Below are 64,702 nucleotides of genomic sequence, written 5' to 3'. Positions count from 1 at the left end.
TCTTTCAGCCCAGGTCCCAGCCCCAAACCACCTAATACAGCCGACACAGTTTGTATGAATCGTGACAAAAAGAGCGGCTGGAGAGATCCTGAAATTGACACCTTTATCTTCCTAAAAGGACCGTCTTTGCCGAGAAGACAGAAATGTGGAGGCAGTTTTTGAGATGCACGCAGTCATCGATGCCTATGTGCGCCTCTGTGGGCTGAGAGATGCAGGGGCTCAGCAGGTGGCTGCCCTTTTGCCAGACACCAGTAAGGAAACCAGGACAGCAGGGAGGGGCTCTGGCTTAGAGTCCCACTGGGGGTGTGGCAGGATAGGAGCCTGGGGAGGCGGGAGGCTTTCCAGGAGTCCTGGGAGCCCCCAGCAGCAGGGCCATGAGCGTGGGTCTGCTGCCCCTGTCCCTAGAGGGTGCAGCCAGGGTTGCTGCCTTGGTGTGGAGAGAGGGCTCTGCGCCCCAGCCTGGTGTCGCTCCCAGCACCTTGTGCACCATGTTTCTGTTTCTGCTGTGTTGTTCTGTGCATGATGTTTTCGTTTTGTTAAAGTGTGTGTGTTTGGTTGTTGCTTAAGGTTGTATAAGTGTTGGGAGCATCAGGGAGGGGTTTGTGAACGGAACTGTGAGTCTGAGGCAACACCTGGCTCGTGGGACCCTAGCTGGCGGCCACTTTAGAAGCACCTCTACAAAAACCCAAAGCTAAAGAACCGTGTTATGAACTCATTTTAGACTTACAGAAAATGTGCAGAAATAGGTCAAAGAGCATGCTTATAACTCCCCCCACTTCCCAGATGTTCAGACCTTACCTGGCCGTAGCAGAATTATCAAGAACTGCGCTCAACAGTAGCACAGCACGTTAACCAAGCCACAGGCCCCTTGGCCATGGAGCCATTTCCACTCACGTCCTCCTTCGGTCCTTCATGTGACTGTGATGGCTCCTTAGTCCCCTCCACATTCCTCTCTCAGATAAGAGAGAACCTGTCTCTTAGCAACCTGACTCTTGGAAAGAAGGCATCCCCCCAGTTCACCAGGACGGAGTTCGTCCTGTCCCCTCAGCCGCCTTTTGCTTCTCGGCGGGGACTTGTTCTTACTGGACGGATACTAGCATCAGGCACTTCTCGGTTTCCATGCCTCCCGTGTGCAAAACAACCTTTTGTTTCAATGCCCAGTCACGTTGCTGCGTGATTTACGTACAAAGAGATGCATCACTCCTGGCCACTCCTGGCTTTTAAGTCAGGTTGTCTAGTGATTTCCTCTGCAAAGCGATGATTTTCTTCCTCACTCTTGAGTGATGTCCCATTCTCCTGGAGCCGTCTGCTCTTCCTGCCAGCGTTCCCCTCTGGCTCCCCTCTCTCTGCTGAGAAGTCTGTCCTCAGGCTGCTGCTGCTCCTTGGGAAGCCCCCTTCTCTGCTCGATGAGCTTCTAAGATCTGGCCTTTGGCAGTCAGCAGGTTTCTCCTCCGGGGTCCGGTTATGGTTTCCTCTGTCATTAGCCTAGGTTCTTTTGTGAAGCACAACAGGGATCAACACGTGCTAAGTGCACGTCATCATTACCTGCAATTTCGTTGATAGGAAACAACTCTCTTTTCCAAGACTTGCCTAAAACGCAGATGCTATGGGAATGCAAACACTTTACTGTGGATTTCACACTGATGTAAAAAAGACCACTATCCAACGGCCCTCAGAGAAGAGATTTTTAAGGAGGAAGAAAAGAGAGGGTCAGAGAGGTTAACAATCACTGGTGCTGCTTGATCCAACTGAAGGGATGGCCCAGCAGCCTGAGCCGTGGAAGGAGCTGGAGGCTGGGACATCTGACTTTGGGGAGACTGGGAGCTCTGACATCCAGCCCTGCTGCCTGCACGTGCTGGCTCCTTGCTGTCCTTCAGCAGGTTGTGAATTGGTTTAAACAGCGATGGGCTGAGCATCAGCGGGGACTAGCCCCCACCTGCACAGATGCCCTCAACTCCAGGGCTGAACCTCTTCCCCCAAGGACTGCAAGGGGCAGGAGTGGGCACTGAATCAGAGATTCGGGGCTCTCTCAGTAAGTAGGGTGTGCAGATGGCACAGCTAAAACAAATTGTGAGTGCAGCCTTGACTGGCAGCGAGGAGAGAATGCATTTTCCTATTATTCATGGGAACCAAGGATAGAAAAGCAAGGAGAAGGCGAGGGGAGATGGCAGGATGGGTACATAGCTGCGTGTCTCCGGAACAGTGGGGATCTGGCCCTCAGGCCACATTGAGGATGCCCAGTGCTTAGAGAGGCGACTCCCTGCTGGGGAGCTGGTGGGTCATTCAGGGAAGGCCACCCATAGGGCCCCTAAAGCAGGGACACCAAAAAAAAAGAAGGAAAACATTGTTTTTGAAAGGCTTTACTGTTTATTATCAAAGCACACTGAAAAAGTTGTCCTGGGAAAAATCAGAATTTTGCTATGTTTCTTACGGTTTATTACTGTTTTTACTTTGATACTGGGGTGATGGAGAAAGGAACCATAATCTTTTCAGAACCCAGGGCCGCACGAAGCTTTTCTCCAGTCCTGGGTTGAGCCGGCTGCCACAGTAGCAGCAGCTGCTTTTAGTTCGTGTTTCCAGGGCCCCTGTCCCAGCGCTCTCTTGGGCTGGCAGGAACACATACGCCCCTCCCCTGGTCCTCAGCAGCATCAGCGGTGTCCCGCTGGCGCGAGCAGGACCTAAGACAGGGCAGCAGGAGGGGCAGTGATGGGTGTGGCCATCAGTGCAAAACAGATCCACTCACAGGCTTGAGAACGCATGAGAGGTGGTGTCTGATAAAAACCTGCCCATCCGTCTAATTACAACTGATACTTTGTTAATTGAGGCAGCTCAAGGAGAGAAATCATAAAAAATGATACACACATACCTTAAATATTTGTTTAACCTAAAACACACGATTTTACACTCGTGGCCAATGTTCTGGTGTAGGGCCGAGGCCCACTCTTGGGCTGTGGGCCCACTGTCCGCAGCTCCACCCCCATTTCTGCATAAACTCCCCTCACTCTTCCTTTATGATTTCCTATTTTTCTTTCTGTAAAGTGAAGTGAGAGAATAAGTCATCTGAGGAGCCCGGTGAGCACCTGCGCTGCGGAGCTGTGGGCTGTCTCCTCCGTCGTCCACAGCGGTCTCCCCCGCCCACCCAGCAGCACTGTGTTAGCGCTGAGCCTGTAGCACGCCTTTCAAAGCATTTGACTTAGTTTTAGTAGAAACAACAAATACCTGTCTTTTTGTCCTTTGATCTCATTGGTTTCCCACTATTCAGTTAAGCTATGTAACTGCAGTGACATGCACAACTGGAATAAGCAGGTCGGGAAACCGTGTGCCTGATTAGCGGCAAGCACACGCCTCTTTTCTGGGCTGCGGAGGAAGGAAAAACACGGGTGCTCGGCAGAGCAGCTGGGAGCATTAACTGCTGGGCTCCGCGCAAGGATTACAGCGCGCAGGTGCGCCCAGCGAGTGCGCCTGTGTTGGAAGGTCTGCTCTCAGTGGGTCATGCTGTGCTGACAGGCAGCTCCAAAGCCTCTCTGGTTTAGAATAACGAAGATGCGCGGCTCCCTCATGTTATGTGTCCTTCCGCGCTGTTTGTTTCGGATCCAGATGAGAACATCCGTCTGCATCTGAGATAATGCCAGTCTCACGCGAGAGGGAAAAGAGAGATGTGCTCATTAAAGATGCCGCGGCCCTTAAAACCTCTGTGTGGGACTAGCACATGTCACTTACACTTAGATTTCAGGGCCGGAATGAGTCACGTGGTCAAACTCGTCATCAGGAAGTGGAAATACAACCTCACCGGGAGGGCGCTGCAACTCCGGGCGGAGCTGGGCCTCAGAGGGAGAGGCTGCGTGGCCCTCTTCCAGGGGAGAGTGACTTCTCTACCCAGAGGCTCAGGAGAGGCCAGTTACCAGGGGTTCTCCTGTATATGACATGACTAGATACAGATTAATGAACGAAACGGTGTATTACAGGACAGCTGTTGTTTAAAAGAACCTCCCCCTCCGAAGTTCCTATAGCTCGGCATCTCTCCGAAGCCATTATTGCTGGAAATATGAAATTCGAAACTTCCTCTATCACAGACACTTCAAAGGCTATGCCTAGGCGTGGTACACAGCACGTGTTCAATAAAAGCCCTTCTTCTGAATTTGCCCTTCTTCATCTGAGAGATGGGCCGAGCAATGAAGGAAAGCTGAGAGGTTCTCCCCAAAATGAGAGATTGGCCTTCAGAGGAAGTGTCAGTAAAACACTGCGATTCAGGCCACATGTTTGGAAGAACATGGCCTTGGGTCTGATTTCCAGATCACAACTTGACTCGACTAGATGAGAGGAGAGGATATTGGCAGGACAGCCTATGCTCGGGCCCAGTCCTGGAAGGGTCCAGACCCTAGGAGGAGCTGGAGAGAAAGCGATGGGTCAAGAGGAGATCTCTGATGAACCACTGACGGTCAGCTCAGCTTCCCAGGGTCGAGGACCAAGGCTCTGTGTGCCTGAGCAGAGCGGGTGGAGAAAGGAGACAGCCTGAGGCAGCTGCCTGGGAGTCTCCACCACCCTGTGGGATTTGTGTGAATTGTAGCTCATTATCTGAACTAGAAATAAAGAACTGATCGAATATTTGGGGGGATTCTTTCTGTGTTCTTGACCTTTTGAACCAAAGGGCACAGTCAGGGTCCAGAGTGGAACTCCAGCTGCTTCTGCTCAAGGAAAGCTTTGTTTTCATTAAAGATTTTTTTAAATCACAGGATTGCTTTTAAGAAAAGAAGACAAAACAAGTAACGGCAGGACAAAGTGATATTCACTTTTTGGTGGCTGCCTCAACTTCTCGGTCCCCCCTTCCCCACAGGGGACAGAATCCGGATTCTGCCCTTGCAACTCCCGTGACGGGAGTTAGGCTGCAATCACTTTCTTCCTGATGGAGAAAGATGCCCTGCAGGGAGCTTTAATAAGCATCCAAAGTCCCGTTGAGGTGAGGATTTGGGGTCGATTTGGGGGAGTGCCTTGACCGGTGGAGCTGATCTGGATGCTGCCCAGTCCCGCTGCCCTCAGACCCCCTGCCCTGCCCGGCCTTCCCCGCCAGCATGCATCACATGGGACGCTCCTCATGAACGAACTCGTGAAATGAAGCTGTAGCAGCCTGGGCATCAGCTACACCTTCGGAGCGAATTTTTCCGACATAGAAGCAATTTATTCCAGCCCATTTAACTGTTCCGAATTCATCATGGACCACCCCCTCTCACCTTTCCAAACCCTTTCAACATCATTCTGCTCAGTGAAAAAGAGAGAAGATATGAATTTCAAGGGAGGAAAATAATCAACAGACTAAAAGGAATAGAGGCAGAATTTACAGTAAAAATTAATTCATAAGTTAATTTTGAGAATCTATTCCAGGCAAAAAAGACCATAGTAATGTATTTTTATTCGAAAGTTTTTTTTTTTAGGTTGGCCCTGAGCTAACATCTGTTGCCAATCTTCCTCTTTCTTTGTTTTTCCTTCCTCCCAAAGCCCCCCAGTACATAGCTGTATACTCTAGTTGTAGATCCTTCTGTCTCTGCTATGTGGGATGCTGCCTCAGCATGGCTTGATGAGCGGTGCTAGGTCCACGCCCAGGATCAGAACCAGTGAAATCCCGGGCCGCCAAAACTGAGTGCACAAACTTAACCCCTCGGCCATGGGGCCAGCCCCTGTGTGAAATTTTTTAGCTTTCAAATAGATTTTCAGTTATTCACTCAGAGTGTGGCACCTCTAGGCTTCACTTATTTTACCCACAGTGGATGGTTTGGAATGTGGACCCAAATCTGCAGAAGCCCCGAGAAACACAATTGCCAGGGGACTCCTCTGCAAACATAGGGAACTTCTATCACCTTCAGAGCCAAAGGGAGGCCTGCTGTGTGAGTTTCCTCTGCTCCCCAGCAGACCAGGGTCCTGCTCAACATGACACCAGGGACAGGACGTGCCACAGATGTAGAGGGGAGATTAAACTTAGGTCTGCTGCACTAGCTGTGTGATCTTGATCACTCAAGTTCCTCAGCTTAAAATGAGGGTGTTCAGCCAATCAGAAGAGAGAATTCCTATGAAGCTAAAGTGCCATAAGGAGTAAAAAAATCCCATGCATAGAAAGAGCTTGTCATTATGGCTCTTTTGCTTTCACTGCAGCTCCCGACACTGACCACCATCCTGTCTTAGCCCGGGTTGCCTAGAAGGCAGAGCCTGATGAAAAGGCTTAAGTACTACTGGCTTATCATGTAAGCCCCGGGAGCGAGAGAGAGGGGAAAGGAGACAAGAAGGAGGAAACTCAGAGGGAAGGGCGTGCTTTGCCAAGCTGGCCACAGCCTTGCTACAAAAAGGGTGATTGACCCGTCCTGTGGCACATCTCCAGAGGTTCGAAAGGAACCACCGCATCCAAGAACATCATGCAGGGAAGGCAAGGTGACAGGCGGTCTGCGGAATTCCTCCTGGCTCCTGTCTCTCATTGATTAGTTCTGCCTCCCTGGACCCTGGCAGTCTCCAGGAAAGCCAGAGTCTCCCCAGATTCACCTGACAGTGATGTCTCAGGACACCGGGGGCCTCTGTACAGGCAGCGGCAACTGTGGCAGGGGCTCATGACCACAGGAGTTGGGTAAACCATTACTACGGCTACTTGGCCTAAGAGGGAAGGCAAGTGGTTGAGGCCACAGGGGACGGTGGAGAGCAGATCTGGCTCAGAGCATAAACTGAGTACGGTATATATTCATTACAAAAGCCCTGTTTGGGGGATCCTATTATAGGGTAGGGGATGATGCCTAGATCAGAGGGATGTTATGAGGATTGAGTGAAATCATGAATGTGACATCCTCAGCAAAGACCCAGGCACTCGGTGAGCATTTTGTACATTTCAGCACACACCAGCTACATTGAGCCAGAGGCCTAAGAAGCGATCGTGACCGTGCATGGGTGTATGCACGTGTGCATGTGTGTGTACATGTGTACATGCCTATGTGTGTGTTGCGTATGTGTGTTTGTAAAGAATGGCCTAGACAAGAAAAGAATTAGGCAATGTCTCCAAATGATGAATCAGTGGCTCTATTGTTTATTCAAAGTTTGTGTCAAACTGGGCTGTCACAATCCACTTAATTGAACATTCACCGAATTTTCAGTATTTTTCATGGTCTAATGAAAGTTGTCTAATGGATCATCTTTGCAGTTTTGAAATGATAATGTTGTGTTCTCTCACATGTATAAAACACCCCCACCCTAATTCTCTTATCTAGAGGGTAGGGCTGTAGACTGCAGGAACCCTTCTTACTAAGTTCCCTGAGGGATGGGGACCTTCCGAGGAAACCCAATTTTCAAAGAGGAGACCACTGAAGTGGAACATAGACAAACAGGATTTGATATTTCTGTGAAGAAATTCACTAATGCTGCTTTTCACGATACGGCCCTGCCATAAATACCAGGATGCAGTTTGGCTGAAAGCTCTCCGGCAGGGGGTGAGGCTCCATCTCAGATGCCTTGCAGCGTGTGGTGAGGCCTGGTGCAGTAAGTGCCAAGCGTGTGCCGGGCTGAGCCCTCAGCAGCCGCTCTTGAAGGACAGCCACTTCCACATAGAGAAGTGGGCTTTCACGCCCACGCGAGAGGGGAGAGTCCCAGTTCCCCAGGTTACCAGGGAGGCAAACAGTGGAACTTACCTGGGTCCTCAGTAGTCTTCTTAGAGCTCCTTTCTGTCGGAAACCTTCAAAATGCACATTTCATTCATCCTCACAACTCTTTCATCTAACTATTTCTACGATGTTAGGAATAGAAAAGAGTTCTTTAGGAACACAGCAGTGCATGTGTGCAACATTCTGTTCTTAGAATCCAGCGTGGAAAATCTCCATTCCAGCCACACATATTATGTATTTGTCTTTCAACACCACATTTCAAATTAAATTATAAAAAAATCCCCAGATAACAGGCGGAGATGGCCAAAGCACGTGAGTAAATATCTTTGTTCACTGGAGCGCTCTGAGACAGAAATGAGCCTTGGGGCCACATTCTCTAAAGGATCATCCTGCCCCAGGTTTCTTCTCTCCTGATTAGCATCTTGCCTCGAAGAGTCATCAGAATTAACCCAACTCGGTTCAAAGTAGAGCAGTCTGTGAGAAGACCAAGAGCAAAGCGTGTGTGGTTGAGCACGTGCACTCTGAGCCTGAGCCCAAATCCTGACTCCTTTAGTAGCTTCTGGTCCTAACTACCCGTCTGGTCCTCAGTCTCAGCAGCTGTTAAAAAGTCAAGTTAGGGGCTGGCCCCGTGGCCGAGTGGTTAAGTTCGCACGCTCCGCTGCAGGTGGCCCAGTGTTTCGTTGGTTCGAATCCTGGGCGGGGACATGGCACTGCTCATCAGACCATGCTGAGGCAGCGTCCCACATGCCACAACTAAAAGGACCCACAACAAAGAATATACAACTATGTACCGGGGGGCTTTGGGGAGAAAAAGGGGAAAAAATAAAATCTTTAAAAAAAAAAAAAAAGTCGAGTTAAAGATAACAACAGCAGCTGCTATATGCTGTGAGTATACTAAAAAACACTGAATTGTGTACTTTACAAGGGGGAGTTTTATGGTATGAGAATTATACACAGCTATTAGTAAAATGAAAGAAAGGAAAGAAGGAAGGAAGGAAGGGAGGGAGGGAGGGAAGAAGGGAGGGCGTTGAAGGGCGGGGGGTGGGGGGAGCTGAACAATTGCCTGTTAAAGCCCTGAGCTGAGGTGGGCTCTCTCTGTTAAAGGGAGCCTGAAAGTGTTGAAGTGATTGTAGAGATGTCTTAGTGTGTCCTAGTGTAAAAGGGAATTGAAAAGGCGATACTCTGAGGAGAGTGTATTAGTGATGGAAGGGGGTTCTGGAAAATTCTGTGTCTTAGTCTAGTGTCAGTTACATGGGTGTGAAAACTCCTCAGGTTGTACATCTGAGATTTGTTCACTTTTCTTTGTTATCCCTCAAAATTTACTTTAAGAAGCCAAAGAAGGCAAGCTGTTACCTTAGATTTTCCAAGGATGTTACTTTCTAGCAAGTGAATGGAGTTGCAATGTGCACAAGCTCAAGAGAAACATCAGTGCACCAGTCACTTGCAAAAATCAAGCCTCAAGAGGCTGCAGGGCCCCTGACTCTCAGGGGAGGAGGCAGGAGGCAGGCCACGGTCTCAGCACAGCCTCCAAGGACTGCGAGCTCTGGCCGGCAAGACTGGGGTTGCACGTGCTCAGAACACGAGCCAGAATCGGGCTTTTCAGTCTCCCAGCAAAATCACATGTGCCAAGAAAGTAGAGCCCATGCGTGCCTTGTTCACCACTGTTTCTGGAGTGCCCAGTCACCGCGGCTGCAACAGAACACCCACTTTTAAAATGAACTGACGAATGCTTGTTCAGTGTCCTCCAAGCTCACAGTGCAGGGCCTTCCTCCACTCTAGTCCATCCTCATGGGAGAGGGGAGTGTGCCGTTCCTGACACGTGCACTGTGTGCCCAATTAGCCCTCTCAGTGCACGGCAGGATGGGGCCCCAGCAGGACCCAGGGCCACCTTGCCACCTGTGTGGAAGAGTGTGTGCGCCCAGCCAGGTGTGGCTTACGCCACATGCTCACACGAAGTAAAGACGCAAACCATACAAAAGACTCTGGACACAGAGGATGTCGAAGGTTGCAAAATTAGCCCCTTTTATATGCTTTGCCAAATTCATTGTGGACCATTTGTCGCAGAAATGAGCCATGAGCAGCAACTCTCTCCAGCAAAGGCCCTCGGCCCTCTTTCCGTTGGTGTCTGATGTTCCACACGCAGGATTTCAAAGGCAGGGGCCTGGGCCCAGGGAGCCTGGTGGCTCCTACCTGCTGACTTTCCCTGGAACGTGCCCTGGCGTGGAGAGCTACCTGGAGACAGACAGCACACTGTGCCTTGGTCAAGTTCACGATCAGGAATGTTACATGAGATCACAGACGCTGCATATGTGGACCTTTCCTGTGGGTTTGAAGACCTTGAGAAGACACTGGGGGACTTCGATTCCTTTCACGGCTTCTGAATCTTTGCAGACATTAGTTTTCATTTTCCCTCTGAAGCTGTCTGCACTCCCAACCGAGCCACGAGACTCCTGAAAACTGGATTTTCTCTCTCTCCTTTTTCTTTTTGGTGAGGAAGATGGGCCCTGAGCTAACATCTGTTCCAATCTTGCTCTACTTTTTGTATATGGGACGCTACCACAGCATGGCTTGATGAGCAGTGTGTGGGTCTGTGCCCAGGATCCGAGCCTGTGAACCCCGGGCCACAGGAGCAGAGTGTGAAAACTTAATTACTATGCCACAGGGCCAGCCCCAAGGACTTCCTCTTTTCAGTTAACTTTGCCCAGGGTCAGGGCAGTGGTCTGTGCAGAGCAAAGGGTGGGAAGCCTCGAGTTTTGACCATGACTACTCAGCTGGTTCACTTGTGACCTGTGCCAAGGCTCTTCCCTCCTCTGTAGCACACATCCTCGACCTAGTGATGAGCAAGCCCAGGTCCCCACTGTCCCTTTCAATTCTAGCTGTCTAGGACCTTGAACTGCCCTAAAACCTGCTGGAATCCAAGTTATCAGACTCCAAACGTGACGAGTTCGAAAATACGAGCTGTGCTCAAACGCGTGTAACAAACGTAGAGTTATGCTACTCCCCAGGGGGAAGAACTGGAACCATTCAGTAGAGCTACCCAGAGAAAGATTTGGCCAAATGGGAAAAATCTTTCTCTAAAAATAGATGTGGAAGTTGGCCAGCTTGACCTAGGAAGTCGTGCACACTTGTTGGAGCAGGCCTATGGGGAGACAGACAGAGCCCTGGGCTACAGAGAAGAGTGAGTCTGGAATCCTGGGTTTGAATCTTCTCTCTGATGCTCACACAAGCATGTGACCTTGAACAATTGTTCACCCTCTCTGAGACTCCAGTCTCTAGCACATAAAGGAGAAATGGTGATGATATGGGTCCAAGGGTCCTAGAAAGGGATCCGTGAGGTAAGGCACAGGGACTACTTAGGGCAGCGGAGGAAACAGTGAGAGCCCCGTCAGTGCCACCTGCCGGTGCTGCCGTTACCGTGAACTGGAAGGGGAGTGGACATGGCTGACCTGCTCCCCAAATCCTTTCTGCAGCTAAGAGATCATGGGGCTCTGCCAGCGTGCTTGGAAGGCCGAGAACGGCCTGGAACAGGTGTGAGATGATGCTGTGGAATCGGGCAGGGGTCTGCAAGAACATTAAAGGCTTGGACTTTTTCCTAGAAGTAGCCCCAGAAGACTAAGTCAGAGAGGGACAGGATCAGATTTGCCATTTGAAAGCTTACTGTGACTGTTTTGCGGAGAAAAAATTAGAAACAGCAAGATAGGTGCAAAGAGAGAAGAGTTAGCACTCACTGCAGTGGTTTAGGTAGGAAACAACAGTGGGGAGCAGTGGAGATGGGCAGAAGCGGGCAGATCGGAAAGATATTTAGAAGAAAAAATTGGAAAACTTCAGGCTTGTGCAACTGGACTGTGATGTGAATTCAACGGCAAACATTGGAAGAGGTCCAGGTTGGCTGTCAGGGAGACGGGAGTCACTTTTGGTTTTATTTGGGGTTGATGAGGTGACCTTGTGACATCCAAGTGGAGACGCCAGATTGGATATATGTGTCTAGAACCCAAGTAAGGGGTCTGGGGTAGAGATACAGCTCTGAGGGTCGTGAAACAGGATGTGGACTGAGTTGTCTGAGGGACATAATATAGACTAAGAAGAGAGGGCGGCCCAGGACTGCTTCCAGAGGACATTGATGTTGGATAAGACGTTTCCAGTTAGCCAAGGAGAAGGGCAGCCAGAGAGAGGAGAAAACCCAAGAGGCTGTGGACTCCAGAAGCCTAGAGAAGAGGATGTTCAGGAACTTTAGTCAATAACTGTGTCAATTACTGCTGAGAGGGCAAATGAAAAACCATAGTTGAAAAATGCCCGTGGAGTTTCGCACTCGTAGCCTTAGCCAGAGCACGTTGGGTGAGATGACGGGGTGGGAGCGAGACTGGAGTGGGCTGAGGGGAAGTGGGAGGGGAGGAGACGGAGGCGGCGGCCATGGGAACTCTTCCGAGAAGCTGGCTCTGGGGCAGGAGATACCCTTTGGCTTGGAGGGGAAAGTCTCACGGGCGCAGCGTTTGTTTTCAAAAGGGGAGTCTTAAAGACGTGTGTACTGTGACGGGGAGGATTTCCTCAGAAGGGAGCTGTTCTGAGAAGGTGCCACACGACTGAATCCTGTGGGGAAGGCCACGGAGGGGGCAGGCGGGCGGGCGGCTTGGAGCGGGGCACTGCTGTCTGCCCAGCTCTGCATTTCACTCTCTGCTTTTCAGCCAAACTCTGGCTCCCCGACCACCGCTGCCCCATCACGCCCCGCCTCTCCCTGTGTCTCCAGCTAAGAGGGGAGCTGCACAACTGACCGAGGGCTGGGGCTTCTGAGCATCTCTTGTGTTTTTATAAAACGAAAGCCACGTTATTTTTCCACGAAATGTCATTTTTGTGCCACACAATATACTCATCTCAGGATCACAAAGATGAGTAAAGCCGCCAGCTCTCGGAGCCTCAGTTTATCTTCTCCAAGTGAGGTCGGTGGGCTCTGTCCTGACCACCCTCAGCGAGGGCCAATTAAGACGGTGAGTGTTTCAGCCTGGAAGGCACTGCTCACGTGACAGTTATCCATACCTTTCCAAATGTGCTACGAGATCTGACTTTGTCCCCAAGAAGCCTATCGTCAGATTGGGAAGATGAGACGTACATACATTAAAAAATTATCAAACAAATAAGGCAATGCATGGCAAGTGCAAAATGAGTGGAGACTTTTGGGGCCACAGAAACTCTGGAAAGTGAAGGGAGACCACCATGGTGTGGAGACAGTGGAGAAAAATTCCTGGAGAGTCTCACCAAAGTCTCAAAGCAGGATGAGGAGAAAAGAGGGCAGGGACGGAACTCAGAGAAAGTTGAAGGCAAGACCACGAGTGTGGAAAAGGGTAGTATTTCTAGCATCCAAAATTGGCAGTCATATTCCAATGCTTGGCCCATTTCTAACCTGTGAACAGTCCTTGAAGCCAACTCAGCCATTTATAACCGTCGACGTGGGCTTCTTTCTCTCCCCTGAATGAACCCAGGAGTGGTTCTGCTCATTGTGGCCACCTGGTTCCCGCCCACGACAGCCTGGAGAATCACGAGAACCTACGACGCTGACAGTGTTTCCAGTGTTGCATCTTACACATAGATATTGTCCTGTTTCAAAGGCACATTACGTTTTAGAATCGTAAGACTTGAGAAAGGACTTAGGAGAAAGAACATCCTGATTCAGTCAAAAAGCTGCCCCACAGCAGGGTGTGAACTGGGTAGTCACCGCTGTCTCTGAGCCTCCTTTTCCTCCTTGTGAAATGGAGGTAAAAACACTGGCAGAGCCAGCCAGCACTCGGGAGCCCTGTGAAGATGAGATGACGTGACGCAAGGGCTGGCTTCTACGCAGATGTAACTATGAGCCCGTGCATTGTCCTCAAACTCTCCTGAGCCCTTGGGTACCTCATGGGCCACCTCGGGGGAAAAGGGAGCCGAAGAGGTTGAGCCCTGGGTACAGCCCTCAGTCCCAGCAGCCTTGTTTTGGTTTGCTACGTACATAAAGGTGATACATTTATGCTTCCACTTTAAGGAGGAATTCCATTGATTAGGGAAAAAAAGTTTTAAAAAGGTACTGATAAAGTTTAATCTTTAATCTCTTCATTTTACAGAAAGGAAAACTGAGGCCCAGAGAGGTTGATCAATCTGCCAGCGACACACAGTGGCCACGGTAAGACCAGAGGCTGTTTCTAATACTCTTGTTTTAGTGCTTTGTCCAGCACCTTGTTGTTGGTGAAACAGATGCTGGAGTGTTCTATGAATAAACAAGAGAAAACAGCTCCAAAGACCCTGCCCCCTAGTGTAGACAGGTATACTCCCACACAGGAACAGCAGTGTGCTTTATAAACCACAGCTCACCCCCAGGACAATGGAGCAGCCCTGGGAAGCTCGGAGACAGACGGCTGCAGAGCTCACTGGGGGCACGCAGGTAGCAAGGGCTCACCTCCAGTGTGTCCTGCTCCCGTCTCCTTGTCGCAAACAAACAGCACAAAAACGCCCTCCCTGCTCCATCGCTTCATAGTTCAGGCCATTCAGGCAGATGTGGTCCTCTCTTACAAGTAAAAGTGGTGCTAGTTCTCACGCATTCTCCCTCCCCCACACTGTCCCCAAAGGACACTGATTCCTCCTGCCGGTAAGCTCAGCCCCACTGGGTCCAAGATAAAGGTCAAACTCCAGAGTACCATTTGGGAGAACATTCGGGAAATCACCTCACTCAGAAACAATTAAGGTTTCATGAGATAGTGTGTGTTGTTGAAAACATCCTACTATTTTTAAGTAAAAAATTCCCGAATTTTTATTTTTTCCTCGCTCTTATCTGATCTCTCTTGTTTTTTACAGGAAGTAAAGGTCTTATCCTTGAATCTTTAAGAGGAAATATGCATAAGAAATGTCAAGTCATGGCATGAACATCTACCAGTGTCTGAGAAATGGTCCTTGATCTCGAGTTCCTCTGAGCTTATTGGAGAGAGATGATCCAAATACAAAGGTGTGCATTTCTATGTCTTTCATGCATGTACATTATATGTGTGTGTGTATGCATGTGTTATATGTCTCTTAGTGTGTGTGTGAGTGTGTGTGTATACCATTGGTTCTGATCGCTCTAGAGGATCTGAGGCCATCACTGGCTGGGACAGAAAGAACCACATAACCTTTAGAGGCAGCAGGGCCTGCACAGGAACCTGGGGGTAGATTGGGAAGGACAGACAAGGGTGTTTTGAGCCAAGGAGATAAGTGAACGGAGGCACAAAGACTGGATCCAGAGGATGCAGTATCAGGGGAGACTTTGTATGTGAATTAATCTTCTAGAACCAGTTCCAGGATCAGACCCAGAACCAGGGCTCTGGGCCAACATCACCCATAAGCAGAAAATCGGAAACTAATTTAGAATCAAGCCAGCCGGAAGGCTACTGGTGTTTGGGAGCCTTAGTTCACGCCCAGTGAAATGCACCAGATTTACCCCCAGGGTAGGAGACCCAGGCCGATCCCAGGCCTCCAAAGTTGGGGTGAGAGAGCCTCACCTCTTTCACCTGGCTGCGAGAAGGTGGCCTTGCCTGCACCTGAGGCTTCACCAGCTTCGTAGGCACAGGCTTATCTCATTTTGTCTTCAGTCAAAGAAACCCAGGAGGCAGTACGATTACTATTCCCGTTCTGCAGGGGAAAGTGAGGCACAGACAGGTGAAATAACTTGGGGCCGAGGTCATGCAGCTCTGAAGGAGGAGTTCAATGTCAAATTCGAGCATCTGCCTCCAAGGCCCGCACTGCCCATTCTCACCACCACCCTACCCATACTGGTGGTGCACACTCTGCATGCTCACCTGCCCTGAGTGAGTCAACACCTACCAAGCCCTTAGGGCAGCTTGGCACACAGGGTCACTGTTGTCAGTGTCTCATGGCCAAGGGGACCACCAGTGGTGCGCTGTGAATGGATCATTTTCATAGATGCTGCCAATATCCCCTTAATTGGCTCAATACGTAGATGTCTTTGAAAAGTCTTAATTTGATAAGTACATTTTGCATTCTTTGGAAAACTGCTTGGGCATTTCTTCACAGTGTAATATTTCGGAGCTTGGGAGAATGGACGTGGGCCAGGCCTCTGCATCTCGGCACTGCGCACATAAAGCAAGTCGCACAACAGCTGACTCTGTTCCTTTCTCCTTTAGTGGGTGGGTGGCTGATGGGCTGAAGATACCAATGATGCAGGTAGACTGGAGGAAACCGCCATGACGTAAAGAATCCCCCGATGGAAAGAATACAGGCCCAGCAAGATACTCCGACTGTCCACCTTCGAGTGTCCTGCAGGCCAAAGCAGGACGGCGGTTGCTGCAGTGAGCCGCAGAGAGAGGCCCACACGTCTTTCCTAGGAAAGGGCAGACCATGGAGCCCTAAGTTGTCTCGTAGGAACTGGCCCCGGAGTGGACAGCCCTCTGCTTTGCAGGCCTTGCTCTCTGACAAGTATATTGCTGTAAATGAACATTTATTAGAAATGATGGTGAAATTTAACTAAGGAGCATAAGGGGCTGCTTTCCCCCTCAAGAGTCTGTGGCAATCACAAAAATTAAAAGTCCAGAGCTTAGCCATTGCCAAAGGTGATTAAATGAGACCAGGATCAGTTCTCAGATCAGCTTCTGGAGAAGGATGAGGAGCAGGAGGGATGGGGCATCCCAGCCAGGCTGCCACGCCTTGCCCCTTCCTGACCTTCTTATCCTCTTGAAAGAGGTTTTTCATTTTCTGTGCTCACTCTCGCAAACGTGGAATGACTGCCTGAAACAATTTAAACAAACAAACAAAAAGACATGGGGAGATCAGATGGGGGCCACCAGATGCCCGCCAGCAGGTCTCAGTAGCCCCTTTGTTCTGGAAGGGGCTGCCCAGTGGTTATAATGACCCCACGTCCCTGAAGCCCTGGCCTGAGTTGGGGAATGGATGCCCTTGCACGCCATGGAGCTGGCTTTCCATGGCTGCCTTCCTTTGATCATGGGCTCTGGCTGCCATGCCACTGCAGTGACTGCACAGATCACCTCCAAGGATGGGACTCACTCAGGAGCTGTGACAAAGGACCAAGCCCCAAAGCCAGTTCTACGGCATGACACTGAAGGAATCCTTTGTCCTGTGGGGAAGATTGTTTTCCCTTGCCATTCAGGTGGATGACAGAAACATAAATCGTCGAGGGGATGTATGTGTGGCTTTAAGATGGGACTCATGAGTGGCTCAGGAGGTGGGAACAAATGGCAGCCATGAGCCCAGCAGTTGGTACTAAGATGGTGGAGAGTTCTGGAGCCTTTTGATATGCTTCAGCTAGGGGCATTATGACTTCTGAAACTTTGCCAGAAAGGAAGGAGGACCCATTTTGGCCCAAATGGTCTGTTCATTAGTTAGAATTAGATCTGGAGCAAATAACAGAAACTTCCAAGTAACAGTGGCTTAAAACAGAGAGCTGAATGTCACTCACACGAGTCCAGAGGTGGGCATTCCAGGGCTCTGTGAGTCCCTGGAAACACAGGTGCTTTCAGGTCATGCTTCGCCATACCAGGCTGGTTCCCATCCTCAGAGGTCAAGATGGTGTCCCCAAGGATGTGAGCAGCAGGAGGCAGGAGGACATGGAAGATGGGGCCGAGGACGTGGGCCTGCAGTTTCTTAAAGAAAACACCCAGAAGCTGCCCGCAACTCCTCTGCCTAAATTCTACCGGCTAGAACTTGGTCTGATGGCTTCCCCTACCTTCAAGGGAGGCTGCAAAATGCAGTCTTCGTTTGGAGAACCCATGACTCTGGCTAAAACATCTAGAACCCTGGAAGAAGTGGAGAGCAGCTACAGGAAAATCACCAGCCTTCTGGAACAAAGCCTCCTTCACAAGAAGTTCATTCTTTCCACACACATAGGCATCCTGCGCAGCCTTGATCTTCTCATCTCCTCCAGAATTGTCTTCCTGGAGCAGACTGACTCATGTTCCTCTGCCACTTTGAAACCTTCTATGACTCTCCCTTCAGATAGGAAGTCTCGCAAGTTCTTATCCTGCTTTACAACCGCACACAAGACTTGGGTCATGTGCTGCTTCCTGCTGCAGCTGCGGCCCCCACCCCGAGTTACCCGTTTCCTTCCCCGCGCGGCTCTAGCATCTCGTACCTGCCACTATGGCTCTAATGATATTATCCAAAATTGTTAAATTTTATGAACAAGTGATGAAACAAACAAAATACAGACTCACAAATGAGAGAGACAGCTGGATATCTTGGTTAGAAAACTACTCAGTCAGGAGTGGGACTGTCACAGCCAACATTGGAGAGGGAGCCGGGCTGACAATGTCCTGCTGCCCTCAGCTTGCCTTGCTCTATTGAGGGTGGGGTGGATAAGTGACACAGGTGGGTAAGTCGTGTTTGCACAGCGGTTAATGGCTCTGGATGTTTACACAGCGTGTGCCCTCACAGCCCAGAGACCACGAGGAAAAGGCGTCCACACCCTGCCAGTATAGGAAACCGCGGTCATGCTGATGAGACAAGAGAGAAGGTCCATGTTGTCGGGAAAGGGGCATGTTCTGGCACTCGTGTAGCTTTGCTTCTGCACAGTTGTTCTGAAAGCACATCTCGCCCTTGCGGTGTAAAAGAATGTGGGGGGAACGACCACGTGTGGCAGACCAGATTGCTCAGACAGGGTATTGCTCCTATAACTACGGCAAATCAATAATAGAACTTTCTCTCTGATTATCAAGGGGAGTGTGTCACCCCAGGGCCCACAGTTATCCTCAGAACAAGTCCTTTCCATGAAGTTGAGCTCCCTGGCGCCTGGTCTGTGTCGCCACAGGAACAGTGGACGCTTCCTGAAGAATGCTGCCGTAAGGCATGGCCTTTAAGGCACATGGAGATGGACGTATCCAGACTTGCTTCCGAGTATGAAGGCACAACTCTGAGTAAAGAGCAAAACTGTATGTAGGCAAAGAGTGAAAACACTAAATCTTCTCAAAGCTCATAATCATTTCCTCTCATCTTCTGAGATTTTTTAATTCAAGGAACAGTTCAGTTGCGCCCACCATTCAGCAAGTGTCCATTTACAAGCTTATTTATGTTGGGAAGTCTTCTAGGCATTGAGGAGAAAGTGCGGAACAGGTTCTGGGAGCTTCTCACAGGGGGATCACCACCTAGGAGCCCATCGGCAGAGCTAATTCAATGTCCACGCAGATCATGGACCCAAAGCCCAGCCTCTGGCAGATTCTAGAGACAAAAAGTAGATCAGTGGTTGCCTGGAGCTGGGGTGGGGGAGAAAGAGGAGTGGCTGATAATGGATATAGGTTTCCTTTGGGGGTAATTAAAATGTTCTAGAATTAGATTGTGGTGACGGTTGCACAACTCTACAAATTTACTAAAAAGCATTGAATTGCACGCTTTAAATGTGAGAATTGTACGGTATGTGAATTATATCTCAATAAAGCTGTTTAATAAAAAAGCCTAGTCCCACAGCTTCTTGACCACCTCGACCCCTACAATCTTCCTTCATACTCCCTTTCGTCATCCACTCCTGTGTGTGCCTTGGATGTTGTCAGAGCCCCAAACTGCTCGGCTTCTAACCCTGACATCACAGCTTCTGGAGGTATCCCATCTGCTCATTACAGCAGCTCATCCAGATCAGTAGGTCTAGACTCCTGGGTCAGTCCCTCAAGGTTCCCTTCCTTCTTCACCCAGCCTGAAACCCGGAGCGTATCTTCTCAGCCCTTTCTCGCCAACAGCCGCAACATCCTCTGCTTGTGTTCTTTCATCCAACCTCCTTGCAAACACACTTCTGAATCCACCTGGTCATTCTCCTTCTGTATTTCTAAAGAAACATCACACAAACCACAAATTGTACAAAGTGGTTGTTGAGCTGGGCTCTGAGATTTACAACAACCCTACTTTGAGTTTCCACGGATCCCCTCTCAAATTCCATGCAAACTTTTGAGTTCCTTCGCCCACAAACTTTCTTCTCTCAAGCTGACTTGCCTCGACTTGTGAGAGAACATTGAAGCAACCAGGAGTGAAGTCCCTGCCCCACAGATGTAAAGTTGTCCATATCTGGATCCACCCCTACTGTCTCCCAAAGTTCCCCGGAAGCCTGTCCTTGCTCCTGTCAGCGTAACCCCTCCTCCCATGGCCTTGACAGCACTCCCTTTGAGCTTCCTCAGAGATGTGCTCTATCTGTTCACTCTTCTCCTCTCTGCGTTTTTCATTCGTCTGTGCAGTTTCAACCTGTCCATCCACATGGGCTCCTTTCACACCACCTACAAACACAGTCACATCTCTTTCAGCTTAGAGACCATCTTGACATCTTCTCCCCAAAGTTCTCTCTCTCCACTTTCTCCTTCCTTTCAAAGTCAGGTTCCTTGGAGGACTCTTTCTGCTTGTCAATCTCACGTTCTCACAGCCCATTATCTCACTGTCACCTACCTCTTCCTCATTCCACCTCTGAAACTGGCCCTGCCAAAGCCAGCTGTCTCTCTTCCATCGTTTCCTTCCTTGGCATTCTGTCGCTGGCCCTAGGGAACACTCCTTTATTCTAGAAGCCCTTTCCTCCCTTGGCCTGGGTGACCCCTCACTCCTGGCTGTCTCCCGGCCCTGCCAGGTCCTCCTCAGTATGCCCTGTGCTCCTTGATATCTTCACACCCCCAAGATGGACCCTCCTATTGGCTCATGCTGGGCAACTTTTCTCATTTCACATGACCCCCTGTGAAATCCCTGCCATTCACATGCTTTTAATACCAAGAATATTCCCCAGCAGGACCATTTTCCTGAGCTCCACACTCAGTTATCCAAATATATCCTGAATAGTTCTGCCTGGAATTTCAACAGCCACCTAAGAATTAACTTCCTCCAAGTGGAGCTCACGTCCCTTTCTCCCCACCCCCTAAACCTGCTCTTCCTCCAGGATCCCCATTGCTGTCAGAGGTAGCAACCACTCATAGGGTCACCCTGGTCAGCAATATTGGATTCACCCCAAACACCTCCTCTGCCCCCACTGTCACCAACTAATTGTCCCCAGGAACTCAAGGGAGGTTTCAGAAGCATTTAACTGTTTGTCCAAATTGTTTTTTTTTCTTTTATGTTGTATTAAGAAATGCCATCATCAACTACCCTGAACCAGACCCAGACCCACCGCAGGAGCAGCTCCTGCACAGATGAGCTGAGAGATGATGTAAAGTTGCCCTTTGATTAACCTGCACTGTACGTGGAGGCGTGTTTTTCAACTGAGCCTGTGCAAGCGAATGCCTGCCTCTCCCTTTTGAATATTCATTCCCCATCCAAAATGAAAGGTCCCTGCTGTCCTGTGTTTGGGGACGGCCAGGACTTTGGAAATGATTCCAAGTGGTCTCCTATTTGTTGCAGATAAACTCTACTCAGTGTGACAGCTACTTCCGGTGGAGAGACTGATTTTTAGCTCTCCAGAAAGCAGACCCCCTTTGGTTGGTAATACCACCTCTGACACATATTTAAGTGTAGATCTCCAAAATTCTTCTTCCTTGCTTTCTCCCATATCTTCTCTTCCTCCCCATCTCTTCTATCAGTGCCTAAATTAAGCCTCACTCTCTCTCACCTGGCCTCCATCTCCAACATCCTCCTTTTGGATCCAGTCCCATGCTGCCATCAAGGCAATCTCCCAGAAGAGCAAATCTGATCATGCTCGCTCTGTGTGTGTGTGTAAGATTCTTCAATATTTCTCTCAATCTGACAGCACAGGGCACCTGGACTACAGTGAGCAGGCCCTTGCCCCTCTGTCCCCTCCCCTCCCCCACTTCCCTCTTAGAATTCTTTGTTTGCGTGATACTGACCTCCTGCAATTTCCTGAAAGTGCCCTCCCTCCATGTCTCTGTGATTTTACTCACTAAGGTCCCTCTGCCAGGACAACCTCCTCCCACACCACTCTGTCTGAATTGTGAACTCTAAGTTTGTCCCAGTTCCACCGCTTCTCCAAAGAATTCCCATTTTCTCAGAGCGCTGCCTCTCCCGAAAACAGTGATGAGCCCAGAGCTCTCTTGGGAATTCACAGCCTCCAGCAAATCCTCAGGGACTTTTCTCCTCTCCTGGCCTGAGCACTGGCTTCCCATAGCAGCTCCAGGAGGAGGGCGAGGTGAGTTCTGTCCCCTGTGGGAGGGGGACGTTTGGGGGCTTCTGCTCCATTTTGTGGTTTGTGGTTTGTTTCCTCCCCGAGTATCTAGAATCAAACACATCTTTAACCTCAAAAATTAATTTCTTTCCGAAACTCCCCATCTGGTCTCAGCCAGGCATTCCTGTTCCTCCTATCAAACTAGCTTTGGCTTTACTTCTTGTGATCCAACAGTCCTGCCTTATCCTGCTCCCTGCCTGGATTTCCTTACAAAGCTCTCTCACGTCCACGAACAAGGATGTTTTTCCTGATCATTCCTCCTTAATTTCTAGGATTCTTCCCTGGCTTTAGGAAGGGATGGTGGCAGTATCAATTTCCTCCATCACAGAAGGAAGGAAGAAAGGAAGGAAAGAAGGGAGGGAAGAGAGGAGAGAAGAAGAAGGGAAGGAAATTCCACCATCATTATGTTCACACTTGCTCCTCAGGCCTGTTTCCTGGTGTTCTTATTCATAGGAAAATTCACCATGCCCACTCCTCCTCAATTCTGTGGGTGAACAGACAGCTTGCAATCTCAGGTTAGTCTCCATGGATGATTATTGCACTTTAAACTTTTCCTTCTAGATAAAATTAGCATTTTAGTAAAGGCCTGCAATGACTCCGCTCAAAGAAATGAGTAGTACGAACGTTCCTGGAATTACAGCAGGACACTGGAGAGGAGGCAGACATACCTTGCACAAGAAGGCATCCATCCCAAATCACAGGAATCGAGAGAACTGATGAAAAGCACACACCCCAGCACCTGGCATGTGGGTGTTCTCAAGAAAGCACGGTTTTCTCGGTTGTGCAGTGTCTTTCCTATGAATAAAGCCTTTCTTGGTAAGAAAATCCACAGTGACATTGTCTGCTTCATGGACTTGGAAATAGGTATTGGGATTGCTAAGAGGTTGGGAGAGTCAAAGGAAGGATGCCTCTTCCTCTGAGGTGCTCACGGCCCACCCGTTGGTCTGTCTAGAGCCTCGTCCTCAAGGGTCCACTGCCCACATGAGGGCAACGGGATCCTAGCACTGTCTTGAGGAGGAGTTTCGCCCCGGGGAGTTCCCTGAGATGTCTGAAGAACATTAACTCCAGGGCTCACGTGAGTCCACTCAGAGGCCCTCAGAGGCCCGTGCCTTCAAGACACAACAATAATCGTTGAAATTGAGGGTTCATGTACACATGCAGCTGCTAGACTAAGAGATTCGTTTTGTTTAGGCTGTTTGAGTAGGTCCTTTATTATCCCTGTCTTGCAGGTGAGGAAATTGGAACTTAGGAAAATGGAATACCTTTCCCAAAGTCACCAGGTTTGCACATAGTAGGTGACTGACTGGGGCTTCCCCACTACACCTCTCCACAGGAAAGCGCGGGGGACCGAGGTGAGGGGAGCTGCAGAGAAGCTCCTAGAAGGCCCACCGCTGACCCCAGATGAGGACAGTGGGAAACAACCTAATGACAAACACACTAGGCCATGGTGTGGGGGTGATGGGGCGTATTGGTATTCAGTCTGTTCCTCTGAGAGAATTCCTGTAAAAAGTTGCACAAGAGAAGAATCTGGCTTGGGGAACCTGCACAGGCTGCATCTGAAGGAAGCAAGCTGTGCCGCCCGATGCCCAGGCTAGTCTGTTCTCCCTCATAGGGTGGAGTTCAGAAGCAGCCCTGGGTCTCCCGGAGCCACCCTTGAGCACTGCAGGGCACCACACGCATTTGGCCACTCTCCTTAGCTGAGTGTTTCAACGCACATTTTCGTTTCCAGGAAAAGTTCAGTTGGGTCTGTGCTGATTCACTTGTGCATGAAGTCAGCAGGGCATTGTTCTGCAGAGCCGGCGAGGGACTCTGTCCCTTTCAAAGCTGGCCCTCTCCATGAGCCAGGAAGCGGCCCTTTCCTCACAGCAGACAGAACCCAAGGTCAGCCCCTACCTAGCAGAATGTGGCTGGGTGGGCGGGGCGGACTGGGGCTACCTCTGGTCCCATTAGGGTCTGTTCTTGGGGGGAGCTGAGCCCAGTGCCACCAGGAGATGGAGGGTCCACTGCAGAGTCACTAATGCCATAATCCCCAACTTCTCCAGAGGCTTTAACTCAAGGCAAACAAGAATCCTAAAATCCTGAAATTACACAGGAAACAAGAAATTTATGAAGAAAATATAAATCTTTTCCAGCATCTCTAAGTATTGTCCAAAAATGATTCCTACCCAGGATCATGATATGTACAAAACGACTTTGACCACAGGAAGGATGCCAGCCCCTTCTTCAGATCAGTTCTTACCACACCAATCGTGCTTTCCCAGGACGTCTTCAGACTGACAAGAAGATTAGGGAGATTCAGGCCCCAATTGTCAAACCTCCCCCTGGAGTGCAGTGTGTGGCTTGCCGGCCCAGGGAAGCTGGTTTGGGGTGCTTTTCTTCCCAGAGAAGCTGACTAGAGCACCGTGTGTTGGTTCAGTCAGCTGGCCGCCTGTCTCCAGAGGCTCGCAGGCTTCCAGGTGAGAGCCCCACACCAGGGTCGCCGATTCGCAGCTGAGAGAAGAGCAGGGTTCCACGTCTCACTTTCGCATGCTGGGGCTGTTCCATTGAGTTCTAGGAGCTCCACAGGATGAAGCAATGTAATTTAGCACTTTATTTCAGGAATGACCAATTAATCCCTTTTAAATTCTACTCTAGATGAGGCCAATGACATGGGCTTAGAAATGTGAAGTCATGCGTTGGTGAGCTTAATGTATGAGAAACAGCCAGATTAACCCATTGCCTCACATCCACCAACTAAGATGTCCCTTCATAGCTAGGAGGTGTGGGTCATGGCTGCATGTGGGTCTGACCTAGAGCTGTCCCCTGGGAGTCCTACACCAGAGAGGTCCTGGCCATGGGCTGTTCCATTCCGGCCAGGGGGCCTGAGCTGCTGAGAGTCAGCAGGCGAGGACAAGGATGTGGGGCTGCCCTCTGTGTCAGAGGAGGGCTGGTCCTCCCCTACATGGGACCAGTGAGAGAATGAGGGGAGGAGAGACGCGCTGCTTGGCAGAGATACAGCTTGGCTCCCTGCACCAGCCTTCCCCAGGCACTCACTCCTTCCCTCGTCCTTTCGTGTTCTACACGGTCACTCTTAGCAGACTTTGCCTCATGAAAATGTTACAGAGCTCACACAGGATGATTACCCACTGACCAGTATGAGTTTCCTTGAGGAGAATAATTTGGATTCTCTTGCTTAACTAAATGATAAATTAACAAATATTTGTGAATGGCCTGCTCTGTGCCGGTACGAGGTCCTGGGGCTGCTGAGCACTCTGCTTCCCTGTTACGGACACCCAGTGAAGGTGACAGGGGAAAGAGTTCTGAAAACACCTTTGGTTCATGTGAGACACATAGCTGCTGAGTGGACGCTCTGCCATCCCTGGTCCCTGTCTGTCTGGAGCTGAGGGTCCCCTTCACAACCGACCTTGGCTAGTGGCTCAAGGTCCTGCCCCAGGAGGGAGCCTGGTGAGAGCAGAGTGTCCCATCCAGCAGGGCAGGACACGCCGGGCAAACAGGTGAGCCCCATGAACTCATAAACCAAATGTGATTCCAGGAGCCAGGAGCCGTCGTACCCTCTTTGGAAGGGGGCGTGTGTCTCTTCTTTTGTCAGTTCAACTCATTAAACGTTGTAGGACTTGGCTCCTACAGTGAGCCAGGCTCTGAACTACACTCTGGGCAAATCAAAAATAAATAGGACACATTTCTTGCCTTCAAGGAGTTTACAGAAGAAACAGGCATAAGTACATTTAATTTCATAACAAGTAAGAAAATTGTTTGTATTTTTAGATGTATAAGAAACATTATTTCTTACTTTTTTCTATAACAATTTAATTTGTATTTTAAGTCCCTGTTTTCCCAGAGTGGCAGAAAATCAATCCTAGTATATTAGTTATGTCCTCTTTTTCTCCTTGGGTCAAGGGAAAGTGCTGGGGTCTATGTGTAGTGCCAAGAAATTGGGCATGGAGCCATCTCTGCCTCATCTGTGTCCACAGGCTTCTTCTGAGACAATTATTGCCCTACTTGCTCTTCAGCATTGGCCCAGCTGGGTCACCACTGTGTGTCCCTAGTCCCTCATGAGGTCCCTTCCAGGCTATCAGATGGCTTCATTCCTTCTCTGCCTCTCCTGGACACCCAGGCGTCACTGGACTTCTCCCGTCCCCAACTGGGGCCTGGGAAATTCCAAGAAGTCAAAGGCTCTGTCCACTTGCATTTTCTAACTGGAGCTGTTGGCATCTTTCCGCCAATCACAGCACTACCCTACTGTGGCAACTGTCACATCCATAGGAAATGTCAGAAAACAACTTGAAACTTCCCAGAGGAAAAAACAAAACACACCTCGGATAAAAGCTCAGAGAACAGAATGCCATCTGGCTTCTCAGTTGCCACATCGTGAAGGAACGCCTTCGACGCCGAGGCAGAATGACTTCTGACCTAGAATTCTACACCCAGCTAACCTCTCAGTGAAGTGTGGGGGTGGAGGACACGTACCTTCAGGCATGAAAGGTCTCAGTTCTCTTCCCAGCATTCTTCCTCGGGAAGCTTTCAGAAGCTTTTTGACTGCAGTCAAAAGCAGTCATGAGCCGGGAAGTAGAAGACGTAAGATTGGGGAGCACAGCATCTCTCCAGGACCAGAGAAAGACGAAGGGACTTCACAGAGCGGGAGTCAGGCGAAGTCTCCGCTAAGCGCTGAGCCGCAGCCTCGACAATAGCGCAGACCCGGCTGAAGCAGACAGCAGAACATCACCAGAATAACAGCAATGATGATAACAATAATACCTTATATAAAATTGGCAAGACACACAATGGGCCTGGAAGTATTCAAAGGAAATTTTAATTTCTGCTGAAGATTTGGAGACTGAATGAGTGTTAGGTATTTAGAAAGCTAAACAAACAAAAATAAGATGAGACAATCATTAATTCAAAGATGAAAACTTGCACAAAAGGAAAAGTGATCATACTATATTCTATGACTCAGCTATGAATAAAAGTAAGACAGGGCAAATAATGCAGATAAGGAATATTGATTTAACTCCAAATGGCGACATGACAACCTTGAGAGAACAGAGGGAGAGCACACAGGTGAGGAAAGGGAGGGTGTGAGAAGCTGTCAGAAAGCACACTCCCCATCAACGATTCCATCCAAGATGGAAAATCGAGATGCGGCCACAGAGACCTGCAGACTTTGGGACACATGGAGTGAAATCCCCAAAGCAGCAGGGACACAGGTGGCGGGGCTGCGCGGCAGAGCAGGAGTTGGGTGGGAGGGGTGGGGCCAGGAACAGTTATTTTTCATTGAAAGCCTCCTTGTGCTATTGACTACTTATAGTCTGTGTATCAAACGTTTGATTTTTTTAAAAAGAACAGCCACGTTGTGACAGAGGAAGAGAGAAGGCCTGGTGGGAACATTTTGTTGAAGAGGATTTCTAGCAGAGGTTCTGGAGCTTGTCAACACTGACAAGAGAGGTCACGCAGCCTTTCGCTCATGTTAGGGTTGGTGTCTCCCAGATCCTGGGTCGGAGGGAGGCATTTCTGTAGCTTCTCTCTGCCAAAGCAGGTCCACGGACAAACACACCTACCCAGGACGGCCGGGCCAGGGAGCTGGGGCCTCTAAACATCCACACAGTGTCACGTGAGAGACTCCCGGACAGCTCTTCTGAGGCCCGGCAGGTCCCTCCTGCCCCCCTTGATGCCTCCAGTCTCACCATTAAAGATCTGTGCCTCCCAAAATACGGGGGTGGCCTCCTGCAGACAAACAGCCAAATGCTGAGGGCATTAATCCCAGTCAGCCTCCAGACTCGGACTCTGGGCCCCAGACACACACACACAAGCTCACACCTGCACACACACCATCATGCTTTGCAACTGTGAATGCTGATGGGGGGACCTTTGCTGCCAGCTTGCCGCATCCTACAGCTGCAGATCCAGCCTTGGTCCCCAGCCCAGCCTGCTCCAGGGGTGGAGGATCCACTGCCCCGGATCATGCTGTGTAAAGCCCCGCAGCCCAAGGGCCTGCCCTCTCCCGCTGCTGTGCTCTGCGCTGCCTCAGAATGCATGGGCAATGGGCACACACACCTCCCGGGATGCTGCCTCCGGGTCCTCCCCACTCCCAGCTGCTCCAGCAGGCCCAGCACGCGGGCCATCTGCTACCGGACTGTGTTTGCATGTCAGACCTCAAAGCTCACGTACTCTTTGCAGTACCCCAGGCTCGCCTACTAAACCAACTTTCCAATAATTTGAGAATGGCCCCCACCTGAACCCAAGGTTCTGTGCAACCCCACCCCAGTTTAGTGCAATGTGGAGGGAAGAAACTCTCTTACTTCGCAGGAGCCTATAGGCCAGGGAAAACCATCTGGGGTATTCTCTGCAGTGGCAGTGGCTGCGGTGGTGGCTCCCATCGAAAGAAGAACGAGCCTCACCTCAGAGTGGGGTCTCTGTACCAACTGGGAACCCCATCACTGTGATGGTGAGTGATAACAGGACTACTCCATGGACATGTGTATGACACCTCCTGAGAGGCTTCTAAAATATTTGGAAAAGGAAGAATTTTGCAGTACCGGACTCCTTTAAAGCAAGTAGGGGTCCAGTTTGAGTGAGGGTTGGGTGTTAATGCTAAGAACAAGACCACGTGGACCCTTACTGGCTGGAGAGTCAGTTCTAGAATTTGAGATTGAGGCCCATAGTTAAGGCTCAGAAAAACAGAGGTTGTTTGGAGTTACTTTTGCAAAAGAGAGTGGAGTAGAGCATTGGTGGAGGTGCTTAGTTTGTTGCAGCAAAAGGCCTTGTTCCAAAAATTCAGGACCAAACCAGTGACAAAGCTGAAAGTGGGGCTTCTGAGAAACACAGAACTCAGCCCCTACCCAAGCCCTACTGAATGAGACAACGCAGGTGAAAGCACTTCACTAAAGACAAAGGGCCCCACAAATGGTGTTGATTTATCTTTAAATCAACGTTTTCCTCTGGGCCCTCTGGATGGGCATTGGCCCATCTGTGGTTTGGGCTCTTCGGCCACCTGGTAATGTCATCGCCCTGACAGAGGGGAGCGCCCGAGGGCCTCAGGGCTCCGATCACTCTGAGTCCTCTGAGCTCAGGGCCTGCCTGCTCCCCATATCTCCTCAGTCTGTGTTGAACCAGGTGGTTCTTATTCTCATGACTCACGTCCTGGAGCCCTACTACTGGCTTGGTTGTTGGGGTTTCTGTGGTGGTGGTTGCAGTGGTTGTTGAATTCTTCCAACAACAGCTTCCATGTTGATAGTTTCCAATTCCCAGTGCTATCTCTCTCCTTGTACCTTCTGGGTAATGACCATCCCATCCTCCACAGATGGGGTGAAGAAAAATGTGGCACCTGGGTGAAAATAATCCCAATGCAAACTCTACATTTGGGGGAACGTTGTTAATGAATTTACACTTGGAGAGCATTTACAGTAGACTGTAAGTGTCAAATCTGGTCCATGCTACAAACCCAAATCCACAGGCATGTGGGAACGGCAACCCAGCGATGTCCAATGGAAACAGCACATTGTCATAAATTCTTCAAACAGGTTAACACAAAGCTAGGAGAACAATAAATGCAACCCTAAATTTTATTTTTAGAAAGTGATATAGTTGATTTTTAAGAGACTATAAAAGAAAGAATCTAAATCTTGGGAACTGATAGGGCTAAGTTATTTACCATTTTTACCGTTCAATTTCCGCTGATAGAAACAGGAAGGAAGCCGTAAAGGGCCTGTCCATTGAAAAGAGACCAAAGTAAGAATGCAAATAAATAGTGGAACCCAGTGGTTATGGTAACTGACAAGCTGAGAGCTTTTTCACATCCTCTCTGGGGAAAAGAATATTTTATGTTGATTTTTGAATGGTGATTGATGGCATTTAACCCAATGTGTAGATCCTAATGAAAAAACAAAAATTTCCATGAAGCAAATGTTTTTCTGCTTGATGCCAGTTCTAAGGCCTCAGAAGCTTAAAAAGGAAGAAGTGTTTTTGTTCCAGTCAAACTTGATTGAGTCTTAAATCAGTATAATTAAATTTTCAGTGGTAACGGTATATCCTCTGCTTCTATCTTCCTTGTATCTGAGGCTTCCAAGCAAGACTGGTTGTGTGGAGAAGATGGCCATGATATTCCCTTGGGGGCAGATGCTAAGATGCCCTGGGGTCTTGGGGCTTGTCTTTTGTGTCCTTGGTTAATCAGGGGTTGAGTGTCCACGGGACACCAGCAGAAGCCCCTGTGGACAGGAAAGGGCATTCACCCTGCCACAGGGACAGTGCGTGGACAGGTCTGTCACGTCAGGCCAGCATATGCAGCACCAATCATGACAGCTGTTCCTGTTTGGCTTCCAACTTCACAGCCTCCCACTTTCCTGCACATGCATCCGAGTTTTATTTTCCAGTGCCTCCAACCATGCAGTTCCCCAAGAGTGCTAAAGGTCAAGCTTTCATCCCAGGCTGAAAGGAATATGCACTTGGATCCTTTCCTTTTTTGTTTTCCTTTGGGGAAGTCATAAAAACAGCTTTGATAATTAGTAAACAGCCAGCATTTTCCTAGCACTCATAAAACATAAGGCGATGTGAAAACCAGCTTTGCTTTCAAGTCTCTTGGAGGCTGACATTCCAGGGGCCCACACTCTTCAGAGTGCAAGTGAACTGTTCACGCTGCATCGCTAGGTCTGTCCATGCCTGGTTCACGCTGGAAGGAGCGAGACTAGGTTCAAGTTTCTGTCCTGCAGTAGTAGGTAAATTCACTAAACATAAGGGAGAACCAGCCTGCTTTGTGACAGATTAGAGAGTAGAGTCAGACCCTGGAGACTGAGAACGTTACCTAACTTTTCATCAGATATAGAAGCTTTGTACATTTCTCTTTCTTCTTGATAAATCCAGTAAAATATTGAAAGTACAGAGAAGCATTTTTAATCTGCTTTGAATTACTTTGAAATTCTCAACCCAGCCTCTTCACTAACTCAAGGAAATGAAAATATTAGTGGCCAAATTTGAATCCATCACGTGTGGTTGCCTGGCGCCACATCACAAGAATTGGCAAACTGCTCACCTGCCCATCAGCTTCCCTAACAGCTCTGCAAAGAACAGGCAAGATGCAAATCCACCGCGGCCACGGCCGAGGGACGCGCCTGTCTCAGCTGAGAAGGCCTTGGCTGTGCGGAAGGGAACAGAAACAGGTGGCAGAGTGTCTCCAGTGTCCTCCAGGGTACAAGGTTGAGCTCTGGGGCCATAAATGTAGTTTATCTCAAAACACAAACAATTGCTGGTAGTATTTGATGGCTAATAGAAGATTAATACACCAATGAAGGAAAAAAATGTTGGCTGCATAGTTTGCAAAAGAAGCAGCATCTTCAGTTCATGGGAAGTATGCAGAGGAAAAAGAGAAAAGCTATATAACTAAACAAATAAATTAGACAACGCCTAAGCAGACATGCTCACTGTAAGTACAGAATCCCACTGGCTAATGTGAGCAGCAAATGCATTTACTGAAACCTATAATCACAGCGCCGGTGAGGCTGGTGAGGACATACTCTGCCCGCTGGGGCCTGCCCCACCGGCCACGCTGGCAGGGGACTCTGAGTTCATGTTCAGCAGTGTTTGGCAGTTCCAGAATCGTCAGGTGGATTCTAATTATCAGAAGGAGCATTGGAGGGCAGGACTTTTATCCCTCAGAGTGCTGGCAGCTCATACAGAGTAGAATCCTATATCACCCACCACCCCAAAGAGACTTCAAAAAGCACAGAATTGTGATGAGACTGATTAACACACCGATAACCTAAAACAAATCCAGGAGTGTCAGAGAGTCGATGCTATGGCTGCCGAGACACCAACAGCAGCAGGGAACCCTATACGAAAACAAAAGAACTAGGATTCTCCTGACAAAAATGACTTCTAGCAATTTCTCTTTGGGGTAAGCAAAGAGGGAGGGAGAAGGTAAGTGAGGAAAAGCTTGATGCACACAGCAGCAGGATTTACATTTGACTGGGTTCACACATTACCATCATAAAGAGTCAAGCCACTTATTTCAACAATATTTCTGGGCCTCAAATAATACTTGACTGCTGTGGAGTTTTGATGGTAAGATCCAAGGAACAGAAATGGATTCTCACCTGGTGTAAGATTTGATCTTTTAGAAGACAAGAGCACTCAAAAATGCCAACCGGTAATGGATTGCAAACTCTCCACCAGGGGACCGCTGATCAGATGTCAACAGTATGTGAAATGGCAGAACGTCTTAAAATCTGATGATTTAATATTTACTGGGTGATGACAGATGGGCAGAGCTGTTAGTTTTGCTGGGAAGGGCTCAAGGACCCAAGCTGAACCCTCTGGAAGCCACCCCTGAAAACTTTGGCTTTAAAGGAATCTCCCAGGCGTCCAGTGGTCCAGATTATTTTTAACTTACTGGAAACAGATACAGCTACAGAATTTTCACCTAAGCGTTTTGTGGGGGAGGAGAAAAAACATCCAAGTTTCATTATCACTAGCCCCTTGAGAATTCTAAAGCCCTACTGAAAAACAGGGGTAGCAGGCACATGGGCGCGCCCTGGATGAAGGCGGAAGTCCAGGGAGCTCAGAGCGTGGAGCACCCTGCGTCTCCGGAGAAGCCAGCTCCCAGACGAACCAGCTCCCTCCTGGCTTCCTGAGGGGATCCAACCACAGCAGGTCTGCAGCCCTGGGCTGTATGACAACCTCACACACACACTTTCTAACGTGCGTATAAATCAAGGCGCTCTCCACATGTTTTGAGCATTCTTTCTCTCACACAGTGTTTCAAGCAATGGACTTGATTAACTCAAGATCCAACACAGAATGTGGGGAAAAGTCTTTTTTTTTTTTTCTGTAAGTCTTCTGAAACTCTTCACAAGTTCCATCTGTGTTTATCAGAGTCAGGACCAGCCAACTGTCCTTCTGAGACTGGCATTGAGGCCTAAAGCTGAGGCCTCCGAGTAAGCGGAGCCTACGGGCCAGGTGGATTCTCATGGAAGTGCACTGTGACACTGAGACAGAGCCGTCTGGAAGTGTCAAAGTTACCTCGGCCTCAGCCCATAATTCACTTTAGACCCTTTTGTTGAGGGCAGGATCCATTGTTACAGGCTGACGTGAAGTATTAACAAACGTTACTTCTCTCTCCCTTAAGGGAGACAGCGGAGTTTTCATACGCCTCTGTCACCTGCAACTCGCAGCTTCCCACCTCTACCTCCCCTGCAGGCGGAGCTGCACTGAGAAGAGATCTGATGGAGACGAGCAGGAGGGGAGGGAGGCGCTGGCCCCCGGCTGCTGCCGAGGTTTGTGAATGCGCTGTACATGGAGCTGGAAGCCTCACGCTGCTGGACTATTTCTAACACCTCGAAATGCTACACAGGGAAATCACTGGAGATGCTCCAGTGCAAGGGTTTATCACTTTCTTTTTAATTAAAAACAAACAAAGTAAAAACCTTTTTTCAAGTCAAATTATGGAAAGTCCCAAGCAGAGGTTTCTTCAAGCAGTTTAAATCTTCAGTGTTTGGAACACCTTGATCCACTCATCCAAGCCCTACGTTTTCTCAGAGGTGGCTGAGAAACCCACTGATGTAGTCCACACTCCACACGAGCCAGAGGAGGCAACTGAGGTCCCCCGAGGAGCTAAGAGGTTTCCCCAGGGTCACACAGCAAGTCAGGGGCAGAGCCTGGTGGAAAAGCACAAGCTTCCAGCCTTTCCTCTGCGCCACACAGCCTCCCTTCCTCCTCCAGGAGCGGACCTGCTGCTTCAGTGTCACTGGACACTTAGGCTGTTGCCATGCCTTGGCTGTTGTAAATGATACTGCAGTGAACACGGGGGTACAGAGAGATTTTCAAGATAGTGACTACACTTCCTTCAGATGAATATCCAGAAGTGGAATTACTAGATCACATGGTAGTTCTATTTTTAATTTTGTGAGGAACCTCCGTTTTCCACAGCGGCTGCACAATTGGTATGGAAAACATGTGATTTTATTTTTAAAATGAGATAGTAGGCCTTGATTCAGAGGATCAAGTTTACTTGCAAAATGTAGACAACGGACAACACCTAAAGCCATCAACACTGTCCAAGGGAAGCAAAGAATATCTTAATAATCAATATTTTAATATCAAACCATCCATGGAATATACAGTCGGTGCTCACCCATGCCGATGTGCTCACATACATTTTCCCGTCTTCGCAGTCACGTTGGCCACTTGATTAAATATGGCCCGGGGAAGGTGAACAGCAGTGAGGTGTCATCCCAGCCTGGATTGATTGCGGATCTAGTAGGATTTCCCCATGGTTTCTTTCCCCATTCACGTGGCTGGGAGTGAAGGGGTACAAGGCTGCAGAGCACAGATGGAAGGAGCATGCATCTCTGAGTTGCTAAGTCGGGGAGAGCTGCCCAGAAGAGCTGTTGGACCCCATCAGACTCTGTGTGAGTGACAACTAAACTCTGTATTAAGCCAGTGAGAGCTCTAGGGTTGTTACACCAGCTAGCATTTCTTACCCTCCTATATCGTGACATGCCCTATGAGATGCAGCTATAGAGTCTTCCCACTTACTGTTTGATTAGAGCTCTGTTTTCATAAAGGACTGAACCCTGTGTCCCTTTGGAAGACACCAATCATATTTCCCAATCTCAATTATTGTGTCTACACTGGAAAGAGAAACCATAAGATTCTCCAAAATGTAGAAAACAAAACATGGCCTAATACGCTTGTGCTGCCAACTCGATGTTGCCTACGAAAAGCCAAAAAGCTCTAAACGAATTCCAAATACTTTCTTCCTTTGGATTTTTGCTTTCCCCTCATATTTTCCCTTCGCCCGAAATGCCTTTTACCCTCTTCTCTGCCTGGCACAATCCCACCATGCTTCACGGGCCAATTCAAATGTCAAATCTTCTTTGAAGCCTTTCTCTAGCCTGCCCCAGGCAGAATTAATCACTCCTTTCTCTGTCCTTGCAAGGGTCATTGATGACTTCCTCCCTGGCAGATCCAAATGTCTTCTTTTCAGTCTATATTCCATCTGATCTCTTCAACATGTGTTAGGTACTGAAAATTCCCTCTTTATTAAAAAAGAAATCTCTCTTCTTCTCTTAGTTTTTGAGAATCTATTCCCTATGGATTCTCTGCCTACGTTTTTTACCATTCTTCTCAACTCCTTACCTGGTTCCATCGATGCCTTCTCCTTAGATGTTACTGTCTCCAGGTTATACCCTTGGCTCTCTTCTCACTTCACCAACTCACTGAAGACTCATCTTCTGCCTCGGTTTCTGACTTCAAACTTTCTCTCTCTAGCTGAACTCTCTCCTGGGCTCCAGTCCCTGATTTCCAACTATCCACTAGAGATCTCCACCTAGATGACTTCCAGTCACCACACAAAATGGACTCATTTCCTTGCCCCCTAAGCACGCTCTGCCTCCTGTATCCCTTCTCTCAATTACTAGCATCCCCAATTGGTAGCTATCCAAGTTAGTACCCTTGAGCCCTTCGCTACTCTTCCCTCTTCCTCATCTTACACACGCAAGTCATCACCAAGTCCTATTAAAAGGTACTTTATGTAAAGACAAGAACATGGATGGGCTTTGATGTTAGAGACCTAAGTTCAAATTTGGAATTCAGTAAGCTCAACCACTTACTAGTTATATAACTTGAATCATATTACTTAATCTCTCTGAGCTTCTAATTTCTTGTCTGTAAAATAGGGATAGTAATTAAATTTGGAACTCTCAGGAGTGTTGCAAACAGTAAATGAGAAAACACATGGAGAATGTCTAGTGTGGGCAGGCTATATACTCGCAAATTTGAATCTCTTTTTTCCTAAAAATCCACATTCCCACCCTTAGTTCCTCACTTCATCATTTCTCCCCTGGCTTATTGCGATGGCCATATACAGAGTATTTCTGCTCCTCTTCTTTTCCCTGCCCCTAACCTCAAGCAGTTGTTTTTTGCAAAGCACTGCATGCTGTGCCTTTCTGATGCACAGATCGGTCACATTGTTCCCCAGCTTAAAACTTTTGCTAGACTCCAGAGATAAAACTGCTCATCGTCTGCCCTCTATCATCTCATCTTTCCCTGACCACATCATGCCTGTTCCAGATAGAGCCCTTTTGATGGCAAGATACGGATACTCAGACTGGCTTAAGAGAAGGGCAAGTTTAGTGCAAGGATGCCAGGAGCTCTTGGAAAGGCCATGACATTGGACCATGTCCAGACCTAAGCAGACTTCCTACCCCACTACTCCCCCTCTGGCCTCAAAATATGGAATGTAGTAAAATGTAATAAAGTAACTTTTTTGGTTTCTATACGTGATTAAAACTAAGAGCGAAATCCCAAGGTGCCAGAAATAAGGGAGCCAGATTCAGAGCAGTTAGTAGGAGATGAAACCCAGGGGGAGTTCAGACCGGGCAGGCCTGATAGCTCTGCTACCCGCCGGATGGGTGTGCAGTGGGGAGGAGCAGGCCAGCATGAGGCGGGCTAGACCCTATCTACCTGCATAAAGCTCCTGCTTAAGATCAGAAACTGCTGAGAGAAGAAAGACAAAAATTCTGCCATTGGCTTGGACAAGCACCAGAGAAGCTTGCCATTCACCAAGGTTATGGTTGGAAAAAGGATTAGCTGGTGGAAGTCAGAGCCCAGGATTATGCCATCCATGTGCACAGGGCCCAAACTTTGACTTTCCATGTGATGAGGGGAGCCCAAGAAGAGAAACTAAGTAGTGAAACCTGCCAGGCCAGACAGAAGCAAACACAATGCCTTCCGGCGGGGCCGCCTTTGAACCTGTGTGTCCCACAGAAGGCAGCAGCTGCCAGAGGAGCATTCTCAGGAAAGATGATGACACAGAGAATGAGTCTCAGAGGCCACAAATGAGACTTCTGGCACCCCTAGAACTAGGACAAAAACTGAATAATCCAAAGGCACTTTAAATGAGTATTATCATTAAACGGGTTTTTTGAGGTGTGTGTATTTATTGATCACCTCAAATTTCTCTTTTTGTTTATGGTCTCTGCCACCCAAATGCCAGCGTTCTGAGGGAAGCCCACTGCTGTCTTGCAGCCAGTGGCAGGCACTGAATTATTGTTTGCTTGAGGAATGAAAGGGCCTCGAATACATCTGCTCTCTACACGCCAGAGAGCAGCCCATACCAGGCCAATGGCATCATCAGCAAACGCTGAGAAATAATGTTCTCATGTGCCCCTTACCATGGATTCATCATTAAAACTTTTTGATGGAAAATTTCAAACATATGCAATAGAGCAAATAAAGAAGTTCCATGTGCCCATCACCCGGCCCCGACAATTATAAATGCATCATCAGTCTTCCTTCATAAAAGGAATTGTTTTTCAAGTTCAAAGAGAGAGGAAGAAAAGATGTCATAAGGCAAGAACGAAACCTTGTGGAAAAAGAGAAATCAAATGAAAAGATAACCATAGTGAAAGCAGAGAAATATAAACTATAATCACTAAGATTTCAAATCCTCAACTTGATGGACAGTTGAACAGAAGATTAGGCACAGCTCAACAAATAATTAAACTAGAAAACATCTCTGAAGAAATCACCCCGAATGTAGTACAAGGGGCAAAAATATGGAAAACACAGGAGACGAATGAAAGAGGCATGTAGGCTAGAACACTATGTTTCAAAGAAGCAAATGGTGGTAGTGGAGAAGGCAATGAGTTTTCCAAAATTGGAGACAGAAGTTCTGAAAAGTGAAAGAACACTCTGGACCTTTAGGAGAAGCCATACGAATAAATACATGTACTCACAGGCTTGTAACCCTAAAGACAAAGAGAAAATCCTAAACTGTGCCAGAGTCACAACTACAAATTAATAGACATATGCATCACAGGCAAACCCAGCCCCACTGACACCAACTACATTCTCTTGTTCCATCTCAGCAAAATTGATTTTTGCTCCAAACAATATGTCAGAAGAGACAAACAAACAAACGGCAACAAAAACACACTTCTTTTCAGCCCTGCTCATATTGTGGAGTGGCCACGGGACAAGATTCTAGTCAGTGGGACAGATGCAGAGGCTGGGACTTCCGGAAATTCCGTTTCTTTCCTGACACAGGCATTGCCCTTTCATATAATACTCGTGGGTCCATGCCAGGTTTCTAACTGGTTGCTCCTGCGAAGAGAATGAAAGACCAGGGAAGGGAAAAAACAAAGATTCAACTTTGAATTTTATTCGTAATTTCTGTGTCTTTTGTGACGTATGGATCTGGAGCAGACCTGGCAGGTTCCTGACATACGCTGATTCTGAGTGGTAACTACAAGAGTGTTTGCTGAAATTTTATCTATACAGTTATGATTTTTTTTAACCTTTATAAGATTAAAACCAAAGGAAAGAAAAAAAATCCCAATAAAAGACCAGGGCCCCTGAGAACAGGAAGGGGGAAGCTGTTGGGACTGGAGGCAGGTCCCCCCTTGGGGTCTCGGGAGGTGAGGGCTGAGGAAGATACAGGATCTCCGCTGACCTTCCTCAGGCTTCTTCCTCCTCTCCCCCGGAGCTCATACTCCCTCATGACTTTGCACACCCAGGTTCAACCGCAACACTGCCGCAGCCCCCATTGGTGCAAACTCACCTTCACGCCCCCCGGATAACCGGCACAGTCTCTGTTTCCCAACTGTAAAGTCCTGAGCTACGGCTCTGACTTGGCTAGCTCATCTTCTTAGTGCACAAGTTACAGAGGCACAGCCTTCTCTCAGCCACAAGTCACGGAGCCCTGAACAAGCCATAAGCTGGCCTCTTTGAAATCACCTATTTGATTCTGGTCCACTCAGCTGTGACCCGGCTGGGCTGCCCTGGAGCAGGTCCAGGGAGTGGTACCTGCAGGCGAGTGGGGACATAATGGTCATTCTCCAAGTGTGAGTCTCATGCTCACACTGTTCCCTCTTCCTGGGACACACTTCCCTGTGGGGCAACATGCTCGTCTTCAGGAGGGAGACTAAAGGCCTCTAGAGAGCCAGCCCGGCCCTTCCGGGCAGCAGCAGCAGCACCCTCGGCCCTCTGCCACAGGCGCTTCGCACCTACTCCGGAGAGCACGCCGCTTACGCCTGGAAGCGTAACGATCTGTTTACTCGTGCGTCTCCTTACCAGCCTGTGAGCTTCTCGAAGATGCAGACAGTATCTTAGCTGTCTTTGTGTGCCCAGGCCTAGTGCTGTCCCTGAAACGTGGAGCCACTCAATACATGGCCCTCCCTTGATCTGTGAGCCTAGCCCTCTGCATAATCTCCGTCACCATCTAGTAAGCACTCTACAGAAGGCCCATAACATGCATAGTTCACAGAGTCGGGGGACTTTGAGTCCAGCTTCCTCATCTTACAGATAAAGAAACTGAGACCCTGGCAGGTGAGGGAAGTTGACACGGTCACGTGCCTGGGGAGTGGGAGCGCCAGGGTGGGAAGGAGGGCTCCTCTCTCCTCATCAATCAGGCAGGAGTCCATTCCCAAAGGGCAGTGCCGGAGACGACCCCCGCCAACCCCTTAGGCTCCAGTGAGCCGTAAGGACGGGGCATCCCTCTGTGTTCCAGCATGCTCAAGGCAGCTTCAGGACTGTAAACGTCCCTAGGATCCCCACCGCTCCACAGTATCAGTCCTCTAGTTCTTTACTGAGCCACCCTCAAAGCACACCGGGTCCTCCCTGCCAAAGGACCAGGCACCCCACACTTTGAAGTTTATATCTGAGGCCCTCTCTGGCCATCAGTGACACGGGCAGAGAAAGGACAGATGGGTTCTCCACGGCCCTGCCACAATGACTCCAGTTTGTGACTCTGGTCTGCCTGGCAGCCTGCTCCACTGTGTTGGAGCGGGGCCACGCCTGCACAGGAAGTTCTGTGTATCACTCTGCGCCGCGGGCAGGAACCCTGCAAAGCCCTTCCTATGACTGATAAACAGTGTTTGGTTTGGATCAAGAGGAAAAATAAGGCGCTCAGGATAATAGAGGCGGATGGGGAAAACACACGGGACTCCAAAATGAGAGCAGAAGAAGATTATTGCTTTGAACCCCTGATGTGACAACTCCTCCAGGAACAATGAGCATTGGAGCGGAAACGGTGACATTGGGAAAGCAAGCTTCCTTCCACCCAGCTGCCGTCAAAGCGGAGGGCCACGGGGCGGGGATGGCGGGCGCTGTGTTATGGCTGCGGGAGGACAAACAGTGCGGGTCAAGAAAGTCAGGCACCATCAAAGGACAAGATCTTAGGGCTCAGACGACTTCAGGCAGGGTTGCCCCCAGGGAAAGGTGTTCCCTTGTGTCTACTGATGACATGAGACGTCTGAAAAAAAGAAAGAGGCAGATGATTAGGCTGCGGCTCCCAACCGTTGCATCCCTCTTTATCCAAAGAGGCGTCACATTCTCTGTCCTTGTTACGCTGCTTCGGGTGGGTGGCGGGTCGGGGGTGAGCCCCTCCACCAGGACCGTGTGCGAAGAGACATCCATGTTTGACTAACTATGGGAGATTTTGTTTGCTGAGCAAGGGATTCAAGTGGAGGGAGAAAGCAAAGTCATTCAGGTCACTCGGAGGGAGTTTTTAGAGGCAGGTTGAAGGGGCGAGTAAGAGAAATCATGGCTGGTGAGAGGGAGAAAGTTGAAGGGGAATAGAAGAAACTCTTGGTGGGAAATCTAATCAGCTCTGAGGTACGAGCTGAGATTTTTCTCCCCCCACTCTCCAGGAAACGTCACTAAGGCTTTCCGTGAAACCCACGTTTCTTCCTCAGGCGCTATGGATGGACTTGTTTTCTGGAATGCTGATTTTGGACTCAGGTGGGTGTGAGGCGACAGCTGAGTTCGCCGCTGCCCGCCCCAGCCAGGTCACACTTTTAAATAAATTGTTTCTGTGGAACTTCACATGCCAAGATCTCAGGCTTGCACAAAAGTGCCAACTTGGCAGGAATAAAGGGAAATGATTTCTTCCCTTATCTCCACTCCCAGAGCTCTGCAACTGTAGTTAAAGTTAGATGGTTTATTAGTAATTTAAGGCAGTACAGCACTTATTGAGAAATGCCGTGCTTTGTTTTTGACTCTGGCAGACCCATTAGGGAAGAATGGAGCTGTAAAAAGAGGAGTTGCTGGGCAGGGCTCAGAGCGAAAAACCAAAATAGATTCTGTGTCCCCAAGGGCCAGGCCCACTGAGGATAAGTAACGAACCCAGGTTGTCCCAGAGTAGATGTGGGTAAAGTCCGGGAAGTTCAAGGGCTGAAGAGAGGAGGGGCTGATAGCGAAGGGGGAGGAACGGAACGGGGCACGGTACAGACGTGGCTCCTGAGAGCAGGGATCAGAGCTGGCTGGAGAGCTAGGCTGGAGCCCACGTGGATGGGATGGAGTGTGGGACCAGCGAGGCCTCGGGAGCTGGCACAGCTGGATGGGCCAGATTATGCCACACTAACAAGTACACCCTGAAACTCCAAGGCCTCGCGCAACATACAATGTGAGTCCCGTTGCTGCAGGTTATCGGCTTTCTTGGGCAGTTAGCCCCCACGTGGTGACCGAAGGACTCAGGCTTTTCTATCTTGTAGCTATGCCTTCTAGAACACACGACTTCCAAGGTCACTGCAGAAGGGGAAAGAGAGGATGAATCTGTACTGCCCGGTATGGGAGCCACTAGCCGCATGTGGCTGTTTAAGTTTAAATCAATTAAAATCAAAGAAAATTTAAAATCCAGGTCCGCAGTCCCACAAGGCTAGTGGCTATCATAATGGACGGTGTAGATACGGGATGTTTCCATCATGGCAAAAAGTTCTGTTGCACAGAGCCGGTATAGGGGATCCCATGGGGGCTCTGTGGCCACTCTGGGAGGTGACCCACATCTCTTCTGCCACATGCCATGGGCTGAAACCAGTCCTTTAACCCCAGCCTCACTGTTACACAAGCTGGGATGTACTTGCGTGGAGGAGAAAGTGGGAGTAGTGTCTAGTCTGTCCCACAGAGGCTGGCTGGGACTGCCCACCCCACGTGGATTAACAGAGCAGGGGCCGAAGGGTGAGTCCTCTCCAGTTTCTTGTACCACCCGAAGGTGGAGTGGGAGCAGGGGACAGGGAGAGAGGGAGAGAGAAAGCACTGAAAAGGACTGATGCTGAATTTTTCCCTAAGCTTGCTGAGTAGGAAATTAAGTCAGATTTTATCTGATTTAGAAAAATAAAGAAATCGAGCGTTTTTTCCACTTCAACTCCTCTTGGGCAACTTTTATCTGTTACGTGGTCCCGCCTGTGGAAGAGAATGAGGAACAACAAACACGTTCCTAAAGGTCAGTGCCGGATGCCCAGGCACGGGCCACACACCATGCATTCCTCCGCCGCCCGGAACACCCTGTCCTTTCTGCCTCGGAAGTGATGTGGATTGAGGAGCAAGGCTCAGACTTTAAAATCCAGTAGGTCTGAGCTCCATTCCTGGAGCCGAAGTCTGGGTACCCCGAGCAGGACTGGGACGAGTGGGGCCTGGGCAGCCACACGCGGAGCCCGCACTGTGACGGGAGGAGCGCAGAGGGTGCCCACTGGGGCGCAGAACCACGCCTCGGGGCACAGGGGCAGCAAGACCCTAGAGGGAAAGCAGGTCAGGATGTCAGAAGCGGGAAGATGACGGAAAATGCAGGCAGCACGGTGCAAGGCAGGTGAGAGCAAAGGGCTCGCGCTGAATCCTGCGTGCCTTGGAGGACAGGCTCCCACGCTGCCGGCCAGGAGGATGCAGGAGCCCAGGCCCCGGCAGACCCTCGACCTCTCCACGTCCGTTTTCCCGTCTTCCCCTGTGGAGATGATCGTTCGGGCCTCCGGTGGTTGCAGTGAAGATTAAAGGGCACCTCCCAGCTTTTCTTTCAGTCTTCCTTACTGTTGGTCTGTATTCTGCCCTATCTTTTAAGACCTAGGGAAAACCCTGCCTCCTCGTGAAGCTGGTGCCGTTTTCCTCTCAGACGTTCTTCAGATTATTATGAATTTCATAAAATTACAGTCTGGTTTTAATTCTCATACAATTATCTCGCTACGTGGACATTTATTATCATTTTCTGCACTACTTTTTCTTGAGTGTGCGTGTATATATATATAGTTTCTCTAATTAGAATAAAAGAATAAGTAGGGAGATCTCGCAGAGTAGATTTACAGTAAGGCCTCAATGAGCTATCTTGCTAATTTGGAGAGACTAAGGGCCCTCACTGGCGGTGTGAGGTCTATTTTGGTCTGTGTATAATTCGCATGAGTTTTTATTGATAACTCAGCCATTACTGTGGGTCGTTATGTTAAAGAAACCCAGTTCAAAAAGCACAGGAAGTTATTCTTCTGAAAGAATGAATCTCAACAAAACTATGGTTTGTCTCTAGAATGTTGTGGATAATTCTGCCTAAAGCACCCAGAAGGACATTTAACAGAAAGTCCAGAGAGGGACAAGCAAGCAAAAGATCTGGTCTGTGGAGGAAGTGCTTCCACGCAGGGTTGGATTCCTCCGCCTGGAAAGCAGGGGCTGTGAGACGGGAATGAAGATGACGGGGAAGAGCTCGGCTCTGTCACAAAATCTCGAAGCACTAAGCTGAAGGACAGAGACCTGTAGAGTTTGAGGGAGGTCCATCTTGGTGACAAATAGAAGGAAATACTATTTAGTACACTAGGTTGTGAACATATGGAGCCAGTTATGCTGATGATGTCAGGGGAAATTATAAATAGAACCAAAATGAGTTCAGAGAAATTCGTGCATAATAAACCTCACTAATAGGGTCTTAAGGGAAAGTTGGGAATATTCTGTAGGCATTGCTAGTCCTTTGAGAACACTGTCATATAGGAAAACTATGACAGTCCCTCATCAGACTTCTCCCAGCACTGTGTCAGAGACAAACGTGGATATGGGCATCACTGGCTTAACACTCTATGGTATTCATTAGGTTCTTATCTCTTTCTACCTTGGAGTCAAGAGCCTTGGGGCTTGTCTACACTGAATGGGATTAAGTGAGTTTAGAGGCAATGGGAGAGTTGATTGAAAAAATGGTTTACGTTTCCAGGAGAAAAGATATTTTATCAATACTAAATAATTTGTAAACACAGACAACCTTCCCCATTCCAAATCACCCAGATGAATCAGTCGTGGCATTTCTTCAACCCCCAAAGCAGTACATATGGCCTCAATGTGTGCCGTTAGATGTGTATTGCTGCCAACCCCTAGAAACTGATCTTGCCGCTGAGACAGGAGTCAGTCTGTTTTAAGCCACATTCAAGTAGAAAATGTGTGAGAGAAAGGAAGCAGACAGGGCCTGCTGTCCTAAACATAAAGAGAAGAACTGACCTGACTAGAGACAGGAAGGGTTGCAACTGAGAGGGGCTTTAGATGGTCCAGGGTAGACCTGCCCCTCAGTTTGTGGCTCAGGACAGAGGTCTGAAGAGGGGCCATGGCTGTCAGAGGACAGGGCGGGGTGTGGAGGTGGGGCCACAGCCGCCTCTTGCCTCCCATCCAGGCCTCCCCAGACTAAACTATTTTCATGCTGTGAGGATTAGCTCGTCTGAGTCCGGGGTGAAGGATTGTGTATATTGATGCTTGAAATTGAGGCTGAAATGACTCCAGGAGTTTGTTGGAAATACCAGCATTAAATAAAAAGGTGTAGGTTTAAAAACAATTCGAAGAAAGTTTGGTCGTTCCTGCATTTGGAGCAAGCGTTCAAGGAGATCTTGGAAAGCAGATGACTGATCAAGATGATGGATAATAGTACTTGCCTTAAGAAAGCAAAAGATGCTTTCTGCTCCCCTCCCCACAAAGGAAGGCTTTTCCCCATAGGGAGAGCACTGGGGCACTAGCACGAGTCCTCCACTCTGACTTGTTAACCTCTTCTATTCTCACCGACAGTAGAGTTCTCACTGTCACAATCTTTCCCCGCTTTGTGCTCAAGGAGGATATGGAGGAACCTTGCACAAGATTGGCAGATCATTTGTCTGTTATTTTTCAAATCTGGCACTCACGATTGACATGTGATAAGGACCAGCCCAAACACCTCCACTAGGGAACCCCTTGCCAATATGGTGCCATTTCAGTCTTGTTTGACCTTGACCTACAGTAAGAACTACATCTTCTGTCACGACCCCAGGACACACCCATACACACAACTAAAATACAGATTTCATAAATAGTTCTTAGCCTCACCGCATGAGAGCCACTTGGTTATTTTCTATTCTAATTAGTCATTTCTGTGAATGCTAGTCACCACACTCAATGTTTTTATTACCCACCAATGGTTCATGACCTGTAGTGTGACAATCCTTAGCATGAGAAGAATGCATACCATTGGCTCACTCTTCACACACACTGTGTTCTGGTGGGCTACTCAGAGCCTCCAGGCTCGCCCAGAACTGAGTCGCCAGTTGCATCTGATAGATAATGGTAGCCCACTTTTGTCCACTGCAGCTGCCAACGGGGCTTCCCCCTGGGCTCCCTCTCCTTACAGGAACCCCCAAAGGCAGCACTTTCACCCCACCTGTGCTCCTGGTTGGAGTGATGAAATAGACCGAGGAACCGTCCTGTGACCGTCAGTGACCACTTCCAGATCTGAGGTCGGGAAAACATTCGCTCTTTGTTTCTCTGTGGGTTTTAAATCTTTCCATTTTGGAAATAATGTAAAAATCAAGTTTGCAAATGTCATGAAATAACTTGCAGACACGCGGACATAATCAAGTTGTACCCAAAGCATAGCCTCATGCCAGTTGATAGATTTAGTTGCAGGACAGATGCATAAAAATATTAGACAGACAGTCAGGTAGGCAGACAATGAGATGGTTATATATGACAAAACCTCAATTAACTTACACACAACTAATAAAAACTCTTAAATAATTATGTTGTTATTTATGCACTCACTTTTCTTGAAAACAAATAAATGAGAACAAAAGCTGGCAACAGAATTTTAAAATATCTGCAGTACCTTACAGTTCATATCCACCCCAATTTCCAATGTCTCCCACACTCACAGTGCGTCCGATAAGAATGAATATTCATAACAGAGGAATGAAAGATGCTGAGTCCTCGAGTGAATTAGTGAAAACCAGAAGCAATAAACTGATACTTTCCAGAAAGATTTTATTTTTTTCCTTTTTCTCCCCAAAGCCCCCCGGTACATAGTTGTATATTCTTCGTTGTGGGTCCTTCTAGTTGTGACGTGTGGGACGCTGCCTCAGCGTGGTTTGACGAGCAGTACCATGTCCGCGCCCAGGACTCGAACCAACGAAACACTGGGCCACCTGCAGCAGAGCGCGCGAACTTAACCATTCGGCCACGGGGCCAGCCCCTAGAAAGATTTTTTTAACAATGACTGAACCAGAGGAGATTTGATCTAGTTAAGCAGAAAACTGAATTTAAAAGTGTTCCATCCATTGAAAGAAGAGGCAGAAGAGAAGTAGCATTTACAAAGAAACTACTAAGTGATAGTTTCGCAGTTAGCACCCACAGCTGCCTAGTGAGTTGTGGCTAATTCTCCCATCCTGAAGATAGCGAACGAGGACTCGGGGCTCAGCTCTCACCATCAGTCAGTGGCAAGAATAAAACAACAGTTACTGGGCTCAAAGCCCAAGCAAGAAGTTGAACTACGCCGCAGAACCTCCACAAGGAGAGTTTACTCAGGCTTCGCTGTGTCTTTAGTTTCCATGTGCTGATGAATTTTACTCCATAAATTAAAACTTCTGCTCCTTTCATGGTGATGATATAAAATAAATCCAAATTCTGGATCCCCAACCAAAATGTCATTGAGGGCCCTTGTGTCCTCACCCTCTGTTGATAGCAAACTGTGCGTCCCCTGTGGGACCCTCCTGGTGCTGGCCTCTCTGCCCTGCTTTTGCTGGGTCCACGGGCCACTCCAGCCTCCAGCGTCCATGGCGCCCACCCTTCCTGTGCAGACTTACATCCTCAGAGTTCCCCAGAGGCCTGCACCTGGGCCAGGTAGGCCAGGCCCTCAGTTACCTCCCGCAGTTCTCGTATCTGAATTCAGTCTCTCTTTCCCACTAACGGATCCCTCAGGGAAGGGGGTTCGTAATGACTAAAGGTAAATGAGGGTTGGAGCACATTTAAGATGCTCATAACAGGACCATGATCATTCTGGACCGAATAACACCTGTGTGGCCACTATTCAATTCTCTCCAACTCAGTGTGCTGCAGCAAAAGCTGGCCTCGCCTCTGCACAAGATTGGGCAAGGACATCGCTGGGCTGGCTCCTCCCTGAGCAAGCTCAGGACTCAGCTCCCCACGTGGATGGTCAACTCTCTCTAGAAAGACACTTTATTTAAAACCCTATTGGTGTGCTGGTTCTGTGAATTCTACTTAATTCAAACGCTGGACAAACTTCTCTGGCATGGCACAGGTGAATCTCCAGGTCATGCTCGAAATGCAGTGCTTGCCGCGCTCTCCCCTCCGAGACCAGGTGAACTTGAAAGGCATCAGCATAGGCCAGCTTCCTCAGAGGTTTCTAAACCCCCGCCTTTCCCGTCAGGACTGCTGACAAAAGGCAAGACCCTCCAGAAAGGCGCAGACGGAGGTGTAGACCCGGCTCCCGGAGAGCCAGGGGCAATTCTGAGGATCACTGGCCTCTAGGGCCCAGGCCTCGCCCCCGAGGGAGGGGGCAGACGGCGCGGTTTGGGATCCTGTTCCTTTAATGTTCCTGTTGACTGAGGCTTTCCTATCTTTTCATTTTCATACTGAAAAGATTCGTTTTGAATGCTGCAGTTTCAGGTTGAAAATATAAGGAGAACCTTCATGAGTTTGGAATGAAATGCAGTAGGTCGCATTGGCGGGCTTCCCCTCGGGGACCTCGCAAAGGGAGCCTTGAGGGAGGACGCCGGCGGCGGCACCTTCTGAGGCCGTGGCCACCGGGCACCCTGCGGCACGCTGCTGTGGATTCTAATTTTCCAGTTCTTTTCTGAGAAAAGCTGCTTGCCTTTTTGTCTCATAATCACAGGGAAGGGGAGACACGCCGTGGGAAAGAGCAGCGTCTGGTGCTCCTAAGTAATTACTCAGAATGAAAGGTTTGCCGGCAGATAAGTAGCACTCGGGGAAAAAGGGAGGTCAAGAAGAGGCCAAAAAGAGAAAAACCGCAATTTCTCTAGATGCTACCAAAAGAAAGCCAGACAAGTGTTTAGTTTGGGCATTGTGGGTGCCCAAACAACCAGGTAAAGCATTTAAAGTCCAGCTAAAATAACTATTTTGAATTTGCAATGCTGAACTGTCGGGCATTTTCCGCCCCCAGAAACCTCACAATAATGAAAGTCTATCTCTGGGCCACAGAGATACGTTGGAGATTTCTTTGACAACATCTTTTTGGAGATTTTCATGATGGAAAGTAAACTGTGCCCCATTGCTTCAAAAATGCTGATTTCATAAATTCCCCATTTTTTGGTATGACTCCCAGATACAACTTCACATATTTCCTGTTCTTAAAGAAAAGTCTGAATTTACAGCACAGCCAACTGAAATTTATGGTCTTCATTCATGGGTGTCTTTGGCCAAAAGGAGACCAGCCCTGCAGAGAAGGCCAGGCCGGGCTCCACTTTGGGGAAGGCGGTTCCCAGAGGCCCCCACAGCATCATGGTACAATTAGAGGGCAGCAAAGGTTCCTGCCCTCTGGCTTTCTAGGTCTTGCCATACAGTTATTTGACTTGCCTCGTGTCATTCCTGAAAGAGAGGACAATTCCGTCTTGGTGAGAGGAAGTGGAGACGGAGGGAACCGTTCTCTTCATGGGAATGACGTTGTCACTATTCTTGCAGGGATGACACTTGTGACCTTGAAGACAAGTGATTAAGAGTTTTGTTCATTTTCAAGCTCTTAATGCCCCCTTTCCAAGTGGTCAGAAACAAAACGTTGGTATCGTTAATACATTAGAAAAGGAGTGGAAAATCATCAGTTCTCTGCAAATATAGTCCTCCTTTCCTCTCCCCAAGTTCGCGTGATAGATGCCGCGACTCCTGGCTCACTTGACTGGGATCCCCTTCAGAGGGCATTTCCAAGCAAGCAGGTTACCGCTGGTCCTTGCCCTAAAGAGCACTCTTTACCTGAGCAGCTGTGTCAGGCCCCTGCTGCTGCGAAGGGCCCTCGGGAACTGGAGAGCAGGAAGGGGGTGTTGCTGTCAAAGTCACTAGTCTTCCACCTGCAGTCAATTCTGCTGCCGACTTAGGGGACCCGTGCGAGCCCCTGGGTAGCCCCAATCTGCAGGAGGGAGTTACCTCCGACCCTCGGACAGGTCCCTCCTGCCCTGGAAAACCCAGCACTCCCTCTTTGTCTCCCATTCCCCATCAAGAACCGCCCTTGCTGAGGCCAACTCGCCTCCCCCGCTTGGAGGAGAAAGAAGTGAACAACTTTTTCTATAGGGCATGACGGAGGAGGGCAGAAACATTTTGCCACTTACATCCTGTATACCACTTGGATCAAATCTTGAAATTATTTCCTTGGCATTCAAAGAACAGAATCTTAGCTCCTCCATCCACCATAGTTTTTGAAAGACGTATCAGAGATGTAGCCAAAGTTTCATCACTTTGCTAAATTCCTAAGCTACACTTCTCAGTTACAGGAGACGGTTTTAAAATTGGTGCAGGAGAGTTTCACCATTTTATTTCTATCATGTATATAAATATCTGTTTATTTATATCAATATACAGATGCCATCAATATAGATTATTTGCGTTAGCAATACACTCTAGTCTCTGAAAATCAGAGCAGTTCTACACTAGCAAAGCTGGAAATGTTCTAGGAGGGCAAAAGGATAACAGTGAAGGTGAACCAGCCTGAGAATCTTGCTTGCTCCAGGGGCTGGAGAAATCCGCAGGCTCTGGGCACGGAGGGCTGAAGGGTCGATGCTCCAATGTTCACGATGCTCCACGCCACACAATGGAGACTCTGCAGGTTTGTGCCCATGCAGGAGGCAGGGCTTGCTAAGAAAAGACTGAACATCCCTCGATGGCTAAGGAAAAGGAGAAGACAGAAGCTGGTCGCAGATGCCGCAGAGAGGACTCCGCTGAAAAAAGACTAACAGTCCCACGACCCAGAGAACTTCAATCTGAGGGACAAGCTGAGGCCGCAGCCCCAGGGGCTCTGCTTTCATTGGTCTTGGGGGGGACCCAGGCCCCCGCATTTGTGGAAAGTTCCCCAGGTGACTCCAACGTGCAGCAGGTTGAGAACTTCTGGTTTAGAGCATAAGTAGTAAATCAAATACAGTTCCCACCGTGGTGTGACTCCGTCATTTTAACAAATCCTTCTGCTGCCTTCAAAGGGCCCTGAGTTCCTCATTCTTAATAAGAGAAAATCAAATACAAACTATCCCGAGTTACCATTCCTCACTTATCAGATTGGTGAGAGTCCAAAGATTTGACAACGCATCCTGTGGGGAGTTGTGGAAAAATGAGGCTCTCACATACCAAGGGTGGTAAGAACTATACAAGCCCACGGAGGGTGGTTGGCAATATCCAGTAAAACTCCAAGTGCATTTACTCTCTGACCTGGCAATTCTACTTCTGGGAGTTTATCCCACAAGAGGAAAATTGCATACATACAAACTGACACATTTACCAAGTGACTCATTGCAGCGTTGTTTATAATAACAGAAGACTGGAAACAACCCAGGTACCCATCTACAGGAGCCGAGGCAAATAAACTGTGATACCGCTACACAGGGGAATACTACGCAGCTGTGAAAATCAATGAGAACACAGTCTAAAGAGAGATGTGGAAAGATCTCAGAGACTTAAGTGAAAAAGGGACGGTGTGGGAGGGTGGGCAGTGGGTGAAATGGGTGAAGGAGGTCAAAAGGTACAAACTTCCAGTTATCAAATAAAGTCGTAGGGATGGGGACTATGGCTAACAATACTCTATTGGATAATTAAAAGTTGCTAAGAGAGTAGATCTTAAAAGTTCTCATTACAGGAAAAATTTGTAACTGTTTGTACTGAGGGATGTTGAGTAGAACTTCTAAAAATCATTTCACAACATATGCAAATATTGAATCATTATGTTGTATCCCTAAAGCTAATGTAATGTTATATGTCAATTATATCTCAACAAAAAAAGTAAAAATAAATTTTCAAAAGGAAAGGTGCAGACAATATACTAAGAATTGGGGGAGGGCAAGAACATATTTGCTCACATTTACATAAAGAAACACTGGCATAATATACAAGAAGCGAATAAAAGAGGTTACTTAGAGGGAGGAAGTAATGAGGTGGCAGAGAGCAGGGTGGGAGGGAAGAGGAGTGGAGGCAGACTTCTCGATCTATACTTTTTTATCCTTGACTTTTGGATCACATGACTATATTGCCCCTTCCAAAAATCAAACAAAAAAAAAAAGTCCTGAGTTACACACAACCACACACACACAGGGTGACCAGATATAGACATCTACACTGGACTAGTCTTACTTGATGATTAGCGTCACGATTCTGGTACCCAGAAAGCACAAAATCAATTCCCCTTCAGATCTTTGCTAACAAAGATTTTCTTCTTTTTTGGGTTGGTGAGCTCTAAGTCAAGAGTTTAAAAAATTGGAATAGAATTATTAGCATTCATAAGATGCTTAAGAGTTGAAGAAATTTAGAAATAAATCATCCTACTCATTTCTCTTTTAGATAAGGACGCTGACGTTCAGAAAGATTCGGTCACTTGCCCAAGGACCCACCATCAGAGGCAGAGGCTGCTCTGGAAGCCAACCCTCCTGCCCTAGGTCACCACTCTGGGTTCACTCATAGGTCCCCCAGCAAACCGAAGACGGACTCTAAGACGGCCCTCAAAACGTTGTTAGCTCTAGACTAGAGACCCTTTTAAGGAGACATGAAGCAAGGAACTGAAATAGTTTTAGCCTGGAGATGGAAAACAAGGAGAAATTTAATAAAAGTGAATCTTATATCATGTCTAATAAGTTAGAAAGGCAGCAGCTGTTCTCAATCTTTAGTGAAGAGGGAACTAAAATTTATGCCACTACACGAGGCATGAGATCAAAAGAGGAAATTCCTAATCTGGTCATAGACAAAGATATCATCAAAGAAGGCTGTGATGTTGCCTTCACTGGAGGTCTTTAAGGAGCAATTTTTCTTTCCCTTTGTAGTTCTTCCTAAATTACGTCTCACTTAGCACATCTCTACAGTTTGAGAAGAAGCTCAGCTCACCTGAGACACCGGTACCCACGTCATCGACCAAATCCTGATTGTAAGGCTGTGTGCGCACCTTCAGCCCTTAAGTGGAGAGAGGTAGTGTCCTGTGCTAAGAGCAGCTCCCCACCGATCTTTGATGTGGGGGCATGTGGTTGGAGTGCAGAGTGTAGCAGACTGCGTGGTGGTGAAGAGTGTGCGCTCTGAGATCACACTGCCTGCTCCACTCTCAGTTCTACCACTCGTTAGTTGTCAACCTGACAAGTGACCAAAGCTCTCTGTAAAATGTGGATATCCTACTCCACTTAGCACACTGCTTGGCACACTGTAGGCTTTCAAGAAATGTGTTTTGTGGCAGAGCCTTCTGTATTCTTCTTCCTTCTTGGCGCACAGCTAGACTGTCCCAGCCAAGGCAGGTTGCACTGACTGAGTTCAGACCAGTGGGAAGTAGGAGGAAGTGACGTGTGAAGCCATTTAAGACTTCCTGCACATCTTCCTTCCTGCTCTTTCCCCTTCCATCTCGATACAGATGAACATGGAGACCTTGGAAGCCAGTAGTTGAAAATGGTGGTGCCATAAGAGGAAAAGAGCCGGGGTTTGAATCATTGCTTAGAGAAGAGCTATTCACTGACCAGGAGAACCTGTTCAGCAGTTTTACATGAGAGACAAGCAAACTTCATTCCATTGAGCCACTGGTGTCTCAGGCTGTAAGGTCACAGCGACTAGCATCATCACAACTTGTCTAGAGAACCATTAACGACAGTGAACTTGGGGGCGACTTCTTTGGTCTAGCATGAATTGATGTTTCTTTCCATGCTCTAGCTGGACACTGAAACCACTGGCCATTCTCCACACGACATCAGCCTTGGTGAGGTGGCAGGAGGTACCCCATGCAGCACAGGAAAACTTTCCCTGCCTATGAGTAAATATTTGCTGAGAGAACGAATGACCTTCATGCCAACTCTTATAGACACGAAAGGCTACCTTCTGTGTTACATACTTTACTCATACTAAATACTAACTTGAATCAGATAGTATTTGTTTCTGTGTGAGCCATTTCTTATATAAAACTTTTTGGCACTGGATATTATTTAATTAACATGAAACAATATGCATCAGCATTGACAAAGAAGTTGGTATATTAAGCTGAAAATTTCCCCTTTCCCTAGCTGCAAAATTCCTGATCATTGAGTGTCCTCCACCTCTGAAGCAGTGGCTGAAGATGAGAGCACAACTTCCATTCGACTCCTCTGCCACATGCCTTCTTCATGATCATATGGCAGTCCCATGGGAAACCACGTTGGTCACTCTCTGCCATGCTCTTCCGGGGTGCTCCAGCAGCTTACATGTCATGAGCCTTTTTCAGCTTCATGCCTGCTTTTGTCTTAATGTTCCACATGTGAATCGCATGCTGAGCAGCGCTGCTGGGCTGGGGAATCTTTGTCCTAACCCCTTGAAGTCCATCTCTTTCTCAAGCATGTCGTGCTCTGTTTCCTGTCAGTAGCAGAATTGCTTTTAACTTCCTGTGAAACACATTTTTCTCAGACAAATTCAAAGGCATCCCTCCACGCCCTCTCTTGATGGTTATGAAAATAACTGGATGCTGAGATGGATGGATGCTGGTCTTTATCAGAGCACTAGAAACCTCAGAATCTTTGAGAGCCTTGGAGACGAGGCTTCAGGAGTCCAGAATCCAGATCAGGTGGCCTTCCGGATGGTCAGTGGTGCTCCCCGACCAACATTCCAAGGAGTCACATTGAGAAAGTTATACTACACAAGCAAAAGCTAAACCTTTCAGACCACTTTCTCATAAATAGTTATTAAAAAGAAATCAAATAACAGAAGATTTATGCAACATTTGCCTTTTCCATTTAGAAAATCTGAAAAGTCTAATTAGAAACTTAGTTCAATCAGGTTTTATCAACATCTTGAGTTTGAGATAATATTTTCATGGAAAATACAATTTTTCTTTATTTTTTCTTTTCTCTGATGATCATGGACATTTTGCCTGACTTTACCTGGCTATAGACATTGCCTGCTTCACACCATTGATGACTAGTCTGTGATTGGCTGAGAGAGTATGTGCCTAGTCTGTGATCGGCTGAAAGAGTATGTGCCTTGTCTGTGATTGGCTGAGAGAGTATGTGCCTTGTCTGTGATTGGCTGAGAGAGTATGTGCCTTGTCTGTGATTGGCTGAGAGAGTATGTGCATGGGCTTTCTTAAAAGAAGCAGCATTTGAGGTCAGGATGACAGCATTTGTTCGCTCAGGCAGCAAGCCCAGCCAATTGGCAATGACCCTTTGACAATAAAATATTAATAGGAAGAAACAGTCTTTTTATCATCTAAGGTACGTGTGGCAGATTCACTGAGGAACTTTCTTCACTCCCTTATTCACTCATACCACGTGGAATACATTAGATTCCATCTGCTTCTAACCCTGTAGGGAGAAATCATGGTGGCTCTTATCCAGCGCGTCTTGGCAGGCTCCAGCTATACATTGTTATTTGATTAAGGATTTGGCATATGAGCTAAGGTAAGCCTTTTTATGGTGTTATCCAGAATGGACTTCCTAGTAAATGACATAGTCCTCAAAGAATTTTTCCAGAGAGGCTGTCATACGGCTTTTCTGTGGGGAGAGATTTTGCGTGTAGCCTGCTTATTTTGTAGACCTGGTAGGAAACCGCTAGCCACTCCAGCATTTCTTAAAGTGGGACTTGGACCGCCTGGCTGCGAGGGTGGGAAAATCCGCAGAGGTTCTCTAAGAGCCGGAGAGCTATCTGGTGGGAGTCGGTGTCGGGAGCCACAGATTGTAGAAGAATGAATAGGAAGAAGCTGAAATTCCATATCTTCTGGGCCCTCCTCCTTCTTCCCCATTCTGCCCAGATTTTAGAATTGGCTGCAATGATGAGAGGAAGAATAGAGGGGAAATGATCCAAACAGCTGTCGGCCGTGGCAAGGCTGGAAGAAGAGCTAAGGAGCCTTTTGGGAAGTGGAGGGCTGTCGAGTGATGAGAGATGTGTGGAGTCACAGGGTTCTGCCCAAAAGGACCCAGGGAATTGTAAGGACTCCGCCTGTTCAAGAGGCCATCAAGTCACTCGAGGAGACTGAGTCAGCCCCACGCGGTCAGGCGCACTCCCCCTGGAGAGCTTACTGCCGGGAGGAAACCGGTGCCGCTCTCCTGAGCAAGTCACTTGAAGAGGTGGAGCCAGAAGACCGACTGCAATCTTGGCCTGAAACTCAAACCAACTGGCTCCATTTCCTTTCCAAATCCACTTTCACTGCACATCACCCAAAATATTTCCTCCAGTTCAGCAAGACAAGAGCTCCCAGAAGTTAGGCACTAGAGATATTGGAAGCTATCTGTAGGGCCAGGGGTTAATTTCCCTTCTGCAAATGAAGACGCCGTGGCGCTGCCTGGGAAGAGTTTCACCTGGGACAGCAGAGCTGTCTCAAGCATTTCAGACTGCCGGGTTCCAAATGGAGGAGCTGCACTCCCCAGACTATAAGAACTTTCCAGGCGGAGTTTTGCAAAGTCCCAGCTCCCTGGTCAGTGTGGTCAGAAACACCCTCATCTACCAAGGGAAGGAGGTGCCCCTCCCCCAGGCTCTGGAGTCCCCAAGGCTCCCTGTGGTCCAGGCTGCAGGCAGGTGCTCCACCAACAGGGACTCCGAGCGGCCGGGAGAGCAGCTGCTCGTCTTGCTTCTCACTCCGTAGGAGCTGGAGACATAAACGACACAGCATTTGAAATGCTCTAGGAACTTTTTTTTAGTTTTTGAAATTATTTTTTCTCTTTTAGCTCCATCTCCCTGAGCTCCACTTACCCTACACGCTGAAAGAGAAGTGAGAGAGGGCAAGTTCATTTTCCGAAGTTGTGTTTATAAATTTCTATCCTTGAACAACGATGTTTTAAAAGTTAGGGCGGATGATTCAACCTTCCAAAATCTCTACTCTCACGTCAACTCTATTTTTAGAGCCACATTGGAGTATCTGGTGGTGAGAAAGAATATTTGAAATGAGGGATTTCTCAGAAACCAGGCTGTGTGGTCAAACCAGCCTCTGCTTCTCGTAGCAGTGAGCGCCCACCTCAGTCAGCTCTGGTGTGTGGAACAGGACTCTGTCTGCACCTGTCTGGAAGGCTCCTACATGCTTCCCTCCGACTCTCTGTGCATCTCTCTCTGGCTTCCTGCCGTCACCTTCACCGACTCTGGTCCCTGGAGCGATTGAAAACACAGGCTTGGGGGTCATGCGGGTTCCACCACTGACCAGCCAGTGGCTTGGTGCATGTTGCCTAAATTCTCTAACTTTTGCTCTCCTGCTTCATAGTAAATGCTCTGTAAATCTTAGCCATTATTAATTTCAGTCTTTCTGCAGATTCTGAACCGAATGAGAAGTAGGTGCAGGAATCAGATACAGATCCAAAAATCAGATGATTGTAAGCAAAGCTGAGATGGAGATCAAGGCAAAGTTTCCAACCGCTTTTTCTTAAGCTGAGCCTTGGAAGTGCACTCAAGGGGAGAGTTAGGGCTGCAGAGCGACCACTGCCTAGCAGCCACATGGACACCTGTGGCCTGCAAAGCACCTTGTCGAGGAGAGACTGCCCAGGAGCCCAACTGAGTGCAGTGGGCCGGGTCCCCCCAGGTTTGTTCACCACCTGGAAGCAGAGGTGATGGGGGAAGGCAGGCAGGTTCCAGGTGAGACAGAGAGAGCGAGGCTGTGCATGAGAGAACACTCATCTTGTGGGTGAGCAGGACCACAGGAGGAGAAGAGGATGCTCCTTCTCCAGTGCGTGGCCGTGTGTTTATTACTGTTCTCCTCTTTGGCTGAGGGTAACTCCACGATGACCCTTCTTAGCAAAGAGAGCCTTTAGCTCCCTTCAGATAGCTACAAAAACCCCCAGGGATGAGCGCTCAGGAAGGGAGTGGACAGCGGAAACTGTCGTTAGGAGGTTGTCCCCTTGGACACACATGGCGTTTGCCAGCCTGGGCCTCCTTTCTCCCCACCCCTTCTCTCTTTCTCCACATCCCCCTTTCCAAAGGGTCCTTTTATCTCATTTGGCGTCTCTGAGCCCCTAAATTTCACTCTGAATAACTTGCTCTTTTTCCCTTGGTTGATTTTTCCCTTTCAAAACAAAAAGTCCTTCAAGTGACTGCACTCCCACCAGAAGAAATATTCCCAAGTGCTCTCAGCTCTGAAAAACAGAAAATGCTCCAAAATACAACCCATTGTTAGGCTGCCGAGAGCTTCTGCCGGGGGTGGGAAGTGGGGAAGTGAGGGCAGGCAAGGGCAGTGGGGCTCCTTCAAAGGCCTCTCCATCTGGACAGGGCAGTGCGTGGGGTGTTTGGAAAACGCTGGGCACAGGAAATGTGAGTTCTTAAAAAACAAACAAACAAACAACAAAAGAAAACGTCATTGTTATCCAAAAGTGATCTGAGTGGAACCACATGTGTCTTCTGGGGGAACAGAGCCCTGGGCTTGTTCTTTTTGCACCCGCCGAGCCGCCCCACCCTGAACTCGAAGCAGGCTGATCTGGGCAGACCCCCGCTGCAGACTTCCTGGGCCAACTCCCAGCTTTGTCCTTCTCACCAGGGCTCCCTCCCTTTCTGTGAAACCCCCTCACAACATAAGCTGTTTGATCAGCTCCTTCACCAACCTGTAGATGAGTGACGGCCCTCTTGGGCGAGGCTACAATCTCATCCAGTAAAGATTTCAGGCAGAAGTGGGGTTTGGGACGAGAGAAGAAGGAGCCAAAGTATGGGACTCGGCCACCAGGCTGTGTTCAGGGAGCCCTGAAATGTCCTCTGCAAAGCCAGTCTCCTTTAGAATGTGGTATGAACCTGGAGGGGCTTTGGTCTGAGGACCTGCTTTCTGCAGTGTTCTCCATTTCCCGGTCCAAGCTGCCTCTGTGACAACTTGTATTTGGGGAAAAAAAAGTAAAAAGTTAACTTTTAACTTTGGTGCCTGGGCCTGGGGGTCCTGGCTTATTGCTGCCTTTTACCACGGGAATGTTAGGATCATAGAGCCTTAGAGCTAGAAGATGACCATGGAGCTTACTCAGGCCAGCCTTTCCATCTTTCAGACAAGGAAGTACAGTCTGACTCTCAGGGACAAGTGGCCCTGGCCCCCTGACTCCCCCAGGCGCCTCTCTCCCTGGCCACACCTCTCACTGCAGCTGTCCTTGGTTTGTGCTACGTTCAGTTCTGTCGGTAACGTCTGTAGCATTGTAATGGTGCCTGTGGGTCTCCCCTGATAAAGTGTGATGTCACCCATGCCCTCTGCACACAGTGTGTGCTTAATAAATACGTTTTGACTGACAGGACTACAACCTGTAGAAAACTCACCTGATGTCCCACTAGGCCAGACATGCCCTTCTTGGGTGATCTTCCTTCCAAACCCCTAAAAGCGTCCTGCGATGCTCTCCAGATGTTCCTTGGAAGAAGCCAGGAGGACCGAGCTCCAGGGGGGAACAGAAGCTAGAAGGCGCCAGCCTTGCGAGCCTGAGGCCTCAGAGCTGTCTTTGCACAGAGTTGCCTCAAGCCAAATGAGAGTTTCTGGAATTTGGACACACGACACAGACTCAACATTGTTGATCGGATGGGGTGTCAACATAGTTCATGGAAAAAATATTTCAAGGAAAAGAGCATTTGCCAATTTCCCTGAGTGATAAACAAGCCAACAGAAATTAAACAGGGGACCCCAGGGGTACTTGCCAGTAAGCTGGAGTCAGGTCAGCCGTTCCTCCCCGGTACCTGCTCTTACTCTGTGCCATAAGGATGCACTCATCCGGAGGGAGGGCTGACAGCGCAAGGTTTCCAAAGGGAGAGCTGCACGGAGTTTAACCTTTTTTAGGGAGCTTTTTAAAAAACCTAGGCTACTAACAGCTCATAAGGAATTGTGAGATCTTCAAAAGCACGGAGTGCAGTGCCTCAGCAAAGGCCTGTCCTTGCTGGGGATCGCTTCTATCAGAGAGCTTCCAGGCAGCCCATCCTCAGAACCGGCTAGAGAAGCCCACTCTAAGGAGCCAGAAGCCTAGGTCTGGTCAAAAGTCGTCCACCTTCTGTCACTTGAGGGTGACTCACCTGTGGGTCCCGTGTTTTCTCATCCGTGAAATAAAATCTGCCCTGTGCATCTCATGGGGCTACCGTGAAGACTGGATGGGATGGCTCACGTGAACACGTTCAAAAATGAGGGAGCGTAACAAAAATGTCAGGAATATGATTATAACTGGACCTCAGATTTAAAAAAATAATGAAAGTAATGCTCTTCTTACATGAAAAAGTACTAAACTCTCTTTAAGGGTAGGGCTCCTCTCCTCCACCCCCCACCCCCCCCCTACTCCCCCACCCCCCACCACTCCCCCACCCCCCACCACTCCCCCACCCCCCACCAGCCACTCTAGGGATTTTATTTATTTTATTTTTTCTTTCTTTCTTTTTCTTTTTTTTTCCCGGAGGAAGATTAGCCCTGTGCTAACTACTGCCAGTCCTCCTGTTTTTTGCTGAGGAATCGTGGCCCTGAGCTAACATCCGTGCCCATCTTCCTCCACTTTATATGTGGGACGTCTACCACAGCATGGCCTGCCAAGCGGTGCCGTGTCCGCACCCGGGATCCGAACCGAGGAACCCCAGGCCGCACAGAAGCGGAACGTGCGCACTTAACCGCTGCGCCACTGGGCTGGCCCCTATTTTTTATTTTTTTAAAGATTGGCCCTGAGTTAACATCTGTTGCCAATCTTCTTCTTCCTCTTCTCCTCCTCCTCCTCCTCCACCCCTTCCTCCTCCGCCTCCCCAAAGCCTCCCAGTACATAGTTGTATATTGCGGTTGTGGGTCCTATGTGGGACACCGTCTTAGCATGGCCTGATGGGCGGTGCCATGTCTGCACCCGGGATCCGAACCGGTGAAACCCTGGCCTGCCAAGCTGAGCGCCTGAACTTAACTACTTGGCCACAGGCCGGACCCCACTCTAGGGATTTTTTTTTTTTTTTTTTTTTTTTTTTGCAGTAACATTGGATTATAACATTACATAACTTTCAGGTGTTCATCGTAATATATTTCGAATTCTGTGTAGATTACATCATGCTCACCACCCAAAGACTAATTACAATCTATCCCCACACACACGTGCCTAATCACCCCTTTCACCCTCCTCCCTCCCCCCTCCCCCTCTGGTAACCACCAGTCCAATCTCTGTTGCTTTGTGTTTGTTTCTTGTTGTTTTTATCTTCTACTTATGAGTGAGATCATACGGTATTTGACTTTCTCCCTCTGACTTATTTCACTTAGTATGATACCCTCAAGATCCATGCATGTTGTCACAAATGGCCAGATTTCATCATTTCTTATGGCTGAGTAGTATTTCACTGTGTATCTATACTACATCTTCTTTATCCGTTCTTCCCTTGATGGGCACCTGGGTTGCTTCCAAGTCTTGGCTATTGTGAATAATGCTGTGATGAACATAGGGATGCATGTATCTTTACGCATTTGTGTTTTCAAGTTCTTTGGATAAATACCCGGCAGTGGAACAGCTGGATCATATGGCAGATCTATTCTTAATTTTCTGAGGAAACTCCATGCTGTTCTCCACAGTGGCTGCACCAGTTTGCACTCCCACCAGCAGTGTACGAGGGTTCCCTTCTCTCCACATCCTTTCCAACACTTGTTTCCTGTCTTGTTAATTATAGCCATTCTGACTGGAGTGAGGTTGTATGTCATTGTAGTTTGATTTGCATTTCCATGATAGCTAATGATGTTGAGCATCTTTTCATGTGCCTGTTGGTCATCCGTATATCTTCTTTGGAGAAATCTCTGTTCAGATCTTTTAATTGTTCAGATTTTTTAATTGGGTTGTTGGTGTTTTTGTTGTGAAGACATGTGAATTCTTTGTATATTTTGGGTATTAACCCCTTATCTGATATATGGTTTGCAAATGTCTTCTCCCAATTGTTAGGCTATCTTTTCATTTTGTTGATGGTTGCCTTTGCTGTGCAGACACTCTAAGGATTTTAAGCAAGGACTTAATCTGGGAAATTGGGTGCTTACAAAACTGTTGGAAGGGCTGTGTGCTCTGAGCTGGGCATCCAGGAGAGACTTCCAGAACACTGGTGAAATGACACAGGAAAGAAGAACTTCTATGTCTGAGCGCCCCCCCAGGAGCTCTGCTGCCCCCACCACAGCAGGCTCTGGACACCCAGGATGCTGGAATGGAAACAGAGCAGGTGCTGCTCAACAAACAAGCACATACAATCTAATCTCCACACGTTGCTTGCTTTCACATAGTTAAAATGGGGCAGAAAATGGCCTCTGCCTCACTTCTTTCCTCCAAATCTCCCACCAATGTGATAATTTGGTAGCGAGGAATTCACCTCCAACACCCCAGCTGCAGGATGTCGTGGGAGACGTGGTCTGTAACTTTCCAAGCTCTTCAGCTAGATGGGAGATGAATGGTGCAGAGCAAGGCAATCTCTAGGATCCACTCTGCAGCTTCTCAAAACTCTCACAGACCTCATTCTAGTTGGAGAAATTTGAAAGCTAAAAACAACGTTTCTCAGACTTCCTTAAGCTGAGATCAACTTATGAATTATGAGAGCATAGACTAAGAAACTCCCTTGAAATAGTTTTTTTACTCTCTCGTTGATTAGTCCTCAAAGTAGATAGACCATGAAGCCCCCATGGCCAGACTCCTTCTCATAGTTCTCCTCTGACTCCCAGGCAGGGGGTTTGTGTGTGTGTAAGTGTGCGCATGCTTGTGAGCATGCCATGAATCCCTTGAGCAGTCTGACAAAGGCAACGGATCCTGTTTCAGAGCAATGTTTTTAAGTGCAAAAAATTAAACTCATAAGATTACAAAGGAAGCCAATTATATCGATAACTGTATTTCAATGGAATTGAGTTCCCTTGTTGTCTCAGGTGTTTCATTTTATGTGCTTCTTTCCTAGTACATTAAATAACAAGGTCTCACAGTGGGCCTTGCAACTGTAATTTTGAGTATATGATGAGTGTAAGCATTTCAGAATATTTGCAAAAACTGAATTGCAATGTGAAATTCTCTTAATTCTATTGGTGGTAAAAATCACAGGTTCTGTTGCCTACATCCAAGGATGAAGGAGATGCTAAATTGCACACAGCGATTAGAGAAAGTCAAGATGTATTTCTGCCATTCAAAGGGAATCCCTAAAGGGAAGCGAATCCAGGTAAGGAGCCCCTGACTGTGTGTCATGCAGCCTCTGCACAGACAAGGCCAGCTGACCACCACTGTCTGTGCTCCACCCCTCCAGAAGAGAGGGTAGGATGCAAGGATCAATAGGTTACTTTTAGGGGACAACCGCATGTTGTGGATATCACTTCCACTCCAATCCCACTAGGCAGAAACTAATATCGTGGCCATGCCTTGCTCCACGAGATGCTAGGAAACGTAGTCTCAATCCAGGCAGCCATATGCCCAGAACAAAACTCAAGAAGCTCTATTACTAAGAAGACAAAGGGGAGAGTGAACACTGGGGGCCAATTGGCAGTTTCTGCCGTACTCTCTCATGTCACAAAGTTACAAATGATGAAAAGCTCAATTAGTTAAATTCTTTTGCATGGATTTAAGGCAATTTGCTTCCTTTGTTTGGAAAATACTTGCTACTACTATTTCTCAGGCATTCTTCAAACTTACTAATTATTGAAACAGATCTCTGTGACTCTAGAAACCAAAGAATAAAGTTCTATTATGGATTCATGAGAATCTAGCAGTGGCCTAATTTGGTTTTCCAGTCCATTGACTTGCCTCTCTCAGGGAGCTGAGATGATGCTGCTCACTATTGCTTTGTCACCAGAATCCTAATCATTTTCACACTGTAGCTGGTGGCAGAGTCCTCAAACTCTTTTTTCAATTCCCCCAGGGGAGGAATGACCTTTATAAGGACTTCTGAAGCTCCCAGAGGAAAGTCGTGAAGCTCTTGAGGAAATTACTTGTCTTCCTCTACCCTTTCCCATGTACTGTTCAGGCACAGACACGTGGATTACTATATGTGTTGGACAACTCCATACATTTGGGGCTGCTCTCCCTTGATGTGGTTGCCATTCGGGGGCTCTAAGTTAAGGCTACTGCCCCATTGATTGGGTGGAAGATCTTGCTGGAGGGAGAGCGTTGACCTTTCCAGAGCCAGTTATATGTTATTTTCTACATTATGATTCTCTTCTGCGATCCATCAACTTTCAATGAAGTCTTATTAAACATTACATTCTGTTCTCCATCACACAATTGGGAATTAAGGAGACTGTCTTTGTCCACATTCCTGAAGGAGAGATCAAGGAGAGGGTAACATCCCTAAGGCTATGACACACACGTCAAAGCAACAATGAGGAGAGAGACGCCCAAGAGCAGATGAACCTTAGAGACATGACTTTGAGCTACAGCTGCCCCTCCATTCACACCATCTTGGAGGATCTCGGAGAAACTCTATTAAGATTACTTGAAGGTGTTTGTGTAAACTTCAATCATAATTTTAGCATCATCTTAAAAACCAAAGGGTTTAGAAGGAATATATATTCATTTCTACTGTCTCTTGTCACTCTGGAGATTGGAATGACTCAACCTTCTCTCTTGGCTATGTACCTCTTCTGTCATAAGCTCTAAGACTCGAGGAACAATACTGGGTCACACTGTAAATTTCTGAAGAGATCTCATTAAGCAGAATTCTTCTAATTTAATTAGAATGCCAAGCAACCATCCATCTCAGTTTCTGGTCTAGCCCTTCGTTTCTTCTCATTCCCACATCTCCACTGTGAATTACCTTAAAGGGAATTCTCCCTATGCTTTTCAAAAGATTCTTGCCAAAGACCCGAGTTTTAATTTTGTGAAGTCCGACTCCATCTTCGCAGTTTGATTTCCGAGTTTACTGGTAATATTGTTAGAAGTGCCCTCAACTAAGTGTCCTTTGTGTTTTATCTAGAAGCTGCTACTGAAATGCTAAATTGTGACTTTCCAACACCAACCTCTCCAAGTGTCCTCTGCCAGGGAGCCCCCTTGGTGCAGGTCAAGCACATTTTCAAGATACTGTACGTCAGAATCAAGATCTATGATGGAGGCTTGGAGAAAGCAACACTGTGGATGACTAATTGGATTCATTTTTAGTTTTTTAAGGACTATATTGGGAAAAGCTATTCAATCATGGCTCAAACTACCTAATAATGTTTCCTGGGGAGATAATAGTAATAACATAGCATTACCACTGTTTATTAAGTATTTCTTATTGGCCCAGGATTGATTTCACGTGCACTGTGGCTACCCTATAAGAGCTATGACGTCCATTTTACGGATGAGAAAGCTAAGGCTTACAGAGTGTAAGTGATTTACCTGGGGTTTCATGGGTAGCAAATGGCAGAGCCAGGACTCCAGCCCAGTTCTAGCTCTCTCCACGGCCCCGCTTTAGTCATTTTGCTATACTGCTTATGCACTTGCTCCAAGCCATCCGTAGGTTGATAGTTTGCAAATACAGAGGATAGCCCAGATCAGTCCTGGCTAAACGTTTCTTTTCTGCCGGGTTGAGAGTGATGTCTTAGAAGATGTCTCTGGAGGTCAGAGACAAACAAGACAAATGTGCTTTGCCTAAACCAGTACCCAGTTTAAGCACTCAACAGGAGAGATTTTTTTTTTATTCATATTATTATTTCATCCCCCACCACACCCTCAGTCCCAACCAGCACCATTTGGGAAGGAAGACTGGCCAGTAGCAAACAGCACATGTTTAGCTATACTCGTCATGGACCTTAGCAAACTGTCTCTCATAGCTCTTCTATAACCAAGATTCCAAGATTCCTGGGTGTGAGGTTGAACTGAAATGGGTTGTCAAGAGATTTCCGTAATCCAGAGTCACAGGAGAATGGAGAAATGGGCAGTTTTATATAAAACGCCTTTTGCATTCCTCACGCTGCTTCCTGCAG

General features: G+C 48.2%; 1 long non-coding RNA gene across 1 annotated transcript; it reads right to left on the bottom strand.

The window, feature by feature from the left end:
* Window positions 1-39,669: 39,669 nt before the first annotated feature.
* LOC139084913 (uncharacterized) lies at window positions 39,670-58,298 on the bottom strand. The gene is made up of 2 exons (XR_011542853.1): window positions 58,114-58,298; window positions 39,670-39,970 (listed from the first exon to the last, which is right to left on the bottom strand). It is a non-coding gene; the product is annotated as an uncharacterized lncRNA (long non-coding RNA).
* Between the last annotated feature and the right edge of the window lie 6,404 nt (window positions 58,299-64,702).

The sequence above is a fragment of the Equus przewalskii genome, chromosome 7, assembly GCF_037783145.1.
Source record: "Equus przewalskii isolate Varuska chromosome 7, EquPr2, whole genome shotgun sequence".
Lineage (NCBI taxonomy): Eukaryota > Metazoa > Chordata > Mammalia > Perissodactyla > Equidae > Equus > Equus przewalskii.
The sequence above is the reverse complement of the archived record's forward strand: the minus strand, read 5'-3'. Positions and strand labels throughout refer to the sequence as shown.